This window comes from Gossypium arboreum, chromosome 1, assembly GCF_025698485.1.
Source record: "Gossypium arboreum isolate Shixiya-1 chromosome 1, ASM2569848v2, whole genome shotgun sequence".
Taxonomy (NCBI): domain Eukaryota; kingdom Viridiplantae; phylum Streptophyta; class Magnoliopsida; order Malvales; family Malvaceae; genus Gossypium; species Gossypium arboreum.
In genome coordinates this window covers 105,655,978-105,728,066 of record NC_069070.1, presented here as the reverse complement: position 1 = coordinate 105,728,066, position 72,089 = coordinate 105,655,978, and the positions used below count along the sequence as shown (strand labels likewise).

The following is a 72,089-nucleotide window of genomic DNA, read 5'->3' as shown; positions in this document are numbered from 1 at the left end:
ATGAGTTTATACTACGGAGGATTTATCCTGGACTGGTAATCCCGCCGTAAAGATTGAGGTTCGCAGGAGAGCGCTCGTTGAAAAGGTCACTAATATGAATTGACGATAAATTAGTTAGTACGCTTTAAGTGTACTATGGAATATCCATCGAGAATCCGAGGAATTCAACGGGATTAATATAAGAAATGGAATTGGAATGCTTGTAATGATGAGATCATCTAAGACCATTATTATCATGTATTGTTATGTGACTAACTTGTATGATTACATATACCATGAGAATTAATGACGTTTATATTAAGCTCTATTGTGTAATCGAGTATCGGATCCATGAAATGGTGAGTTCATGATTAGTTGAAAATGATCTTATGATAGTGATCATTATATTGCTCTAAAATAGTTTTGGATAGCAGCAGTCATTCGACTTTGAAAATCCACCAAAAATGGTGGAAATTGAAATTATAGTTGAATAAGATATAAAATTAAAGCTTATTAAGTCTATTTTCATATAAAGGAAACGATGTAAGCAAAAGGTTTTCATATTATGAGATATTGGAATTTTTGTGAGATAGAATCAGAATGAGTTTGGAATCCCCAGTTCTGACTTGGGAAAATCACTAGAAATTTTAAAAAAATAATTATGGGTTATAATTCATATGACTAAGTCCTTAGCTAGTCTATTTTCAATATAAATAGACAAGAACATTATCCGAATCCCATACTAAGAGATAAATAAATTTTAGTGAAGAAATGTTGAAGCTATCAAATAGTGAAACAGGGGAGATCTTAAAGAATAAACTGTACTTATTGGCTAGACCAAAAATTCTGAAAATTTTATGGTAAGAAGATATTTGAGTCTAGTTTTAGGTAAAATTAGCATATCTTAATTTAGATTTCTGTAGCTCCAGATATAAATAATTTAGGAACTATGACATGAGAAAATAGCATGACCAGAATATAAGTAAAAGTGTAATTATGGTTGTGTTACCTTGAGAAGCATGTTGGCATATTGCTTATTATTTTCATATGGACTTACTAAGCGTAAAGCTTACTCCATCCTTTTCATTTTTTTAGTGTTTTCAGGTTAGATCGGGGTTGGAGATAGTCGGAGGTAGCATCACACTATCAAGCCATCACCTTTGGAGTGTTAACATGTATAAGTTAAGTGTACACAAGTGAGTGGCATGTATAGGGACTTAGTATTTATGATAGATGTGTCATGATTAGCCAAATGTATTAGCTTATATTGATTCATTGTATATAGGATATGGTTTATAATGATTGTGGTTTGTAAGCCTAGTTATCCAAGATAAGTTCTAATGCTTATGATGTGGTCATGTGTTTATGCTTGTGAGACATGTATGATTGGTATTATGACATATATGCATGATAGATGCTTCTTGACCAATCAAAATGGTCATAGCCATGTGGTAAATGTATAATATGGAAATAAGTTGATAATGTTTGAACATGAATACTTGATGTTAAATGAGGCTACTTGTTAAATTGATGATCATGAAAGTTTGGTAAAAGTGGTCATCAAATGACAAGGTCAATGAATATGGAATTGTTGTGTCTAGGCTTGATATTATATGAGTATGTTAATAAGTGAATGATAGCATGTTAAAGTTAAGAATATGCCTTAGTGAAGTATGCTAAATCATTAAAATGATATCATGATGTATATCTATGATATGTGTAAAGATGTGAAGGATTAATAGTAACAAAAGGCTTGGGAAATAGCCTAAGTACTAGCCACATGAGCAGAGACACGACCATGTGTCTCAGCTACATGGATGACACAGCCTAGCACACAGGCGTGTGGCTTGGCCGTGTGGTTCAATTTGTTTTGCTGACATCATAAATAGAGAGTTACATAGCCTGAGGACACGGGGGTGTTGGAGACACACGAGCGTGTCCCTGTATCCACACGGGCGTGTGACCCTATTTCATGAAAATTTTTCTAAGACTTCCCAAAACTTTCCAAGGTTCTCTGTTTAGTCCCAAACCACTTTTAAAGCATGTTTAAAGCCTCAAAAGCTCGTGTATGAAACATTATGGATGTGATTGAGTGTTTTTAATTTAAATGAAATTTTATGGTCCGATTTTGTATGAATGTTTATGTTTACTTTCGGTAACGCCTCGAACCCTGTCTCGGCGTTGGATATAGGTGAGGACTATTACACAAAATATATTTCATGTCACTACCTTTTGAGCAATTCTACTTGATACGATTTTGTAGAAATGATAGGTTTCCATAGGTCAGTGGATTTATCAAACAATGTGGCAATGCATTAGTAGGAAAAAGCGAGAGATGTATTTCCCGCATCTAGTGACGACCCCCTGCAGAAAATAAAAGGTTTCTACATCACCTATCGTTCAGTTTGTATGTCAACGAAAAGCATACTCAGCAATAACATGTTTGCACAATTCATCAAAAAGAAAAGATGGATTTATCACCAACACCTAAGAGGAAGAACAAACCGAGCCTCAGCTTACCAGTTTGATAGATATGTCTGATATGGAATTAGCCATTAGGTGGATGAAGGAAATGTCCCCGGTGTGCATTGATTATGCGCAGTGGCACAGGATTCAAGTGCCTAATTCGCTACCAAACAAGTACACGCCTTTTTGATATCTCAATGAGACTAAGGGAGGAGTCGAGAAAGAGGATGAAAATGATGGTGATGATGAGGATGACGATGGTGATGATGATTATGATGAAGATGAGCCTACCAGAGCCTTTGATTATGAGATGGCATTTTAGCCAAAACACCCCTCTATTATAGGAATCAAATTTCGCAGCTCGAGCCTATAGAGCCCAACCCAATCTTCATATAGGAGGGCAACCAAGACTACTACAGGACGAGGCAAAGGGAAAACAGTGATGGACATGAAGTCGGTGCACAAATCTAATTGATTTGAATTATTTTAAATTTTTTTCTGTTTTTAGATTTTATTTATTTCTACATTTTTTCTGTAAGATAATTTCTTTCTAGGAAACCATACTTTAAAAAGCATAAGACTTTTTCGAGTTGAACTAGAATGGACATAACTACCCGAAATTGCATGTTATATTATCACTGTAATCGGGTAATTTCGTTCCTCTATTTTATTTTAGTGCACAGGAAAGAAAATGTGCATAATAAAATGTGGGGTGGCATAGAAATTTTTTGAATTTTTAATTTTTTTTGTTGTTAATTTTTAGGAAATTTTTAGAATAAATTTTTTATGTTGTTTGTTTTTTTTTTGTGTGTGATCAAGATTGTAGAAATACAAGTGATTGGTTTGGAGCATGTAAATAGGATTGTGTAAATAATCGATAAATTTAGTTTGATAATAATTAATTTTAGATTGTTTAACTTTAGACTAATTATTCAATTTCTTACACTGAATAGTTGAAAGTGTGTTAAGTATACCATGTGATAAATGAATACACAAAAAGCATGCATGTTAATTGAACTCTAAGCTATAGAAATTGATAAATTCAGTTAATTAAATCCATGTATTGAAATACCTAGGGATTCCCACATGTTGAGCCTAAATCCATTTTCTTGATGAACCATTAATGAAACCATGAGTTGAACATATAATTTCTTGATCCTTTTTCTTTTGGTCCCTACAAAAACTTAAGCGTCAGGCCATTGTTATTGAGGGTTAGGTAGATACATAACAGAGGTTTCAAAATAAAAAAAAAAGTTAGTGTGAACGAAAGGAACAATGTGATATAGTGAGTATAAGATTCTTGCAAACTCGTGTTGGAGTAGAAAAACCATTTCTGAGAAAAGTTTTTGAAGGCTAAAAGCCAAGCGAGAAAATCTCAAACGAAGAAAAGAAAAAGGAGATGAAGAAAAATAAAGAAAATATAAAAATAAGATATATATACTCATGTTTTCCCAAAAGACTCACTAAGATGATTGTACTCAAGAATACTACGTTCTACCTTAGGAAATAGAGAGAAAAAGAAGGTGAGAGAAGTAGATATAAGGTGGTGAGTTTAATTGGGATATCGTGGGAGTATTGGGAACAATATAATGTGCCATATTACTTTCTTGCTTAAACAATTTTGTTGTTCCTATTCTTGAATTTTAAACCAACCTAAGATACAAAATGTTACAAGCCAAAAAGTCCTATGTGACCTAGGTATGCACTGCATGGATGAAAATTAATATGAGTTTTGAAAATTTTTATTGCTTAGGTTACTTTTAGTATAATTGTATATTTTTGTATTTATTTTGATGGAATCCTATACTTAGCATTCTTTAATTTTTTTTTTGCCTTGTAATTTATTGAACTAATTTGCCTGACATTAAAAATTGGGAGTTAATTACATGATTATGCATAACATTTTATTTACATCGCTCCGATCCAGTCTCCTATACAAAGCATTCTCGAGTATGTTATCTTTACATTTTTCTTTTCGTTTTATCTTAGTTCTATTTTTCTTTTTCTTTTTCTTGAGGACAAGCAATAATTTAAGTGTTGGGGTATTTGACTTGCCACCAATCATAGTGGCAAATTAAGTATTTTTCAGCACTAAAGAAGTTTCTTTTCTAGGAATTTTAATATTTTTTTCTGAATTTTCGCATTTCTTAGTTTAAGATTAAAATATTAAAAAATAAACATTTTTACGTATTATTTGGAGTTAGTTAACCTAATTTGTAACAACTCGTTTTTAGTCAAATCAGAACAGTGGCTTCGGGACCACAAATCCAAAGTCAAAATAATTAATTTTTTTTTTTGAGATTTACAGAATGATAATATGATTGTGTGAAAATTTCGTTAAGAAATTTTGTCGTTTAAGTGTTTAATTTGATAAAAAGGACTAAATTGGGTAAAGTGTAAAACTTGTGTTCTATTAGTTAAAGGTGTCAAATAGCTATAGAACCTTAAATTAAAGGTTCTTATGTGGTAATTAGACCATTGGCTGCTTAAGTGGACATTTATGGACATCTTTTAAGTGATTTTTGTTGTTTAATTAAAAGGTTAATTTTGGTATTTAATAATTAAAGGTTAAAATAAATAAAACAAAAATCATATTTTATGTTTATCATCTTCTTTAGCCGATTTTAACAAGAGTAAAAGCCATTTTTCATATCCTTCATTTGGCCATGCTATCCTTGCTCAATTAGGTATGGTTTTTGTCTCGTTTTTAATGATTTCTATATTTTTAAGATCGTTGCAGCTTAATCTAGCTAGCCCAGGGACTAATTTGTAAAATTGTTAAAGGTTTAGGGTTTTTTAATTGATGAATGAGTATGTGTTTTGATGTTTAATGGTATAAAATGTATGCTTGTTGTTAGATAAACAACATTTGTTAAGTGATTTTTGACAAAATTGTCAATTAGGGATTTAATTGAGAAATGCTAAAATTTTATGGTTAAATTGTGAAATAAATGAAAAATATGGGCTACTAGGGACTTAATTGAAATTTTTCTAGCATGGGTATAGTTTGAATTGCATGAATTTGTATTTTTATGAGTTAAGGACTAAATTGTAAAAATGTTGGAATATTGGGGGCAAAAGTGTAAAGTTGCTATAATGTGTATTTTGGACTAAATTGAATTGATTGATGATTAAATAAGTTAGTTTTTAATAAATTTAGATTAAGAAAAGTGAAATTTGGATTTAGATCGGGGGAAAAATAATGTATCAAACTAATCGACTTATTTCACTATTTTTGCAATCGAGGTAAGTTCGTATGTTAATAAGCATTAATATATTTGTGTTTTAAATGCTTTAATATTGAAGTATTTGTGAATATGACCTTGCATCCGATAATGATTCGAAAAATCTGAAATCCCAGTTGAACCTTAGGAATAAAGTAGGATACAAATGACATGTCATTAGGGATTATGTGATTTGGGTGCTGGTCCGTACATCCTATTAGTGGCTGAGTTATCCGTCATGTGTTGCAGATACTCGTCAGCTTGTGTGAGCAGCACCATGTAGCTTTCTCATGACTGTCAGCTTGTGTGAGGAAACCCATTGATAGCTCGAGAGTGAGCATTATATGTCATATAAGATTGAGATAGCTTCGGCTATATATATTTGGCACTTAGCGTGTGAGATTCCCAGGTATTCGATAGTATTCCGAATGGTTCAATGAGAATATGAAAGATATAGATGAGCATGAGGTTGATACGAGATGGTACAGGTATGTGCATGAACTATATAAGCTTTAAATTGAATAAACTTGTGAAGTTCACATCTAACCTTGTGATTGAATATTTGATAGGTTTGTGTATATAAGTTGTATATTCATATGATCAAATGTTTGAATTGCACACTTTTGGTAAGTTGAGTTATTTTCATACGAGCTTACTAAGCTTTATAGCTTACTCTATTTACTTTCCGTGTTTTATAGTGAAATCAAAACTAGCTCAGATTTGGGAATCGTCAGAGACTTCATCACACTATCAAGCTATCCATTTGGTACTTTTAAATCTATGTTTATGGTCATATGGCATGTATAGGAACTTTGGTCATTTTGGTATGTAGTTTGGTAATGAATTTAGCCATTTGGTTTGGCTTGTAAATGTTTAATGTTCGGCTTTGTATATAGCCATGAGAGTTGGCTTATTTTGACATATTTGGTGATATATATATATATATATATATATATATATATATATATAAATGTACATATAGCTTAGTTATGTGTTTGATGATGGATATGTGATGCTTATTGATAATTGGTAATTAGGGATACTAAATGGTTGAGATTTGAATTTGGTATGTTTTTTAGTTTAGGCCAATTAGTGCATTATTGAAAATGATCATTTAGGAAATGTGAAAATGTAGAATTTGGCATGAATGGAATAGCCTATTTTGATACTTATGTGTATTGTGGGTGATGGTATATATTTGCATGATTTAGGCTTGATTGGGTTACGGAGCATTACCAAACATATTATACAATATCACATACATTTTACATACATTTTCAAATTTCAAATAATCAGCATTCAACAACATACATATCGTCCCTACTATAGCCATTGTCTTATTGACCGCTCAACACTTTCCATGCAAGCACTAATCCAAATACAAATAAAAATATTAGAAACAATCCATTATTTCCCAATAGACCTCTCAGAAAATTTGACAATCATCATTAATGCCCAATTCATCCCCCAAATTTTACAATTTGATACAAATAGGATGTCATAGGATCTAATTAAAACATATAAAAATAACTCAGGTTCGCCGATCCAACATTGCCAAGTTTTGTGTAACACCCCGAACCCGTGACCGTCGCCGGTGTCGGACACGAGGGGTTAATGGGCCAAATCTTCTCAAGGTACCAACCAATTTGGCATTTCCAGACAGGCTGGAAAACTGCGTCACTGTCGCCATAAAAATCATATCTCGAGTTTCGAAACTCGGAAACTGATTCCGTAAATTTTCCCTGAATTTAGACTAATATATCTATCCATGGATTTATTTCTAGAATTTTTGGTTGGGCCAATTGGTACAGTTTATTAGTTAAAGTCACCAATGTTACAGAAGTCGACTACACTGACCTTCGCAAGTTAAAACTTTAATATCTCTCTGTACAGGGCTTTAATACTGGTGCCGTTTGTTTCTAATGAAACTAGACTAAAAATGGAATCTGCACATATAAGGCATGACTTCTAATTCTTTCTGTACAATTTATAGTAAATTTTCAAAGTCACGACAGGGGACCCAGAAACCGTTCTGGCCCTGTCTCACGAGAACTTTAATATCTCTCAATATACTGTCATATGGTCATTTCGTTCCATCCATATTAAACTAGATTCATCAAGGTTCAATTGCATAATTTATTCACTCTTTAATTCTACTTCTACTATTTTTAGTGATTTTTCAATCTCACCTCACTGCTGCTGTCCGCAACAGTTACTGCAGTAGACTATGCCAATTTCATGAATCTTTCCTTGGCCTTAATCATCCATCAAACATGACACAAATTATGGCCACCTTATCAAAATTAAAGTTTCTAAGACTCGTGGCTATAGGTTCTAGCATCCCACTCGACGACCACATAGGCCATTTTCACATGGCTTAAAGTTTACAACCCACAGTTCAACAAAATATAATAGCCTATACATGCCAAATGTTCTTCAACAACGAAGACAATACCAAAATATTTCAGCCGGTGTGATGACTTCAACGACGGTTCCGAGCACGCATAACAATCGAGTCCAAGAGACCTAAAATGGGTGACAAGAAAACACCGAGTGAGTTTATAACTCAGTAAGTTATAAGCACTTTACAATTATCCATTAGCTAAATTCATCACAAAGTGAAACAATGAAACAAGGCTAGGTACTTCATCCATATTGGAACTATACCATAATTCCTCGGACCTTTCGGTTCAATCTCATACCAAGCCATACATCCACATTTCATATTTATACGATAAGATATTTGAGGCATTTTCACACACTAACTCATTTTCACCACAATCACACAATTGCAATCATCACATAGATTTAAAGCTTACCAAGCTCAACCCCGAGCATGAACATATTGCCTATTCGTCATGAGCTCAAGGTACTTACCCGATTCGCTGTCCGGATTAACTCGATAATGTCGCACACTCGGTGCCAATTGTAATACAAGAGCATATAGTGAATCCGCACACTTAGTGCTATATATTTTCAGCTCGCACACTTAGTGCTATAGAATCAAGCTCGCACACTTAGTGCTGTACAATTTTAAACCCGCACACTTAGTGCCAATCTTGTCACCGTGTCCATTCATACCCGCACACTTAGTGCCGTGACCAATACCTTATGCATTTTGCTGCCTTTATACATTCAACAATGGCATCATTCCATACACATACATTTTCATTTACACATCAATTCATTAAACACAATTGCATATATATTATGATCATTTAAATCAATACCAAATATATGCTTAATGACTTACCACGGATGTTGTCGCACGTTTTCAATGGCTATTCAATTACTTTGTCTTTCCCTTGTCCAGCTTTGATCCTTTGAGTTCTTGAGCTAGTTCACACAAATTTAACTTATTAAAACCTCATTATGCTAGCTTATGGCGAATATGACAAGGAGTTTAAATGGTCATATGGCCACCCTTTTGCTTGGATACACATTGGTCATGCACATTTTATATTACATCAAGCAATTCAATACAATTCATTCAAGCATCAAGGAAAAGCTAAGGCCCTCAATAGGCTACCTAAGGCGAATATACACATCAACATATGTATTCGTTCATGTGGCGAACATACACATTCATGTTAAGGCCGATTTCCACACTTGATACATTCAACAAGTAAGGTCGCTTGTATCGACTTAACACCAATTTGATTCAAGTTCACAACTAGGCTAGTATGCATATATACACTAGTAAATCAAACACTAACATTTGTACTTCACCTTACTAGCACTTCTCATTCAAATGACATGAACAACGAACATAGTTTCCTTTTATTTCCTACCATGGCCAAATGCCATACAACACCATACCATGCATCATTACAAGCTTTACCTTTAGCATGCAAATAACATCCACAAATCCACCTTAGTTGAACCTTAACTCATCTTCATGCCTCACCACCACAACATCAAACATCAAACATCAATGATACCAAGAAGACAACACCCATGGCGAATATCATCCCCATTTCATGGTAAAGGTTTAGACCATGGGTTAGGTGGAACTCAAACTATCAACTAAAACATGCATAAATCTCATGGATAACATCAACATACCTTAGTCTAGCAAACTCCCATGGCTGATTTTCTCAAGCTTCCCCTTTCTTCTTAGTACATTCGGCCAAGCAAGGAGAAAATGAGAGAATGAACATTTTTTTTCTTTCTTTCTTTGTTTTGTTTCTCTCATGTATGGCAAGGGGGGAAAGCATCCACACTCTTTTTTTTTTGTTATCATCATTTTCTTTTTCCATTTCTTTAATGCTAACTTTCTTAATTTATTGTTTCCTACATGCATCACTAGTCTAACATGTTGGAGACATGTTTCCACCCATAGTATGGCCGGCCATCATGCTTCATTTTGGCTAATTTGACATGCAAGGACAACACTTTCCCACATGTATTAATAGGCCACCTTACATTTGCCTAGCACATTTCTAAATTTTCTCACATAAGTCGTATTTGATAAAATTCACTTACAATTAACAAAATCCAAACATGAAATTTTCACACATGCATATATACATATAATGAGCATCAATTATGATGGTTAATTATTATTATGACTTCGGTTTAGTGGTCCCGAAACCGCTTCCGACTAGGGTCAATTTAGGGATGTCACAACTCTCCCCACTTAAGAAATTTTCGTCCCGAAAATCTTCTTGTAAATAGGCTCGGGTATCGCTCTTTCATAGAGTCCTCAAGTTCCCAAGTGGCTTCTTCCATTCCGTGTTTACGCCACAACACCTTCACTAACGGGATTTTCCTATTGCGCAACTCTTTTACTTCACGCCTCATAATACGAACCGGTTCCTCTTCATAGCTCAAATTAGGTGAATCTCAATCTCGGATGGAGCAATTACGTGCGATGGATCGACCTATATCGTCAAGCATCGAGACATGAAAACGTTGTGAATCCTTTCGAGCTCGGGGCAAAATTAATCGATATGCGATCGCCCAACTCGTTCGGATACTTCATATGGCCCGATAAACCTCGGACTCAATTTGCCCTTACGACCAAATCTAAGCACCTTCTTCCAAGGTGAAACTTTGAGAAAGACCTTGTCTCCAACCCGATATTCAATATCTTTTCTTTTTAAATCCGATACGACTTTTGGCGATCCGGCGACTTTCAAACTTTCACGAATTACTCGAACTCTTTGCTCGGCATCCTTAACCAAATCAACCGAAGAATTTACCTTCACTAAGTTCAGTCGAATAATGGGGTACGGCATTTACGATCAGTATAAAGCCTCGTAAGGCGCCATCTTAATACTTGATTGAAAGCTATTGTTGTAGCGAATTCAATCAAAGGCGATATCTGCTTCCCATGAACCACTAAACTCAAGGATACAACATCTCAACATATCCTCGAGTATTTGAATTATCCGTTCGGATTGACCATCGGTTTGGGGGTGAAAGCGATCTTTGAAATGCAACTTGGTACCCAAAGCTTCTTGCAACTTCTTCCAAAATCGCGAGGTAAATCTCGGATCTCTATCCGACACGATGGAAATAGGCACCCGTGTAATCTCACAATCGAGAAACGTACAATTCGGCTAGTTTGTCCATTGAAAAATCCGTGCGTCGGGGGATAAAGTGAGCCGACTTAGTCGGTCTATCGACAACGACCCAAATCGCATCCTTCTTACTCACGACAATGGCGGTCCGGATACAAAGTCCATTGTGACTCGATCCCATTTCCACTCGGGTATCGTGATCGGTGAAGTAATCTGAAGGCACTTGATGTTCCGCTTTCACTTGTTGACATATTAAACATATCGAAACAAAATCGAGATGTCTCGTTTCATACCATGCCACCAAAACCGACGTTTCAAATCGTTGTACATCTTCGTACTCCGGGTGGATTGCCATTCGGCTACAATGGGCTTCGTTCAAAATTATTGGAATAAGTTCAATTCTTTGGAACACACAGACGACTTCGAACCTCAAACAATCGTCATCATCGATTTGAAATTCGAGTCCTTGTTCGAACACACTCATCCCGTTTGCAACCAACTCATAGTCGACTTTCTAAGCTTCACGAATTTGACGTATCAATAATGGTTTGGCTTTCAATTCAGCTACTAACACATTGTCGGGTAGGATAGACAAGTGTACATTCATCGCTCGCAAAGCAAACGGTGATTTCGGCTTAAGGCATCCGCAACCACATTAGCCCTTCCCGGTGATAATCAATGACGAGCTCATAATCCTTTAACAACTCGAGCCATCGCCTTTGTCGCAGATTTAAGTCTCTTTGGGTCATCAAATATTTGAGACTTTTGTGATCCGAATACACATGGCACTTCTCACCAAATAAGTAATGTCGCCATATCTTTAAAAGCGAATACGATGGCGACCAATTCGAGATCATGGGTTGGATAATTTTTCTCATGTGGCTTTAATTATCTTGACGCATAGGCCACAACTCGCCCTTCTTGCATCAATCGCAACCCAACCCAAGTAGGGATGCGTCACTATAAATGACAAACTCTTTGCCCGATTCGGTTGCACTAGAATTGGGGCTTCATCAAATAAGCTTTCAATTGATCGAAACTTTTCGACATTTCTCCGTCCATTCGAACTTAACATCCTTTTGGAGTAAGCCGTCATTAGGCGTGGCTATCGTCGAGAAACCTTTACAAATCGTCGGTAATAACCGCAAGCCCCAAAAGCTCCTAACTTCGGTAACATTCCTTGGTGGTTTCCAATCGACTATGGCGAAATTTTGTTCGGGTCCACCGACACCGTCACGGACACCACGTGCCCCAAAAGCTAACCTCTTTCAACCAAAATTCACATTCTTGAACTTTGCGTATAATCGCTTATCTCGTAAGATTTGCAACACTAGCCTCGGTGTTCAAAGATGTTCGGTTTCATCTCTCGAATAGACCAAAATGTCATCGATAAATACAACTACTGAACCGATCCAAGTATGGCCGAAAATTCTATTCATTAAATCCATAAACACCGAGGGCATTAGTGAGCCCAAACGGCATCACCAAGAATTCAGTAGTGACCGTACCTCGTTCTAAAAGCGGTTTTGGGTATGTCCGATTCTCGGACCCTCAACCGATAGTACCCGACCTCAAATCTATCTTTGAAAACACCTGGGCTCCCTTTAATTGATCAAACAAATAGTCAATTCGTGGCAATGGATATTTATTCTTTATCGTCACTTTATTGAGTTGACGATAGTCGATGCACAACCTCATGGTTCCGTCCTTCTTCTTCACAAACAATACAAAGCGCCCATGGAGAAAAACTCGGTCGAGCGAAACCTCTATCCGTCAATTCTTGCAATTGAACCTTCAATTCCTTTAATTCCGTTAATGCCATACGATCACGGGGCTATTGAAATCAGCGTAGTACCGGTACAACCGATGCAATTCCACTTCTCGAACCGGTGGCAATCCGGTAACTCCTCGGAAAAACATCTGAATACTCATAAACCACTGGTACCGATTCGAGTTTCCTTTCCGTCTCTTTACTTCCAAACACATACGCAAGGTATGTTTCACACCCTTTTCACATACCTCGGCGGTCATAGAAGATATTATCGGCTGGCGCTCCTTTTAAATCGAGAGACTCGACTCGGACTACCTCATTATTTGCACTCCTCAAATAAATGGTTTTCCTTTGCGATCCACCAACGCATCATGTACTGATCAACCAATCCATACCAAGAATAACATCGAATTCATGAAATGGTAGAAGCATCAGATCGGCCGGAAAATAGGATTCTCGAATTATTAGGGGGCATCTCTTGCACACTTTATCAACGAGCACGTATTGACCCAAAGGGTTTGACACTCGAATTACGAACTCGATAGACTCAACGGTAGAGTCTTCTTTGGATGCTAAGGTTTCACATACATATGAGTGAGTAGAGCCGGGTCAATCAATGCAATCACAATAGTATCAAAGAGAGTAAAAGTACCAGTGATAACGTCAGGGGAGGATGCCTCCTCTCGTGCGCGGATGGCATATGCTCTAGCAGGAGCACGGGTCTCGGATCGGACAGCCGTATTAGAGGCTCCTCTCGATTACCACCCCTACCTCCAGAGATTCTCGGGGCCTACCTCCACCGTCGTTCCACTAGGTCTTGCACCTTGCGTCTTATTCCTCTCATCTAGCTCCGTGCAATCTCTAATGAAGTGGTCCTTGAACCGCATCCATAACAGCCCTATTAATGACTTACCCCAACATTCACCTAGGTGTCGTCTTCCACATTGGGGCATTCAGGTCTCTCTTGACGATTATTGCCCACACTAGCTACTGAAGTAGCTCGGAGTCCGTCAATGGTCGGGCTCTAATGGAAATTCCTGATCGTCCTCGACTTCTTGGTGTCCTCCACGAACCTCTTTACAGCCGTGAGCGGAGCTTTACTCGTCGATCTTTTACGGTAATCTCTTGCTTCAAATTCAGCCTTCTTCTTCTCCTTCCCAAGTTCTTCCGCCTTGCGAGCTCGTTCGACTAGTGTCACGAATTCCTTTATCTCTAAAATTCCCACTAGTAACTTTAACTCTTCATTCAATCCTTCCTCAAATCTTTTGCACATCGCAACCTCATCAGCCACACGCCCCGAGCATACCGACTAAGTCTTACGAACTCATGTTCAGATTCAGATCTGATCATCCGCCTTGCTTGAGTTCCAAGAATTCCTTACGCTTCGATCGATGAACCGTTGACTAATGTATTTCTTTCAAATTGGATTGAAAGAAATCCCAAGTAACTCGTTCATTTGGGACTATGGAAATTAAAGTCCTCCACCAATAGTAAGTCGAGTCTCGCAACAAGGATATAGCACACTTAAGACATTCATCGGTGTGCATGACAGTTCATCTAACACTCTAATGGTGTTATCGAGCGAACTTCGGCCTTTTCGGCATCATCAAGAACTATGGCCTTGAACTCCTCATTACGCTTCCTAATCAAGTCCACGGTGGTTTACTCAGCCTCACGGGATCGATGAATCGGAGGCATTGCGGGCTCTTGGGTGGAGTATTTAAATTCGGGAATGGTTGGACAGCCGGGTTGGTTCGGGCATATTGCGCGACCCACTCATTCATCATGGTGAAGAAGGCTTGTTTCGCCCCTTCATTTTGATTATTCGCGGATGACTAAGGCTCAACGGGCGGTGTCCCTTGCGCAGGAGCAGCCGCTACACTTTCAACGTCATCCGCCAAGAGTCTCTCTACCCCGGGTTCCATTGCTAATCAAAACAAAAAATTTCAACCGTCAGAAGTCATCACATTATTAAGCACTAACAATTTGGCATGTATAGCTAGACTCACACGCGCTATGGTAGTCCTAGAACCGACTAAACCATAGCTCTGATACCATTGAAATGTAACACCCCGAACCCGTGACCGTCGCCGGTGTCGGACACGAGGGGTTAATGGGCCAAATCTTCTCAAGGTACCAACCAATTTGGCATTTCCAGACAGGCTGGAAAACTGCGTCACTGTCGCCATAAAAATCATATCTCGAGTTTCGAAACTCGGAAACTGATTCCGTAAATTTTCCCTGAATTTAGACTAATATATCTATCCATGGATTTATTTATAGAATTTTTGGTTGGGCCAATTGGTACAGTTTATTAGTTAAAGTCACCAATGTTACAGAAGTCGACTACACTGACCTTCGCGTGTTAAAACTTTAATATCTCTCTGTACAGGGCTTTAATACTGGTGCCGTTTGTTTCTAATGAAACTAGACTCAAAATGGAATCTTTACATATAAGGCATGACTTCTAATTATTTCTGAACAATTTATAGTAAATTTTCAAAGTCACGACAGGGGACCCAGAAACCGTTCTGGCCCTGTCTCACGAGAACTTTAATATATCTCAATATACTGCTCATATGGTCGTTTCGTTCCATCCATATTAAACTAGATTCATCAAGGTTCAATTGCATAATTTATTCACTCTTTAATTCTACTTATACTATTTTTAGTGATTTTTCAATCTCACCTCACTGCTGCTGTCCGCAACAGTTACTGCATGAACTATGCCAATTCCATGAATCTTTCCTTGGCCTTAATCATCCATCAAACATGACACAAATTATGGCCACCTTATCAAAATTAAAGTTTCTAAGACTCGTGGCTATAGGTTCTAGCATCCCACTCGACGACCACATAGGCCATTTTCACATGGCTTAAAGTTTACAACCCACAGTTCAACAAAATATAATAGCCTATACATGCCAAATGTTCTTCAACAACGAAGACAATACCAAAATATTTCAGCGGTGTGATGACTTCAACGACGGTTCCGAGCACGCAACAATACGAGTCCAAGAGACCTAAAATGGGTGACAAGAAAACACCGAGTGAGTTTATAACTCAGTAAGTTATAAGCACTTTACAATTATCCATTAGCTAAATTCATCACAAAGTGAAACAATGAAACAAGGCTAGGTACTTCATCCATATCGAAACTATACCATAATTCCTCGGACCTTTCGGTTCAATCTCATACCAAGCCATACATCCACATTTCATATCTATACGATAAGATATTTGAGGCATTTTCACACACTAACTCATTTTCACCACAATCACACAATTGCAATCATCACATAGATTTAAAGCTTACCAAGCTCAACCCCGAGCATGAACATATTGCCTATTCGTCATGAGCTCAAGGTACTTACCCGATTCGCTGTCCGGGATTAACTCGATAATGTCGCACACTCGGTGCCAATTGTAATACAAGAGCATATAGTGAATCCGCACACTTAGTGCTATATATTTTCAGCTCGCACACTTAGTGCTATAGAATCAAGCTCGCACACTTAGTGCTGTACAATTTTAAACCCGCACACTTAGTGCCAATCTTGTCACCGTGTCCATTCATACCCGCACACTTAGTGCCGTGACCAATACCTTATGCATTTTGCTGCCTTTATACATTCAACAATGGCATCATTCCATACACATACATTTTCATTTACACATCAATTCATTAAACACAATTGCATATATATTATGATCATTTAAATCAATACCAAATATATGCTTAATGACTTACCACGGATGTTGTCGCACGTTTTCAATGGCTATTCAATTACTTTGTCTTTCCCCTTGTCCAGCTTTGATCCTTTGAGTTCTTGAGCTAGTTCACACAAATTTAACTTATTAAAACCTCATTATGCTAGCTTATGGCGAATATGACAAGGAGTTTAAATGGTCATATGGCCACCCTTTTGCTTGGATACACATTGGTCATGCACATTTTATATTACATCAAGCAATTCAATACAATTCATTCAAGCATCAAGGAAAAGCTAAGGCCCTCAATAGGCTACCTAAGGCCGAATATACACATCAACATATGTATTCGTTCATGTGGCCGAACATACACATTCATGTTAAGGCCGATTTCCACACTTGATACATTCAACAAGTAAGGTCGCTTGTATCGACTTAACACCAATTTGATTCAAGTTCACAACTAGGCTAGTATGCATATATACACTAGTAAATCAAACACTAACATTTGTACTTCACCTTACTAGCACTTCTCATTCAAATGACATGAACAACGAACATAGTTTCCTTTTATTTCCTACCATGGCCAAATGCCATACAACACCATACCATGCATCATTACAAGCTTTACCTTTAGCATGCAAATAACATCCACAAATCCACCTTAGTTGAACCTTAACTCATCTTCATGCCTCACCACCACAACATCAAACATCAAACATCAATGATACCAAGAAGACAACACCCATGGCGAATATCATCCCCATTTCATGGTAAAGGTTTAGACCGTGGGTTAGGTGGAACTCAAACTATCAACTAAAACATGCATAAATCTCATGGATAACATCAACATACCTTAGTCTAGCAAACTCCCATGGCTGATTTTCTCAAGCTTCCCCCTTTCTTCTTAGTACATTCGGCCAAGCAAGGAGAAAATGAGAGAATGAACATTTTTTTTCTTTCTTTCTTTGTTTTTGTTTCTCTCATGTACAGCAGGGGAAAGCATCCACACTCTTTTTTTTTGTTATCATCATTTTCTTTTTCCATTTCTTTAATGCTAACTTTCTTAATTTATTGTTTCCTACATGCATCACTAGTCTAACATGTTGGAGACATGTTTCCACCCATAGTATGGCGGCCATCATGCTTCATTTTGGCTAATTTGACATGCAAGGACAACACTTTCCCACATGTATTAATAGGCCACCTTACATTTGCCTAGCACATTTCTAAATTTTCTCACATAAGTCCTATTTGATAAAAATTCACTTACAATTAACAAAATCCAAACATGAAATTTTCACACATGCATATATACATATAATGAGCACCAATTATGATGGTTAATTATTATTATGACTCGGTTTAGTGGTCCCGAAACCACTTTCCGACTAGGGTCAATTTAGGGATGTCACATTTTGAGTGTGGTAATTGTTGTAGATACTAATTTATTCTTTAAAAGGATGGAAGGAAAAAAGAAAAATAGGTCATATTTGTCTGTGTTAGTAGTTTCTAAAAACATATTTACAATATTATAATTTTATACACCTTTACATGCCATTAGTTCATTTTATATATATAATAGATTACATTACACTTATTTTCTTAGTTAAAATTTAATTTTTTATAGAAAATAATTATATAATGGAATTGAAACTAACAAAACAAAATAAGAGATATAACTTTTTATTAAAAAATTTAAATTATTAATATAATTTGATAAATATATATAGCTTATTGTTGTTGGTGTAACAATCACTACTCATCATGGCAACTAACTTTGCAACAAGTCTCAAATCTTTGTTGCAACATATAATGCAACTAGTTTTATTTAAACTTGCTTTCTTTTTCTTCTTCTTCTTCTTCTTCTTCTTTTTGCAATTTTGACATGATTTTAAGTAGCAAATTAAGATACCATGTGCAACAAATTTGTAATCTCTCACAACTAATTTAAGGAACATATTGTTATTGTAAATACTTAGTTTTTGGCTTCTGTTTTAGGAAATTGTGCTACCTAGTGTGTAACAAGTAGCATCATCATTTCACTTAATATATCTTTCGGTAAAAAGAATAGTTGTTTAGAGTAACTATTGTCCGAGGATAGCTACATTTGGAACATCTATGTTCAAAACATGATTTTAGTATAGTGTGCTTGCCATTCAATGTAACTGCCATTTGAGAACAACTCCTACTGAGAATAGCTAAATTACATAAAAACTCTTCTTTTAAAATAATTATGTTTAAATAATAGCTATGTTTAGAACAATCGCTATTTGCAACAAATTTTACTTAGAACAATTGTGTTTTTAAAAAGAATCATTATTTAGATAAAAGCTTTCCCAAGAAAAGCTTAACCACAGAACAACTCTTCTCTAGAACAACTTTTATGTTGAGAAAAACTCATGACTGGAGCGAGTACAAATAATATTATTCAAGAACAACCATCGTCTTAAATTTCAATAGACGTTCTATAGAAGATGTTTCACATGGTACCGCATTACCAAGGTAGAGAAAATGGAAGTAACCTTGGAATATGGAAGGGTTCTTGGATTATCTTCACTTCTAGGATGTTCTAGAGAGTTTGTCTTGGTAGGTCAGATATGGAGGTAGTTAAGAGGTTTCCTTTTAACCTTTTCCGATAATATTAACTGTTTCTCCCTTTTAGAAACATAATGAGTTCTTTTTCACTATTCACCATCACCAACAAAACTTTTTACCATCATCTCTTAACCATTAATACCATTGTAACTAAAAATTAATCTCATTACTCTTAATAGTTTTCAGCTTTGTAACTCCCATTCTTGAGGCGCTATAAATAAGAACCTTTCAAAACTAGTGAGGGACTAACTCTGAAAAGTTATTTCTAAAAACTTTTTCTATTTATTCATTTTCTAAAACTTATCTCAACCATACACAACCTTTCTCCACTTCTCCAAATACCACCTATTTTTATGCTTAGTTTTGTAGGATCTACACCAATATTCCTCTCCACCTTTTTTCCGTACATCTCATTCACTTGTTTGCAACACTTCCTCTCTGCACCAAAGAAACCCTTTACAATTATCAATAAGGAAACTAGTATATAAGATTATGGTTATGATTTTATTTTTACATAGATATGTGATCAAAGAGACGGAGATAATCTTTGTATTTATCTCAAGTATTATCTAAGCCATGAACGTAACGAATATAGATGAAATTCTAGAATCTAAAATGATCATACTAGCTAGATCCACCTAAGCTAAAATCTTTAAATATTAAGGTTTTGATTTTCATTAAAGTGCATAGAATTGGGTGTTCATATATCCATTCATTGAGAGGAAACTTTGTAGCGAGATTTTTTTTATAATCAAACTGTTTTATCAGTTTGTGTTAAGCTTTCATGGAGGAAGTCATAGTTGGAAAGAGTTATTCATTGTAATTGTAAAGGAGTAAGGCCACAACATTTTTGTGTGAGGTTGAGCTTAAATTAACTCTTGGTCGTGAATATTAGTGAATTTCTCTCTAGGCAAGGTCTCATGAATGCATCATTGGATCTAAACTACATAAGCAATTGCCTACACTCATCTTTTTTTTTTCTTTTTATCTTTTAGTTTTTGTTAAGCCGCAACTTCAACACTTACAATTTATATAATTTTATTTTTGTTTTACTTTCCTAATTTTATTGGTATCATTAAGTTGAGTAACACTACACTTAATCAAACACCTTATAATAGTGTAGATTAAAGCATCTTGGTATTCATATTTTGTTTATTTATATATTTTGCATTGTGTTTCATTCTTTTCCAATGTTATTCATATTGTATCTCAATTCATTTTATATTATTATTTTTCATAGTTTATCAACTAAACTCAATTAGTGACAAATTTTTCTCTGTAATTTTTATTTCTTAAGATGACATATTTGCATATTTATTAGAGTAATTTAATTTAGATAATAAGTTTTATGGCATGATTTATTAGTGTTAGTGTTATTTTATGTTCAATGTATTATAAATTTATATAAATTTTGCATGTTAATAATTTATTTTGTATAAATTTTGATGTGTTTGTATATTTATATTTTGTTGATATTATTTTTCATTTCATATAATGTTTTATTCTCTCATGTATGATCTAATTTCACTCCATATTTTTCTTGATTTGCCTGATTTAATTTTAACTTTAAAATCATTTACTTAAAATCATATTATATAATGTATCATATAATAATATATTTAATATAAATACTATTTTAAAAATTCTATTTTAATTTCCCAAAACTGTGTGAAAATATTTTCTAGTTAGTTTAACAAAATTTCCAATCCAATTAGTCCTATAAAATTAGCTTTAATAGGCAAGAAATCCTCTTATATTTAAATACCAAAATGGAGTAATTAGATAATGGATGCAACACGAACTTTTTATTTAATGAGGAATGGTCCTCAATACTATAATAAAGGAGAAAAATAAAACCAAAACTAAAAAATTGTAAAATAAGATAAAAAGTTCCCCAACCAAAAAAAAAAGAAAAGAAAAAGAAAAACCGATCCAAAAGATGAGCTCAGTAACTCAACCAAAGCATCAAAAACAAAATAATTAGGAGCCCATCAGAAAAAATTTTCTTCCCTTAAAAAATCTAGATCTTAGGGACCATCATCAAGCAATGAACATTGGAGTCTAATCTAACGGATCAACCCACCACCAGTCTTTCTCAACTGCATCAATAGCGAATGAAGGCACCTTGTAACATATCAAAAATCAGAGGTTACTAAAATAGGGTTAGTGAATCGAGAGGGAGTGGTCATGCTCATAATTTTGTGATCTTCGGTGTTATTTTGTTTTTTTAAATAAGGTATTAGTTTGTTGGTTAAGTGTTAGTGAAACATTCCTTGAAACCCAAGTTCAAATTCCTTCCCTCATACCATTGTTATTATTTTGCAAATTTTGCCTCAAACCTGTAGCATCCCAAATTTTTTATTTAAAGATGGTAAATTGTTTTAAGGATGAGTAATTGGTCTAATGGTTAAAGGAAAAGTAAGTATAAAAACTAGATCAAAGTCCCAAGTTCACTTGTAAAATAGCTTTATTTTTGCTAAAAAATTTTCTTATTTTGTGTCGTCCAAGCCTTGAACCCAAGGTATAAATACATCTTTTTATTCTATTTTTTAGCCTTCAAGTCCAATTTTCCCTAACCTATCCGTTCATCCTCTTCCTCTCCTCTTTTCTCTTCAATTTTGTTTCTTTCTTCCATTGTGTGCCGCCACCTAAGCCACCAAGATTCACCATCAATTTCTCTTCCTTTTGTAACGGGTTCTTGCACCATTCTTTTCCCTCCTTCTTGCTTCCATTTTTTTTTCTATTTTTCCAGCCATAAATCTAAAATATTTGACCTTCAAGAACGATCTCCATTGCTACCAAGAAGCTCCATTGCCACCCATTTCATCTAGCTAATGTAAGTGCTTATGTTCTTTAATTTCCTGATGAATCTTTCAGGGGAATACCCAAATTTCAAGATTTTGAATTAGGGTAAATTTTAATGATTTTATGGGTACTATTCCAGCCTTTAAAATTTTTTTCAATTGGCTTTTTAAATCAGCCTTGATTTGCCACCGTTGGTGGTGGTGCACCGCACCTAGAGGCACCAAAAGGGGGCTGCCATTTTCTTTAATTTTTCCCATTTATTTCCAGAAATAATTTTATCCCAAGAACCCTTCCTAATCAACCTTAAATCATATGTGCCTTAGGGTTCAGTCTTGATCATTCGACGACTCAAATCTGACAATTCAAGAAGCGTAAGTGTGGTAGTTTATCGACTAGTGTATAGTTTTGACTTAATTGTTGGGAAAATTGATAATTTATTGGATTGAAGAATTTTATGATCATATAGCTACTAATTTTTTAGTATTTAATGGTGTTAGGCGTCGACCCAAACTCCCCAAATTGACAGGTAAGCCGTTAGACATTCTAGCGTACATTTCGCATCAAACCAATCTAAGAAACCTAGTTAACTTGGATCCAGAGAATAGTAATAAATATGTTGTTTGATTTGAACCCATAAAAGGGTGTTTTAGGGATGTTTTAAATGGTGTATTAATTTGATAAAATATTGATTTTTAATTTAGACTCGATTTAAGGTCTTAAAGAGAAATTGTGGGTTTCGTCAATGTGTTGTAATAGTGCGAAAAAAAGGTGTGGGTCCTAACTTGTTAATTTGAATGTTTTGATAATATTATATATGATCTAAATGGGGAATAAGCTTGCTGTTCGGTCTTAGTTAATTGACTAAGTAAATGTGTTAAAGTGGCTAAATTAGGTACATTACTGGCCTTGACTAAATGACATGTTTGCAAAATTGTTTGGTGAACTAAATAGTTAACTGTTTGATTTTGATATGAAAGGTATGTTGATATGATGTCTGATTGATTGTATGTATATCATGTGTTATTTTGGAAATTGATATTGAATGACTAAAATCTTGATCAAATGCCATGAAAAGTATTGAATGGAAAAAATTGTTTTACATGCACTAGAAATATTTTCCAAAAGTGTTAATGATTGATGATATGATTAAATGTCACCGTATTGATGGTGAAACTAAATGATTGATATGTGAACGTTATAATGATGGCATGTAAACTATGCTAAGAAAAGAATACGTATGAAATGTGCATTTGATTGAAATATTGTATAACATATTGCATGTGCATGGGGTGGGATATTGTGGTTGACAGAGGAATTCCGTGGAGTTCTGGCGGCATATTAAGTTTCCATTTATATGTAGTTAGTGCACTGCATCGGGAGTATTTTGGAGACTGGTGATTTTATTGCAGTTTTATGTTAAATGGAAATATATCTTTATTACGTTTTATGGTGGTTCGACCACATTGAGCTTTGCTCGCAATGTTTGGAGTTTGACAGATGGATTTTGGGGAACTTGTGGTTTGTAACGGATGGTTTGGGTAGGAATTCATCATGCATTATGATATGTCCATGACACTTATGAATGGTAATATTTATGTTATGGTTGTGATGCCACAGTAATTTTGGTGAATGATATTTGCTTGAATGATTGAATGTGCTTATGGTTTAAACACAGACTGAACTAATTAGCTCGTTTATGTTATGTATTGTATTGTGTTGTATCAAGTGGTATTGGATTAATGATTGTTTCTTGTATGAATGATTATGTGATTATATTGTTATAGACTCACATTGAGCTAGTTTAGTTCACCCCATAGTTCAAACTTCTCAGGTAATGCTCATGACTAGGATTAGACCCGGCATACGAAATATCATCTCGGACATCTAACTATCTTTAAATAAGTATTATTAATAAGTCTCTATTGGTTTTGGTTTGTAATTTTTAATTATTTTTTATGTATGGCTTGATTATTTTTTATTCAGGGATTTTGAACATGCATGGATCATTGAAGCTTAATAAATGGTAATTACATGATATCTGGCTTAAGTAAAACTATCACTGATCATCAATTTTCCGTTGCATTGCAAATTAACCATTTTTAAAAAAAAGTAAATTGATAAGGAAACTAAAGTTCCAAAATGACATGAATAATGATTTTCAGTGCATTTCAATGATTCATTTAAAAAAAACATAATGTCAAATCAATTAGTCTTCTAAAATATGACAACAATAATAAAATAGACTCTAAGTAAAGATGAACTAATTAAATGAATGCTTTAACGTTATTTAATTTCAAAAGTGATGATTTTTCCTAAAGTTAGGCAAGTTAGGGTTTTTCGTAAGATAACCCCAATAAATGAATCTTTTATCTAACTTGGATCACCAATAATAGTTTTCTTCAAAATTAGTCGTGTTAAGGATTTTCAAAGGTCAAATTGTCTGCTTAGCCTTCTCAATCTTGTCATAATGTTTAGGTCGGGTTTGGGAGGTTACACACCTCCTCTAATAGATAAGTTGTTTCTCCTTTGCGAATACATTCAATAGCTAGAAAATGTCCCACACCATTCCCTTGTCTCTGTGCATGTAGGAAAATACATATGCGATAGTTAGTGCCGATTGATTTCAATTCCATAATATATGCACCTATTAGAGACCCATCTTGTTTGTTTGCATTAAGCTTCACCACTGTAAGAGCATCGCCTTCAATCTTCGCCTCCAAAAAACCCAAACCAATACCCATTTTGACAACTTGGAAACATGCAAGAGCCTTCGCAGCAAAAACTGAAGGTATGTTGTTATATATAGTTGTACTAGATCCTAGCACAAAGCCATTAGAGTTTCTAACCACAATCCTTGTACACGATCTCTTCGTATGGCTTTGAAAGGAACCATCATAGTTGATCTTTACTAAAGGGGACTCCGGAGGCCCTCATCTTTCAAATTCCACCCTCCTAACAGGTAATCGCTTGTTAATAGCATCTAGTTCCCGAATATAAGAAATGATTATATTGGTTGTTTCTTGAGTTGTTTGTATGACCCCAACATGAATTACTTTGTTTCTTGCTATCCAAATTGCCCAAATTACACAAGCCACAATTCTGTAGTGATAATTTGAGACATTTGAAAAAATATTTGCCAACCAATCTTTGTATTCTGAATTTGAGACCTCATGGGACCATCATATAGTTAACTCTTTCCATACTTCCTTTGTAGTATAACAGTCTTGGAAAGTATGTTCTAAGTTTTCATTCCCACTAGAGCATTTGGGACCGACAAGTCTTCTATAGTGTAAATTGTTGAAATTAGGGATGAAGTTTGGACACTTACTTCAATCATCATCAAAGCGTCTTTGGAATTAACTTCTATATTTGAACAAATAAATTGGAGTTTGGGAGAGATTAATATTATTTTTAGTAAGAGTATTCTTGTTTTTTACATTATCTTAGTATACGGGTTAATAATAAATTAATTTTATTAAGTATTTTTAGCAACTAATATAATTTCTTTTCAATAATAATATTTTTTACTTAGTTTGAAGAAATATAATTTTCTACTAAAATTTCATCTATTTTTAATTTCAAAATTTAAATTGTAATACCTATTTAGTATATTATGACAAACTATTCTAATATTTATTTAACAATTAAACATTTTCTTGTAATACATTCAAAAATCAAATGTAACATTATAGATATCAAAAGTGGGGTTTACTATTGTGAAAAATAAAATAAAATAAAAATAAAATAACAAATTTTACATGGAAACCCTTTCGGAAAAAAACCACGAAGGCGAGGAGAAGAAAATTCACTATGTCAAAAAATTTTGAATCAATACAAGAGGAATAGACTATGTCTATTTATAGGCTTGTAAAGCCATATTCTAGTAGGATTGAAACACCTTATCCTAATCAATATAAAACAGATAGAGTTTAATAAAGTTTAAAAAACCTTATTCTAAAATAAAATAAAAGAAGTCTAGTTCTATATGGATTTTACTTTTATTTTATTTTCCATCGTATTTTATTTAAATAAGAATTCGGGTCACTTAATTCTAACAATCTCCACCTTGACACAAATTCTCAATGAACAAGTTCTTTATCGCGAACTTTTAATGAACAAGTTCTCCACTTCTTCCTTAAAACCCCTTTAAGGGTTTAACTTCAACAATGAACACCAACCAAGTCTAAGCAATGCTCAAACTTGGTTATAGGAAGTGACTTAGTCATCATATCTGTAGGATTTTCATGAGTACTAATTTTGTTCACAACAATATCACCACGAGCAATAATATCTCGAACAAAATGATACCGAACATCAATATGTTTTATTCTCTCATGAAACATTTGATCTTTTGTAAGGAAGATGGCACTCTGACTGTCACAAAATACTATACTGATTTGAAGGTCTTCATTGAGTTCACTAAATAGTCCCTTCAACCAAATAGCTTCTTTACAAGCCTCAATAATCGCCATGTACTCAACTTCAGTTGTAGACAAAGCGACTGTAGTTTGCAAAGTGACTTTCCAACTAATTGCACAACCTCCGATTGTAAAGACGTAACCTGTGAGAGATCTTCATCTATCAAGGTCTCTAGCAAAATCAGCATCAACATACCCTATGACTCCATCTTTAGTTCTTCCAAACTGTAAGCAAACATCAGTAGTGCCTCGTAAGTATCTTAAAATCCACTGAACTGCTTTCCAACATTCTTTACCTGGATTTTCCATGTATCTGCTAACTGTATTGACTGCATATGATAAATCTGGACGTGAACAAACCGTAGCATACATGAAAGATCCCACTGCACTAGAGTATAGAACATGTGACATGTACTTAATCTCATCATCTGATTGTGGAGATAAAGCCAATGAAAGTCTGAAATGGGCTGCTAAAGGAGTACTCACAGGCTTAGGACTCTGCATATTGAACCTGCAAAGAACTTTCTCAATGTACCCCTTTTGACTTAGGTACAATTTACTTGCTTTTCTATCTCTGAGAATCTCCATACCAAGTATCTTCTTTGCTGGTCCTAAATCTTTCATCTCAAATTCTTCACTTAGTTGGGCTTTGACCTTTCTTATCTCTGTAACATCCTGATTTTCGGGTTTATTTGCGATTTTCAATATTTTGTAAAGATTTTTAAAATTCTGTATTTGGATGTGGAATTAGTATTTTGAGTAGGTAAATGGGCTTATAGAAGGCCCATGAGTTGGCCAAAACCAGTTGAATTTTGGAATTTTAGACTTAGGAGTTAGGGGTTCGGCTAAGTGGCCTTAAGTGGAGTGATGGGTAAATTGCATCACAAAAGAGCCTTGGTTAAGTGGCAAGGGTGGCGCCACTAGGCTCCTAGAAAAGTGGCGTGTGGAGCTTTAGGAAGGCAAGGGATCGATTCCTGTGTTGGCAAATAGATGCATTTATTTTTTAGTGCGGGGAGGGTAAGTGTTGGAGTTCGGTGGATTACGCTAAAGGAGAGTTGGATCGGTTTAAATGCTTGGATTAAGGAGGGATAAGGGAGAGATTTAAGGATTTGGATGAGGCTAGGAGTTGGTAGAATTATGGGAATTGAAGAGGAAAAAATCGGCGGGGGCTATGTTGTTAGTATTTCAAGACTTAGGGTATTGAGTGGTGCTTAGTTTTCTTCTGCTTTAACACCTTAAGGTTGTTTTCCTCTCTTTTTCCTCTCTAGCAAACTACCACCTCCCCTATTCCTCTTCTTCTATTTTTCTTTCTTCTTCTTCAAAACTATTCATCATACCTGCTATTCATCAATACTTTTGCGAATCCATAAAAGCCAAATCCTGTGATCATTGCTTGTGCCGATTTCTTCAAAGCCGAGTTCTCCTATGTTCTTTTGTTTTATTAATTTGCAATTATCTTTTCTTAATCCTAGATCTCGATCGCAATTCTACTTCAAGGTTGTAGCCCACATTATCATCTTCTTCATCACACAAAAGTCGAAAAACCATAGATTTGGGGCTTATAGCGAAACTTCAAGACTTTGGGGAATCGAGTTCTCTGTCGTTTGATAGATAAATCTACACTAAATTGCGTGGAAATCAAGTGGGAGTAAGGGGTAAGTACGTATCATCTCGGATCTGTTCTTATTTTGCAAAGTTAAGAAAAGTCAAGTCCCTAAAATTAGGGAGGTCATCGATTTGGGCATATGGCTCTAAGAGTCTTTAATCGATGTTTTCTTTCGGTGACTAGAGTCTTCTTAGCGTTGAATCTAAGGCGTGGTTCATTGGAGCAATCGGATTCGAGCTAACTATCGATTTTAGCAAAAGGTAAGGTTTCAAAGGTTTTTAAGGATATGGTTCGATCATGGATAAGTAAGTTTTGGGGTTTAGTGATTATGGTTTGTAAATAAGAACTGTGCTAATAAATTGTAGGACATCGAAAGGGATCTCGAAGCGATCGTCATGAATCGGTGTGTCTGAACACCCTTTCTTAGTTCAATTAAGAAAATTTGAAATGTCAAATTCCGGCATTTCATGGTCATGTAAGTATGTGAATGCTCTCAAGTCATAGAGGAATTGTTAGATCGGCACCACAAGGTGGTAAGCACGTTCAGCGTGACGTTTTAGCGTATTTGAAAAAAGGGCTCGATGGGCCAAAAGCGGGCCCAATGGGCTTACGGACCAATATGGGTAAGAGATGGGCGAATTAGCTCATTAGGTAGATGGTGGAATCAAATTGCATAAAGTCGATAAAATTCTTGAATTAGCTTGCGATGGCGTGAATCACGAAATTACCCTAAAGAGCAAAATTATCGAAATTACCCTAAAGAGCAAAATTACCGATATACCTCTAGGGTTTTAAATTGGTGAAGCGCTTGATTGATTACTCTTGTATTTTGCATGATATACATTTATTAATATCATTGCATGGGATTGGGGTATTAATGGAGGAAATCTTGAAAGTGGTTCATCCACGTCTTGGAGGCTTTGCCTCAATGACTAAATTTGACGTTCTTTATAAGCTGTGGTGTGTAGAAATTTGGGTGGGTTGAGATATTCCCCACATGGTGTGTAGAAATTTGATGCAGGCGGTGTAGCGGTTGGTGGGTTGAGTAGTCTCCCAGGATGGGCTTGCATTCATTGTTTCATTGATACTCATGTTCTGAACCGGGCTATGGGCCACACTTGTTATGTAAAAGGGGCTAAGGCCTTGCTCTCAGATTACGAAAGGGCTTGACCTCTTGTGTCTTGATATCTGAATAGGGCTTAGGCCCAATGGGCTCGAGTGAATTGGGCTTTGGATGGGTTTACAGTATACACCGAGTTTTCCAAACTCACCCCTTCCTCTTCCCTCCTTGCGGTGAGCCCTAGTTGGTGGACTTGGAGTGGGCGGGATTCAGAGTGGCCATGAAGATGGATTGCCAATTTTAAATAAGTTTAGCATTTAATTTGGATTATTTTATTTTATTATGTTTAAAGTTGTAATAAGGCCGCTCTTTTTAATTATTTTTATTTTGGGGATTATTAAACTGGTTAGCACTAGGGTTCGTTTTATAAAAACTACTTGATTTTTAAAAGATCACGATGACGCATAAAGTTTCATAAAGTAAATGTTTTTCAAGAAATAAATATTTTAAACAAACGTTTTCAACTTAAACATTTTCTTAAGACGGACATAATCAAGCGATTTTCTCAAAATTATACGAGATGTTAGAGTGTGGCAATGGTGGTATGCATGTCTAGGATTGGATCCGGGAAGAGCTTGGTACTTAAGCGGTCAAGCGGACTCACCTCCTCTTTTCTGGTTTCCTACGGTGCACGACTTCTATTCACTTTAACCTACCTTTAAAAGTGTCTTTTACAACACCAACTCGACTTTTCCAAACTAAGTGTCTGAATGTTTTGAGCGCATCAATGTGGCGCATCGGATCCGGTCATAACGTCCGGTAGGGTTTGGGGTGTTACATTTAGTGGTATCGAGCTTTGTTGCAACAACTCGGTACGTGGATCGGTCCAAAATCTTTTCAAAAACTTGGGCCTAAGAAGGGTATTTTTAGAAATGGTAAGTTTTTGAAGATGTTCAAGTTTTTTCTATTTGTTAAGCGGGGTTAAATCAATCATTTTAAAATAAAAGTGTTTTCAAATAAAATCTTTTTATTTTACGTAAACAAAAACATGGTATTTGAAATTTTAAATAGATTGATAAATGAGTGGCACACTTGAATCCCCTGCACCAAGTCTGTAAGTATCTTTCGCTTTCTATATATATCTTGTCTTTGTCTTGTAAATAATCACGTAGATAATCTTGAGCCTTAGAGATAGAGCTATTGATGATGTAGTATTAGGACTACAAGATGGAACCATAGCTAAATTATGATTCTTGCGAAATAACTTTAAAACTTTATCTGCTCATAAGACATTCGGTATTAAGCAGTGAAACCGAGAAACTAATGTCATAAAATTCGTGTCGATAAATCGTTATGAGTACAAGGGCTACTCGAGGAAGAGGCCGTGGTCGGTAGAGGTAGCACTCAAGCTGAATCGGCGTCATCGAACACGTGCCGGCTAGCGGTACGCCCACCACCGATTAATGAAAATGGGCCGTATGGCCGGAATTGCGGGGATGACGCTTTGTCTCGAGCCATGTTGAGGGTTTTGGAAAGGGTGGCGGAGCTAACGTCGAGCCCATGAATAGGGGTCCATTTCGAACGACTTGAACCAACGAATTTGAGATTTTTAAGGCGTGTCTGGGTGGCCCCAAATGTGGTAATCTTGGTTGGAAGCCACAGAGCGGATCATGGACGACTGGACCGCTCGGGAGAGCGAAGTTGAAAGGCGATGTCGTTCTTTGCGGGATGAAGCGTGTCGATGGTGGATTCTTGTGAGAGAAGGTACCCCGGTGAGAGGGTAACATGGGAGCTGCTCAAGCAGACCTTTAAGGCGAAATATGTTGGAGCTAGCTATGTAGATGCACGTGAAAGGAGTTCTGAATCGACTCGGGGAAATAAGACCATTGTTGAATATGAGGCGGAGTTTCTACGATTGAGTCGGTATGCTAATGGCATCGTTTCCACCGAATATGAGCGCATCGTGCGTTTTGAGGATGGCCTTAGAGATGAGTTAAGGGTGCTCATAGCTCATGAGAGGGAGCGAGATTTATTTGCCTTGGTAGAGAAGGCTAAGATAGCCGAGGAAGTGAAACAAACCGAATGGAGGAATCGTGATAAGGACCTAATCGGTTCGGGATGGATCTTTGGACCCGGTGGTCTTTAATCGAAATGTTAAGAGAGCTGGGATGGGGAACCGGTTCGGCGATTCCGGTGAACAGGTGTAGACCGCAAGCTTGTGGAGATTGCGGCGAATGCATCAAGGAGAGTCTTTGGAAGCGTTAAGGGGCTTGTTTTCGTTGTGGGTCTAAGGAGCATAGGATTAAGGATTGTCTAGGAGGCCACTCCACTCAAGTGGTAGAACAAAGGGCCGAGCGGCCGGCTCAACTCGTGAGGATGGACCACCATTGCCAAGAGGTCGTGGACAAGGTCGCAGAGGTAATGGCCGTGGACGTGGGGCACCGGCGGGTATTGTAACGCGGATGCTCGTCGGCCCGACTTTGGTGTATCTTTGCTTCGTCATGAGGAGGTGGCCTTTTGATGTCATAATCGATGCGTTTTTATCTATAGTGTACCTTATCGCTCGATTGATGTGGGATCAACCCATTCGTATGTGGCATATAACATTTACGGGGCTTTGGGCGTGCACTTGAGGAGGCTGTATGTGGGGTGTCGTGATAAGTCCTTTAGGTCATTCGGTTAAGGTAGAAAACTCTTCAAGGAGGTGCCTCACGGAGATTCAAGGCAAGGTTTTCGTGGGGATTTGATGGAGTTACTGGTTGAATAATTGATCGATCCTAGGGATGGATTGGTTGACCAAGCATAAGGCAACTTTGGATTGTGCGACTAAGAGGATGGTGTTAGAAGCATCAATGATGAAGAGGTTATGATCATTGGAGAACGAAGGATTACTTATCCAATGTAGTATCGGCGTTGAGGTGAAAGCGATCGCGCAAGGATGCGAGGCATATCGGCTTTGGTAAGTCAAGTTGGCCGAGGATCATTGTGGAGACCATCGAGCTGTTAGGGAATTCGGGATGTTTTCTCGGAAGAGCTTCCTAGATTACCTCCCAATCGGAAGTTGATTTTGGAATCGATTTGTTACCGTGGACGACTCAGGTCTCTATTGCACCCTATAGGATGGCAGAAGGAGTTGGTGGTGGGCGAAGGCTCAAATTCAAGAGCTATTAGATAGAGGCTTCATTAGGCCTAGTGTGTCTCCTTGAGAACCAGGTCTGTTGTAAAGAAGAAGGGCGAACGATGCGCATGTACATCGATTATCGCCGATTGAACAAGCGGCGATTAAGAATAAGTATCCACTACCAAGGATTGATGACTGTTCGATCAATTTAGGGAGCTTCAGATTCTCAAAATCGATCTTAGATTACGGATACCATCGGTAAGGGTAAAAGAAGGGATATTCATAAGACGACATTTGAACTCGATATGGACATTATGAGTTTGTGGTCATGCCATTTGGGCTAACGAACGCACTGCAGCTTTTTATGGATCGATGAATCGAGTATTCCAACCTTACTTGGATCGGTTTGTAGTCGTCTTTATCGGCGATATCTTGGTATACTGCAAAGCGGAGGCGAAGCATGATGAGCATCTCCGTATTGTCTTTGCAAGTGTTAAGGAGAAGGAGCTCTATGCGAAATTTAGCAAGTGTGAATTACGGTTGAAAGAGGTAACCTTCCTAGGGCATGTGGTCTCTGCCGGGGATTAAGGTGGATCCTCGTAAAATTGAAGCTATTACGGAATGGAAGCCACCTAGGTCGGTATCAAAATTCGGAGTTTCCTAGGGTTGGCGGTTACTACTGAAGGTTTGTGGAGGGTTTCTCGGTGATGGCGGCGCCTTGACAAAACTCATAAGGAAAGGAGTACCATTTATGCGGGCCAGAAAGCAAGAAAAAGCTTTTGATCGGTTGAAAAAGGTATTGACCAAGCGCCGGTGTTGATTCAACCGGTGTGCAGGAAGGACTTCACCAGTATATAGTGATGCGTCGCATGTGGGGTTAGGTTGTGTCTTGATGCAAGAGGGCAAGGTGGTCGCTTATGCATCACGGACGACTTAAGGCTCATGAGGTGAATTACCCTACGCATGATTTGGAGCTAGCGGCGGTGATTTTTGCGTTAAAATTTGGAGACATTACTTATATGGGGAGAAGTGCATCATATACACGGATCATAAGAGCTTAAAGTATTTGTTGACTCGAAGGAGTTGAACCTTAGGCAACGAAGGTGGGTGGAGTTGCTTAAAGACTACGATTGTTCGATAGAGTACCACCGGAAAGGCTAATGTGGTGGCGGATGCATTGAGTCGAAGGGTTGTTACGGTTTGAGAGCCTTGTTCGCACGATTAAGTCTATTCGGTGATGGAAGCTTGTTGGCGAATCGCAAGTAAGGCCTACTTGGTGAATGATTAAGGAAAAAGCAGTTGAAGGGCGATTCATTAGCTCTTGGTTCCGACAAGTTAAGAGTGGTGAGAACGAGGATTTTGGGTTGAACAGTGAAGGAGTTACGTGTTTTCGTGGAAGGGTTTGTATTCCAAAGGATCTGAATTGAGGCGATTAATTCTAAAAGAGGCTCATGGTGGACTCTGTGCCATGCATCCTAGAGGAATAAGTTATCTGAGACTTGCGAGAGGTGTCTTGGTGGCGGGATTAAAGCGAGAGGTGGTGAATTTGTTGGGAAATGTCGGCGTGCCGGCGAGTTAAGTGAGCACCAAGCTGCCGTCGGGATTACTACAACCAGTGAAAATTCCACTATGGAAGTGGGAAAGAGTAACAATGGACTTTGTGAGTGGGTTACCTTTGACACCCACCAAGAAAGATTCGGTGTGGGTAGTTGTGGATAGGTTAACAAAATCGCTCATTTCATACTGTTCGCATCTGACTACTCACTACAAAAGTTGGCTAAGCTATATGTGGCGGAGGTAGTGCATTGCATGGGGTGCCGATGTCAATAATCTCGATCGAGACCCTAGGTTTACGTCTCGGTTTTGGCGAAGTTGCAAGAAGCGTTGGGAACACGATTGGATTTTAGCACCGCTTTTCACCCAGACAAATGGACGGTCGAGAAAGGGTTATTCGAGTTCGGAAGATATGTTGAGAGGTTGTATCATCGATTTTGTGGAAGTTGGGAGGACTACTTACCATTGGCGGAGTTTGCGTACAATAACAACTATCAAGCAAGTATTGAGATGGCACCATATGAAGCGCTTTATGGGCGAAGATGTCGTGCTGCCGCGTGTTGGACGAGTTGGGTGAACAGCGAGTGCTTGGACCTAATTGGTGGCGGAACCGAAAGCAAGGTTAAGGCGATAAGGGCTCGGTTAAAGGAGGCGTCCGATGAAGCGAAGTCGTATCTGGATTTGAAGCGCAAAGAGATTGAGTTATTTGTGGGGATATGGTTTTCTTGAAGGTATCCCCTTGGAAGAAAATTTTGAGATTTGGTAAGAAGGGTAAGTCGAGCCCACGGTTTATTGGGCCTTACCGAGTTGTTAAGCGGGTTGGACGGTGGCTTATCGACTAGAGTTGCCACGAGCGCATTGTATCCACGACGTTTTCATGAATCCATGTTGGTAGGTATCGATCGACCCAACTCATATCATACCGATTCTTTGAAATTGAAGTACGACCAGATTTAACCTTGAAGAGGAACCTGTGCAAATACTTGATCGTGACATCAAGATGTTGAGAAGGAAACCAATTCTACTAGTGAAAGTACTTTGGAGAAACCATGGCAAGGAGGAAGCTACCTGGGAGACTAAGGAGGCTATGCAGCAACAATACCCTCAACTGTTCTGATAAGGTAAAATTTCGAGGTCAAAATTTCTTTAAGGAGGGTAGAGTTGTAACATCCTGATTTTCGGGTTTATTCGCGATTTTCAATATTTTGTAAAGATTTTTAAAATTACGTATTTGGATGTGGAATTAGTATTTTGAGTAGGTAAATGGGCTTATAGAAGGCCCATGAGTTGGCCAAAACCAGTTGAATTTTGGAATTTTAGACTTAGGAGTTAGGGGTTACGGCTAAGTGGCCTTAAGTGGAGTGATGGGTAAATTGCATCACAAAAGAGCCTTGGTTAAGTGGCAGGGTGACGCCACTAGGCTCCTAGAAAAGTGGCGTGTGGAGCTTTGGGAAGGCAAGGATCGATTCCTGTGTTGGCAAATAGATGCATTTATTTTTTAGTGCGAGGGGGGTAAGTGTTGGAGTTCGGTGGATTACGCTAAAGGAGAGTTGGATCGATTAAATGCTTGGATTAAGGAGGGATAAGGGAAAGATTTAAGGGATTTGGATGAGGCTAGGAGTTGGTAGAATTATGGGAATTGAAGAGGGAAAAATCGGCAGGGGCTATGTTGTTAGTATTTGGCACTTAGGGTATTGAGTGGTGCCGTTTTTCTTCCTTTAACACCTTAGGGTTGTTTTTCCTCTCTTTTTCCTCTCTAAAGTAAACTACCACCTCCCTATTCCTCTTCTTCTATTTTTCTTTCTTCTTCTTCAAAACTATTCATCATACCTGCTATTCATCAATACTTTTGTCGAATCCATAAAAGCGAAATCCTGTGATCATTGCTTGTGCCGATTTCTTCAAAGCCGTGTTCTCCTATGTTCTTTTGTTTTTATTAATTTGCAATTATCTTTTCTTAATCCTAGATCTCGACCGCAATTCTACTTCAAGGTTGTAGCCCCACATTATCATCTTCTTCATCACACAAAAGCCAAAAACCATAGATTTGGGGGCTTATAGCGAAACTTCAAGACTTTGGGGAATCGAGTTCTCTGAGTCGTTTGATAGATAAATCTACACTAAATTGCGTGGAAATCAAGTGGGAGTAAGGGGTAAGTACGTATCATCTCGGATCTGTTCTTATTTTGTAAAGTTAAGAAAAGCAAGTCCCTAAAATTAGGGAGGTCATCGATTTGGGCATATGGCTCTAAGAGTCTTTAACGATGTTTTCTTTCGGTGACTAGAGTCTTCTTAAGCGTTGAATCTAAGGCGTGGTTCATTGGAGCAATCGGATTCGAGCTAACTATCGATTTTAGCAAAAGGTAAGGTTTCAAAGGTTTTTAGGGATATGGTTCGATCATGGATAAGTAAGTTTTGGGGTTTAGTGATTATGGTTTGTAAATAAGAACGTGCTAATAAATTGTAGGACATCGAAGGGATCTCGAAGCGATTAAATGTCATGAATCGGTGTGTACCGAACACCCTTTCTTAGTTCAATTGAAAAAGTTTAAATGCCAAATTCCGGCATTTCATGGTCATGTAAGTATGTGAATGCTCTCAAGTCATAGAGGAATTGTTAGATCCGCACCGCAAGGTGGTAAGCACGTTCAGCGTGACGTTTTAGCGTATTTCAAAAAAGGGGCTCGATGGGCCAAAATCGGGCCCAATGGGCTTACTGGACCAATATGGGTAAGAGATGGGCGAATTAGCTTTGTTAGGTAGATGGTGGAATCAAATTGCATAAAGTGATAAAAATTATCAATTAGCTTGTGCGAGAGCGTGAGATCACGAAATTACCCCTAAAGAGCAAAATTACCAAATTACCCTAAAGAGCAAAATTACCGATATACCCTAGGGTTTTAAATTGGTGAACCGCTTGATTGATTACTCCGTATTTTGCATGATATACATTTATTAATATCATTGCATGGGATTGGGGTATTAATGGAGGAAATCGAAAGTGGTTCATCCACGTCTTGAAACTTTGCCTCAATGACTAAATTTGAGTGCTTCTTGCTTTGCTGTGAGTAATGTGAAATTTGGGTGGGTTGAGATATTCCCCACATGGTGTGTAGAAATGTGATGCAGGCGGTGTAGCAGGTTGGTGGGTTGAGTAGTCTCCCGGATGGGCTTGCATTCATTGTTTCATTGATACTCATGTTACTGAAGCGGGCCTATGGGCCACATTGTTATGTAAAAGGGCTAAGGCCTTGCTATCAGATTCGAAAAGGGCTTGACCTACTATGTCTTGATATCTGAATAGGGCTTAGGCCCAATGGGCTCGAGTGAATTGGGCTTTGGATGGGTTTCAGATACACCGAGTTTTCCAAACTCACCCCTTCCTCTTCCCTCCTGCGGGTGAGCCCTAGTTGGTGGACTTGGAGGGCGGGATTCAGAGTGGCCATGAAGATGGATTGCCAATTTTAAATAAGTTTAGCATTTAATTTGGATTATTTTATTTTTATTATGTTTAAAGTTGTAATAAGGCCGCTCTTTTTAATTATTTTTATTTTGGGGATTATTAAACTGTTAGCACTAGGGTTCGTTTTATAAAAACTACTTGATTTTTAAAAGATCACGATGACGCATAAAGTTTCCATAAAGTAAATGTTTTTCCAAGGAAATAAATATTTTAAACAAATGTTTTCAACTTAAACATTTTCTTAAGACGGACATAATCAAACGATTTTCTCAAAATTATACGAGATGTTAGAGTGTGACAATGGTGGTATGCATGTCTAGGATTGGATCCGGAAGAGCTTGGTACTTAAGCGGTCAAGCGGACTCACCTCCTCTTTTTCTGGTTTCCTACACGGTGCATGACTTCTATTCACTTTAACCTACCTTTAAAAGTGTCTTTTACAACACCAACTCACTTTTCCAAACTAAGTAATACTGGAATGTTTTGAACGCATCAATGTGGCGCATCAGATCCGGTCATAACGTCCAGGCCGGGTTTGGGGTGTTACAATCTCTCATTTATCTTTTGCTGCTATCAACATGTCATCAACATAAAGAAGTAGATACACAAAAGAACCATCACTGTTTTTTTAAAAGTAAACACAACTATCTAAACTACTTCTTTTGAAATCATGAGAAGTTATAAAGGAATCAAACCTCTTGTACCACTGTTTTGGTGACTGTTTCAAACCGTAAAAGGACTTTCTCAGCAAGCAAACATAGTCCTCTTTTTCTGAGACTATAAAACCCTCTAGTTGTTGCATGTAAATATCCTCCTCAAGTTCTCCATGCAGAAATGCAGTTTTTACATCTAATTACTCAAGCTCCAAATCATGCATGGCCACAATACCAAGCAAAGCTCGAATGGAACTATGCTTAACAACTAGAGAGAACACATCTGTGAAGTCCACTTTTGGAATTTGACTGTAACCCTTTGCAACAAGCCTTGCTTTATATCTGGGTTCATCAACTCCTAGACTCCCTTCTTTCTTTTTAAACACCCATTTACAACGAACAACCTTTTTACCTTTAGGAAGTTTCACAAGGTCCCATATTCTATTTTTGTGGAGTGATTCCATCTCTTCTTGTATAGCAAACATCAATTTTTCTGAGTCTTCACAGCTAACCGCCTCAGAATAATTAGATGGCTCTTGATTCGCATCTATATCTTCAGCCACATTTAAAGCATAAGTAACTAGATCAGCCTCGACATACTTCTTTGGATGTTTAATTTCTCTTCTAGTTCTGTTTTTGGCGATAGAGTATTGTGGTGAAGAAGCAATTCTATTCTCAATTTTTGTTACGGCTTGAGGAGTTGACTCAGTATTAACTCGATGCTCCACATGCTTTTGATTTTCTTTATTGGAAGATTCTTTAAGAGATAAGTTAGGTAGCATAGCAGTTTCATCAAAAACAACATCTCTGGTAATCACAACTTTTCTATTTTTAGGACACCATAACTTATACCCTTTTACACCAGCTTTATAACCAAGAAAAACGCATTTAATGAATCTCAGTTCCAATTTTCCATTATCAACATGAGCATACGCAGGACACCCAAAAATTTTTAAATCAGAATAATTAGCAGGATTACCAAATCATACCTCTTGTGGAGTCTTTTTCTCAATGGCAACGGATGGAGATCGGTTGATCAAAAAACATGTAGTAGAGGCTGTTTCTGGCCAAAATGACTTCGGTAAGTTGGCTTTTGACAACATACATTGAACCTTCTCCATGATCGTTCTGTTCATTTGTTCTGCAACACCGTTTTGTTGTGGAGTATGACGAACTATCAAGTGTCTCATGATCCCTTCTGACTTGCACAATCTATTAAACTCATCAGAACAGAATTCTAAGCCATTGTCTGTGCGGAGGTATTTTATCTGTTTTCTCGTCTGTTTTTCAATCATAATTTTCCAAGAAATAAATGCGGAAAACATATCGCTTTTCTGCTTTAGGAAGAACGCCCAAACTTTTCTAAAAAAATCATCAATAAAGGTTAGCATATAATTAGCTCCACCTCTCGAAGGCACTCTGGATGGCCCCTACAGATCAGAATGAATATACTCCAACGTTCCCTTCGTGTTATGGATTCCTTTAGTGAATCGAACTCTCTTTTGCTTCCCAAAAAGACAGTGCTCATAGAAATTCAGTTTGCAAATTCCTTGCCCATCAAGAAGTCCTCTTTTGCTCAACTCTGTCATGCCATTCTCACTCATATGCCCTAGGCGCATATGCCAAAGTTTAGTAATATCATCATCTAACAAGGAAGAGGAAGCGACAACTGCATCACTAGTAACAGTAGAACCCTGCAAAACATATAACTTGACAATCTTTCTCTGCCTTTTCATCACAACAAGGGACCCTTTGGAAATCCTTAAAACCCCACTTCAGCTGTGTATCTGTACCCTTTTGAATCAAGAGTACTCAACGAAATTAAATTTCTTTTCAATTCTAGAACATGCCGTACGTCACTAAGTGTTCTGAGAACTCCATAAAACATCTTAACTTTAATTGTTCCAACACCTGCGATTTTACACGAAGCATTATTTCCTATCAAAACAACACCTTTAGACACTGTTTCGTAAGTTGTAAACCAATCCCAATTGGGACTCATGTGGAAGGTGCAACCTGAATCAAGTATCTACTCCTCGCTTACTTTAAAACCATTGATAGAAGCGACTAGAAGTTCACCATCACTGTAGTCTTCTACAACATCAACTTCACCGGAATTTTCTAGTTGTTTTCCCTTTTGATTCGCAGCCTCCCTTTTAATCTTATTTTGTAGCTTGTAGCACTCAGATTTAATATGCCCTTTCTTCTTGCAAAAGTTACAAGTTTTACCTCTGTTTGAAGACTTCGATCTACCCTTAGATTTACCACAAGGATTCCGTTCCTGTGTCCTACTACGATCATCATCAGCATTCAGATCTTGTCTCCCACGAACAATGAGACCCTCTCCCTGAGAGTCAGGTTTAACCACAAGATGCTTCATCTTATCATACGAGATTAAAGAATCATAAACCTCATCAACTGTGAGAGACTCGCGGCTATGTAAATCGTGTCTCTAAAGGTTGAATAAGATGGGGACAACGAACAAAGTAGAATCAACCCTAGATCTTCCTTATCATACTGTTAAGTGTTCGTGTACAGACGCACCTTCCTCCAAACAATGAGCATAAATACGCTACTTCATATGCAACTTGCTTGTTAGAGTTTTCGACATACATATTTGTTCTAGCCTCTTCCATAATGCAGCGGCAGTCTTCTCTTTCATCACATCCTGCAAAATTTCGTTGGACAAATGCAGATGTAATTGTGTTAACACCTTTCAATCCTTACACTTCTTCTCTTCATCTGTTAATGTCGAAGGCATCTTATCTATCCCTAGCAGGGCATCCTCTAGATCCATCTGCGCAAGAACTGCTTGCATCTTAATCTGCCACAATGCAAATCTGGTGTTGCGATCCAACAGCGAAATTTCATACTTCAAAGACGCCATTACTGTGATTGTGATGAACAACCCGGAAGCTCGGATACCAATTTGTGAAAAATAAAATAAAATAAAGAACACACAAATTTTAAGTGGAAACCCTTTCGGGAAAAAAACCACAGGCAGAGGATAAGAAAATTCACTATGTTGAAAAATTTTGAATCAATACAATAGGAATATACTATGTCTATTTATAGGCTTGTAAAGCGATATTCTAGTAGGATTGAAACACCTTATCCTAATCAATATAAAATAGATGGAGTTTAATAAGGTTTAAAAAACCTTATTCTAAAATAAAATAAAAGAAGTCTAGTTCTATATGGATTTTACTTTTATTTTATTTTTCATCGTATTTTATTTAAATAAAAATTGGTCACTTAATTCTAACAACTATAATAGTTGTTTTTTATATATATAATATTAAGAATGAAATAAAATAAAAGGGTTTGAATTTGTGTCAAATATCTATCTTTAATGGCCAGGTAACATAATTCTTTAGATATATAAATCACCAATTTCAAAGGAAATAAATAATAAGCCAAAAAATGGTAAAAATGAAACTAGCTTTGCTGGATGCAGGTGCAATAAATAATAATTATTTGTATAAAAAATAAAAAATAATTATTATGGTTATTTTGGAATTATAGATATTTAGTAACCTACCTGGCTCTCCTATTTTCCTTTTTTTTGCTTTCTCGAAATGGTATCTCCAATTCAGGTCATGATCCTTGTGGTCTTTCTTGCATTCATACATATATAATGTACATTCAATTAGTTTTATAAAATTGCAAAACTATATGTACTATTGGTAATTTAACACTAATATAAATTTACTTATCATCGAAGTTTCGCATTTATTTGATATTTTATCATATCAATTTAAAATATATATATATAATGTCTAAGTCTTTTTATATCAAATAAGAAATTAAATATTTTCATTTATATGTACTTAACGGGTATAATATATTTAAATTAATATAAAATTAAATTAATTGTATAATCCTTCTCTCTGTCTCCATATATATATTAAGAGAGTATTAGTTGTGGTTGAATAATCTGATATGTGAGTGGAGAAAAACAGAAGAAAGTGCTGGTTTTCTTTGAAAGATCATAATTGAGAAGAGTTTAGTTGGAAGAAAGCAGATATGGGGAAAGGAAGAGCTCCGTGTTGCGATAAAGACAAAGTGAAGAGAGGTCCATGGAGTCCCCAAGAGGACTTGAGGCTTATCACTTTTATTCAGAAACATGGCCATGAAAACTGGAGAGCTCTCCCTAAACAAGCTGGTTTGTCTCTTCTCTCTCTCTCTCTCTCTGTGAAAAAATCAACATTTTTTTCTGGTTCTCTTCTGCTTGTTGAATTAACCAATGGAATTCATATTTGTTTCAATACTGCCAACAAAGTTTTAAACTCCTAACTCAGTTTTCTTCAATGGTCATCACCTATTGCTCTGTTCTGCTTTCTCTTCATTGATCCCATTCTCACTTTTGTTGGTCTTTTAACCAAGTTTACAAACCACCCTTTTGTTCAATTCTCTCAATTTTCCATATGAACAAAGAAGGTTGCAGATTAATCTGCAAAGCTTTTGCTGTTTTGTCTGAAAAAGTTGTGGGTACTCTTGCTGGTTACTGTTTTTCCAGGAAATGATTAGTTGGCAAATCTGCAATGAAGTAATTGTTCAAATCCAAATTTCTTATCAATTGTCAACCTTAGAATTTAAAAAGATTCTGATACAGTGAAATGTTTCTTTGTAAAAAAAAGCTCAGAATCACCCCATTTAACAATATGAGCATACATGTAATGTATGCATGCATGCCATTATGTGAACCGCTTAAATTAATTCATCAATATTAGTTGAAAGAAATGTTTGGATTTGTTTTGGTAAGAACTATGAAGTTTGATTTTGACATAATTTTTATATATTTTTCTAAATTTCCTTTTGTTGTTGGTGTTTGGCCAATTTTGTTGAAATGACACTGTCAATGCGAGAATATACTTTTCCTTTGTTTTTTAATGTTCCACCTAAAATATTGTGGCAGCTTAACAAATAACAATTAAGTGTCAAAATCAGATTTTTACAAGGCCTCTACTTGCTAATTCTTTCTTCCATTTTGTTTTACATTCAAAAGTTGAAGAATTACTGAACCAAGAACTTAGCCGAATTGGTTCATGAAGTCCCCCTTAAAAGGCCATTCAAAATTCGATCCCCAATTGCAGATCAGATAAAACAATGAACTGATTTCGTATTATTTTAATGCAAAACTTGTGACATCTTAACACACTATGAATTTCTTGTTTTGCTTTCCCTTTCTGATATGTGCATCCCAACACACACAAAGTTATGTATCTTACTTATTTAATCTTTCAATAGGTGAAAATCTGGGGGCAAAAACATTGAACTGTCATCATTGTTTCTGTCACTATCTCGACAGATAAGCAGGACATTTGAACAAGTTTAACATATAATTTTCAAGAGTTCACAGTCTTTGTTTGGTTTATGCTGTAGGGCTACTGAGATGTGGAAAGAGTTGCCGTTTAAGATGGATTAATTACCTGAGACCAGATGTCAAAAGAGGGAACTTCAGCAAAGAGGAAGAAGAAACTATAATAAGATTACATGAGACTTTGGGAAATAAGTGAGTTTCAAATTAGAAAATAGGCTTTTATCTGACATAAGTTTTGGGTATCTTAATTGCTTATGTTACAGTTATATTAATTTCCCAGGTGGTCCAAAATTGCATCACATTTAGCGGGAAGAACCGACAATGAGATAAAGAATGTGTGGAACACTCATTTGAAAAAGAGATTGGCTCCAAAGAATGGGAAGATTCCTCAAAATGATCAATCCAAAGAAACTTGTATGGTCTCATCATCATGCTCTTCCATTACATTTGTGTCATCACCATGTGGCAAAAGAAACTTAGAGGTTGAACTTGAGCAACAATGGCATGAAGGGTCTCCAAGCAAAAAGCCCAGAGAGGGATTTCCTGTATCAGACAAAGCAGAAGCCTTCAAAACTGAGGTACCAAGCCATAACAGCGGCCCATTTGAGGAACCAAAAGAGTTTCCAAGTTCATCAATCTCTTCCAGCAACTCCAACATCACCAATTCCAGTCAGGTTAATGTTCCAAACCCGGAAAATCATGGAGATTCACTGTTAAACTTCATTGGAGTTTATGATTGGGAGAACAACACATCAGAGGAAGTGAACAAACCAGAGATCCTAAATAATGCATTTGATATCCCATTGGAGTCTGATTCAGACTTTTGGGACATGTTGGATAGCTTAGGATCATTCCAGCCTGATGAGATCCAATCAAATGAAGTTGAAGGCAACCAGAGCCCAGATTTTGGAGAAGAATACAGCAAAGAAAATGAAAATAACAAGTGGTTGCAGTACTTGGAAATTGAACTTGGTCTGGAAGTAACCAAAAATGAAAATCATAACAATTTGTCAAACACCGCTGCTGAGCCACTGGTTCCTGAGATGTATGACATGCTACTGAAGCCATAAGCTGATATGGGCATAAGTGATTATCACATTCTGAATCAAATTCAAAACTGCAGTTTGACTATACTTTTGTCATAAATTTAGTAGGCTTTCCTAACTTGATCCATTAAATTAGGTCTTTTAGATGTATGATAGATTAAACTTTAAAAATATATATTCATCTCATCTTTTATCATTCCATTGTTGATTAAGTCATACCCTACCAAAATTTTCTCAATTTCCAAGCAAATGGCCATTGATGGGTAGGTGATGTTATCCACTGCCTCTGCCATTCATGCAAGTTGTTATCAATTTTGCGTCTCTCACTTTTATACAATTTTAATGTAATTCAAATATTTGATTATATACTTTACTTTTCCCATCCTTAATTTTGCTAGGTAGAGGGAAAATAAAATTGAAAGGATGAAATATTGAAGGGTTGAAAATTAGAAATAATTTTTTCTTATCCACTGTTTAGTAAGCTTGAAAAATGAAAGAGAAAAAAACTAAAACATTTAAAAAAATATTTAATTTTTAATTAACACACGCATGCCTTTCATTTTCTCTCTTTTCATCAATGCAATTTGAAAGGATTGAGTTTTATGTATTTAAGATTTTTTTTTCCTTTTATTTTTCTTCTCAACCAAACATACACAAGATTAATTTTTTTTCCACTTTTTCACTTTCTCTTCTCGTACTTCCACTTTTTCACCCGATCAAGCACACTCTAAAAATATCTCATACTCTTCTCAACTATAATTACATTTTCCCTTTGCTCGTAACAAATTTTAAATTCAATCAAGTGTTTTTAAATAAACATTTGATAAAAGTTATTTGAGCTTTAGAAGAAAATGCTAGATTTGAAATAAAATGATTGAAATAAGATAGATTTAATATATTAAATGTCTACCCAATATAAAAGAAAATTTAAAATATGATATCATATTTGAAGTTTTTAGAATTGTGAGGTTTCAGTAATATTTTATGTAGTTTTTTAATTTATTCGATAAATTAATTTAATTTGAGTTAATTATAGAAAATAATTACTTAATTTAAACTCAGAACGATTGTTGGTATTGAAATTATTATAATTATAAAAAACATATATGACATTACATAAAATAAATAAATAAATAAAACACAATTTAGATATGGAATATCTTAAAATATATCTAATAAGAATTGTTAATGTTAAATTATGGCACACTAAAAATATATTTACAAAAATTGTTATTAATAATAAATGAAGTTTTGATTAAATAATAAAATATAAATTTGAAACATTTAAAAGCATGAGTTCAAATATTCTTATTTTATATATTATTTATATATATAATATAATATGAAAACAATATCCTCAAAATAACTCAATTTATTTTGTAAAATAGAATCTTTTCATCCCGACTAAATTAAAATTTAGTTAATTTATGATATCAATGTAGTCTGGAGTTTTATAATAAATATAATTTCAAATTTTAAATAAAATATAAAATACTTTTTGGGGGTAAATAAATATAAAATAATTTAAATACAATTATAATAGAATAAAATAAATGAATAAATAAACGAAGTACTACGTTCAAAATAAGGAATACAGCTTAATAGAGAAAATTGGTAAATGAAGATATATGGCAGGATTTAGCTTAACTATAAAACAAAGTAACAAGTATGTATTGAGAAATATGTTAAATATATGTACATGAGGGAAAAAAAAAAAGTCAAACTATCCGGAAGCATAACGTCGTCTAAAGAAAATTCCAGTTTGCCTTTGCCTTGAAGGAGAAATTTGGTGTTTAGGTGCAAATTGCCTCTTTACCTATAAAACTTTGAAAAATAAATCAAAATATCAAGTTTATTAAGGTTATGCTGAATTTTACACCACAAAGATTAATTTCTGGCTTTCACATTTGTAAATTGGCCAACACTTTGAAATATCATTGTATTTGGTATGAACCATGAAATGGCTAATATTTAATTCTACTACCTTAACTTTCAAAAATAAATCCGCTACCTAAAATTGCACGGATCGATACTTAATAAAATATAATTTTATGGTTGAAAGTCGAATAACAACGTTGATTTTGGTTTGGTATTTATAAGTTGCAATTGGTTCAAGTGAAGGTAAAATAGAGATTGGGAAGAAAAATTTTTATGTATACTACTCAAAAAAACTTTATATTTATAGAGTTTTATTTAAAAAGTTAGTTCATGTAACACTTTAAACCTGGTCTAAAAGCTATGACCGAATTTGAAGAAGTTACATTGATTCATTTGGAAGCCGAGTTCAGTAGGTATTTGGGAAATACGAATATAGAAAATAGTCATTACACACTATTTGTTTGCTTTCAGTAAACACTTAAAAAATTACTTAATTTGCAACGGAAAACCTTTTTTTAGGAGTTTTAGTTTTGAAAACCGAAATCCATTTTTTCGACTTAAGTGATCTTGTCGATTCACTTTTAAAAATATCTATTTCCAAAAACTTTAATAAAACCCAAAAGAAGTTCAGAAACAAATTACAAACCCAAGTCCAAAACAAATAATTACGAAAAATCACCATATTTACACTAAATGCGAAAACAATCCGAGCTCCCACACGTCGTCCAACCTAAGTCAAAGGGTTACTTGAACAATCAAAAACAAAACAAAGGGATGGCTATAAAGCTCAATGTATAACTAATTTCATATAGAAATCATACAAAACACATTATATTAATTAAAGTAATGTAGAGAATTTCATTACGATTATATAAAAAAAATGCTGAATGCATGACTATACCAATGCGGCATTTTTTAGAAAATTATAATGTAGATTTTTCAGAAAACATCCTACCCGACTCTGCTACACACTAAAATAGAGTTCCCCAGAGCTCATCCAACCAAATCACACCAATAGATAATTGTGGACAGTGCCACTAGAATTTGTAGTTAAACTGCCAGATCAGATATATATGGTCAAGCCACTATGTTGTAGCCAAGCTGCCAGAACAAAATTGTGGATAAACCACCAGATAATGTAAATCATTAAACTGTCAGAACTTCCTCCTTTCACATTATCCCAAACCTCATGCAATGTATCATGGCATTCATATACAGAATCAAAGTGATGAGCATGTAGGACATGTTGTCGTACAATAACAGAAACAGAAGGCATGGTAAACCATGCTTTGCAAAATAGATTTCTCAAATCTCAATGACTCATATCAGATTTTCCATGAAATCGCGTGCATGGTTATATATCAGAATCAACATAAAACAAATCAACATATTCAGATATCACATGTTCTCATTCAACAAAGTACATAGATCAAAATTAACAGAACACGGATCATACTTGGATAAATCACATACCTTAAATACATCTCGAATAAAAGCACATCATACTCTAACAAATCATACTTACTTAATCAATCATATGTATAGATAACGGATTATACACTAACAGATCACCAAATATCAAATTTTATACCCTAATTCAGACCATATGGACCCTAAAAAAATTCAGATGTTTGGCCCACATGCCCGCGTAGATTCACACAGCTTACATGGCTGGCCCGTGTAGCCTACATGGCCTAACACACACCTGTGTGGCTTATCTCAGTGTCTCACACAGCTTGTCACACTGCCGATGTAACACCCCTAACCCGTGTCCATCGCTAGAACAGGGTTACGGAGCATTACTGGAACATTCAATCACATTTTACAGATAAATCATGTGAGTTACTATTCAAATTTCAAAATCATTCGAAACGTCACTTAAATGGACCCTCGAGGCCCAATACGAGCATTAGAATCGAGTCAGGACTTAATCAAAACCTTTAAGAATTTTTCGTAAAATTATAAAAATTTTCCAAGGTGCAGGGCTCACACGCCCGTGTGGTCCAAGGGACACGCCTGTGTGACCCTAAAACACGCCTGTGCTGGAGGCCATGTTCGACCCCGTGTAACTCTCTCACTTGTGCACACGGTCATGCCACACGCCCGTATGCTAGGCCGTGTGGTTAATTAATTCAATTCAAAATTAAGTGCAGGTTTCACACGGCCAAGACACATGCCCGTGTTTTAGGTCGTGTAGCACACACGACTGAGAGATACGCCCTTGTTTCTTCCCGTGTGCTCAATTTTGAGCATTCTGTTTCTCAAAACTAAGGTGCAGGGGACATACGGCCTAACTACACCCCCATGTACTCAGCCGTGTGTCACACATGGTCTAGACACACGCTCGTGTGTCTACCCGTGTGGACAAAATAAAGTTATTTCCTGCTTCATTTGTCACTCAAATTCACCATTTTCCTGCACCAAATCATACCAAATGCAATCCAACCATTCCAAGCATTCAAATCAAGAAATTTCCATCATTCAACATGGCATACCATTCCATGCATACATTTGTCTAATCTTACCTTAATTAAGTCCTCAAGTTAGACATAATTTGATCAATTACTTAACATATATGTGGCTACCATAGTTTGACATTACAAGTAAATCAAAACAAAGCATTACTAGTCATTCCAATGGCTAGATTACAAGCATCATTTACATTTACATGCCAATACGGCCAACATATCCTATACATGCCATTACAACCATAATTGATTTACTATATTGTACCGACATGGGCTAATGGATAGTGTGAGTGATCTCCGCCAAGCTTTCAATCCAACGAGCTTCTGATTTACTATAAAAATGGAAATAAAACTAAGTAAGCATAAAATGCTTAGTAGGTGTAACACCCCTAACCCATATCCGAAAACAGAATAGGGTTACGAGGTATTACCAAATAACACATCCTATTCACATAAATTTATACATTCATTATCAAAAACCATTCACAAACATTCACATTGTCCCTTATAAGGTTCTACGAGACCTTAAAACATGCTTAAAAGTGGTTTGGGACTAAACTGATCACATATAAACATTTCCGAACACTTAGAAAAAATTTTACATTCAAAGGTCACACTCTCGTGTAAGTAGGCCGTGTGCCTCACACGATTATCAGACATGCCCGTGTGTCTAATCCGTGCTTGAGGCTGACTTAAATTCATAGGGTTACCCCAGAGGACACACAGCCGTGAAACATAGCTGTGTGTTGCACACAGCCGAGGCACACACCCATGTCTCTTCCTGTGTGGACAAAAATAGGCCATTTGAAGAGCCAATCTTGCCACCCTACGATCATGCATATCAATCAACCTATTTGGTACCATTTCAAGTCATTTATAAGCAACCAAAACTCACCAAAACATACACATAACATACTATATATCATCAACCATTTTAACTAATCAATTTCACATTCAAAATATACCAAATCATTATGCCAAAATCATCACAACTTGCATATATTCCCTATTCACTAATTCATCACAATATCATCTATTTCATATCACAAAACTCATCATATCATCATCTCAAACCAAACCAATACATAAAGCATTATATACATCACATATAACACTTACCAAACACAAAATTCAAGCCAATTTAGATGGTTATCATACCACATTTACAAGCCAAATTTCATGGCTAATATCAAGACTCAAAACATACCAAAATAACACTAGCCTATACTTGCGATATACCAAATATATAAAGCTTCAAAAGTAACAACGAGTTGATTCGATAGTGTGATAATAGTTCCCGATGATCCCCGATGTCCGAGCTAGCTTCGACACTCTATAAAACAAAGACAAATATCACACAGTAAGTTTCATAGCTTAGTAAGTTCATACCAAATATACTCAACAATTCATATAATACAAAACATCAGTTAATAAACACTTAGTAGTTCTTATATCTGCATTCAATTCTAATCCACCACCATTTAATATGTATATATAAATTCATCAAGCTTTATATACATAGTATCAACTACCACATAGGTATCGTACATACCTAAACTTTCCCGTATTTATTTATTTCATTCTCACCTATTTGTTCAATACATTAATTCGTTCGAAAGTCTTTCAATGCTCTAAGAATTCGCACACTTAGTACATCAATGATTAGCTGAAGCTATAACGATTTCGTACACTTAGTGCCATTACATTAAATCGAAGCTATCTCGATATCGCACACTTAGTGCCTCATATAGCCGAAACTATTCTAATTCGCACACTAAGTGCTATTTATAGCCGAAGCTATTTTGAAACGCACACTAAGTGCCAAACATAGTCGATTTATTATCGTACGCAATCGTAGTCACATATATACAATTTATGTATTATTAAAGCATTAAAACACAATTGTAACAATATTTATCATGTACGAACTTACCTCATACTCGAAATGGACGAATCGGATCAATTACTCTATAACCTTCGATTTTTCTCAATCTAAATCCGAGTTCTTTCTTTCTTGATCTATATGTATTCAAAATTAACCCATTTAATCACCAATTCATTCAAGTTCATCCAAAAATATACATTTGGGCATTTTTTCACTTCAATTCCTAAACTTTCACATCTATTCAATTTAGTCTCTAATTCAAAAATACACAAATTTCATCAAATTCAATTTAACCCATGCTTGAACAAATTACCATAGTGCCCCTAACAGCCCATATTTTTCATTTTTTCACACATTTGCCCACATGTCTACATTTTCACAAATTAACCCCTAATTGACATTTTTGTCAAAGTAAAAAAAACATGTATATCAAACACCAAGCTTCAATAATTCATCATCAAACATCATAAAACTTATGAATTCATTAATGAAATTTCACAAAATCATCAACAATTTCATAAATTAGGGTACAGGCTAGCTAGCACTCAAAGCAACGATCACAAAAACGTAAAAATATCAAAAATCGAGCTCAATACATACCTTAATCAAGCCAATTAAATGGAGAATGCTTCAAATATTTAAACCCTATTCTTTTTCCTCTTATTTGGGTTGATGGATGAAGAAAAATGATAAATTTAATTTGTTTGTTTTATTTAATATACATTAACACATCAATTACTATTTTACCCTCGGCTTAATAACTTATAATTCACCCATTTTAAGGTCATTTATAACCAATCCCACTATCCATGGTCCAATTACATAATAAGGACCTCACATTTCACAAAGCATGGCATTTAAACACTTTTAACTACTAGCACACAACTTTTGCATTTTACGTGAATAGGTCCTTTTTCCAAATCGAGCACACAAACGGAAAAATTACTACACGAAACTTTCACACATATCAATTCACATACTATAAGCAAGGAAAATAATATTAAAATAATTTTACGACCTCAGATTTGTGGTTCCGAAACCACTATTCTGATTTAGCTAAAACCGAGCTGTTACAGTAAGTTCGTATAACATGGTACTTAACTTACCATTCATTTTATTTTGAGGTAACTATGTAAGGCATATTCAATCAATTTGACCTCAAGACCTACATGCATCCTCATTGCCCTTGTTAGTCATATATTCTATAATAACATCAAAACATATATGGGCTCAACAACAATCAAGTTTCCAAGCACATATGTTTCCACAACATGTATTCATTCAACATGCATAATTCATCTCATTATTACAAGTATAATTTCATACTAGTTCAGTCTGAGTTCAGATCATTTCATATCAAAACTTTGCTCATATTACTAGGAATATCAAGGTCACGATTAGTACACTCAAGGTGTACAAGTCTATAATCAAGAATGAACATACATTCATCAAATACAGTCCAGGTACAATTATCATCATCTCAGGTTTTCAGATATCATTTATCATGCATCATCATTTTCTTGTATTTTAGTCTGATACGTGTAATAACTCATTTCTTATTCATATCTTCTCATGTCAAGATTTTTACCCATTGAATTTATCTGAAATATTGATAGTTACACAGGTAGTACACCCGAGGTGTACAAATCAGGATCCATCAATTCATATTCAATGTTACCCATAAGGTATTATTTTAGAGAGTACACTCTGGAGCCTCACATGTATACAACAGGATTACCAATCCAGGCTAAATCCTAAGGAGCTTGATCTGAATTACCTGTCCAAGCTAAATCCAATCTATACATATTCTCGAAAGAACTTATATTAGGATTACCCGTCCAGGCTAAATCCTTTCATAAGTGAGGTCAATAAGATTACTCGTCCGAGCTAAATCCCATCAGCAACAAATGCAAGAACTCATTCATTTCGAGAAATTACATTTATCCATCGATTCTTACTTTATTCAAACGGGATTTAACATTTTTCAAGCATTAACAAGCATGTGATTATTACATATAATTCAAATAGACATATTCCACATTTATTTCAAGCATATAAGTAACATTTTTATCATTTACCATTTATCAGGCATTATTATTGATTGGACACTTTCATTTATCGGGCTATAACGATTATGTGATCAGTTCACATATTTATGGCATTTATACAATTCAAAGACACAACCTTAAATTCAAGCATAAAAACATATACAATTTAGTTACACGAACTTACCTCGACAATGTTCGTGTACGTAAAATCTACTAATTTGACATTTTCCTCTTTCCTTGTTCTAGCTCCAAATTTGGTTTATCCAGATCTATACGAGTAAATTTAACATCAATTTACCAAATTTTATATTCAAGTGGACTTAATTTTCATCCTAGGCAAAATTACCATTTTATCCCTAACTTTTCCATAAATTCCCATTTTGTCCCTAGGTTCGAAAAATAAAATTTGTGCAATTTACTCCCTATTCCAAGCCTAACGGAAATTCCATTACAAAATTTACAGCACATGCATTCATAAAAATTCAGAATTTTTCATCAAATTTCACAACTTTACATTTTAGTCCTTAAATCATGTTTTCATAAAAAATCACTTTGTAAAAGTTGTTTATCTATCAACAATCTTTCATTTTCTACCATAAAATTCTAATTTTTAGCATATTCATCCATGACCCAATTTTCATACTTTGATAAGTTCTCAAATTGATCCTCCAAATAGATAGATTAAGCTATCCCGGTTTCAAAAATATCAAAATTACTAAAAACGGGCCAAGGAAACTTACCCAATTTGGCCATGAAATTTTTTTTCTCTCTCCTAGGGTTTCAATGTATTTTTGGGGAAGAAGATGATAAAATAAAATGATATTTCATTTTTATCATCTTTTACTTAATTAAATATTTTTACTTTCCAATTTAGTCCTTGCCCTTTTTCTAAATTTACATGGATAAGTCACTAAAATATCTACATACTTTTCATTAATGGTCTAATTACCATATAAGGACCTTAATTTTTAAATTCTATAGCTATTTGATCCTTCTAACTACTAGAATCCAACTTTTGCATTTTATGCGATTTGGTCCTTCCTATAATTAAACACTTAATCGATAAAATTTTCTTATCGAAATTTTCACATGACATGTCTATCATAATACGGACCATATGATAAAATAAAAATAATTTTTATTTTTATTTTTTGGCTCGGATTTGTGGTCCCAAGACCACTGTTCTGATTTCACAGAAATTGGGCTTTTACATTGTCCCTCACCCATGTGACTCAATTTCAAAATAGTGTGTTACATGACCTAGACACATGTCTATAAGCCTATAATTCTAAAATAGTGAGTTACACGACCTACCACACGGTCGTATGGTGTCGATAACCATGTTTTTCGGCCACTTTCGTTCGAAAGATTTCGGGTTTTCATTACAAACTTGATATGGTCTTGACGTAGAAGCAACAAAGATGAATCTAGAACCTAAAAATAGTAGATGACCAAATCAGATGATTAAACCGAATCAAATCGCTTGAATTAGCATCCAAACCAAAGTTACGTCAAAGAATTTTGATGCAAAACCCCAAATCAAAACTTACTAGCAAACAAATCAGCAACTATGAAATTTTTAAATCGATGGAAGAATGCCAAATGTCGTTCGATCCTTTCCTAAAAGCACATAATAATAATTAGGAAAACACAAAGCAATTTAACACCATGACCTCAAAACCTCAAAATCCCTAAAGACACACGAGTAGCTTCGACAAAATAACAGAGTAGAAGGTGATGCCAACTTACCAATAAGGATTGAGGCTAACCACTTGAAGCCAAAGAATCAAAATCCTAAGAACAAAAAAGAAAAATCAAAGAGGAAAATCTGGAAAGAAGAAAGAGAATAACAAAGAAAATAAAATAAAAAAATGTAAACAAAATGAGGAAAATGTGGAAAGGGATTTAATTAATTTTAAAACAAAAATAAAACTAATTTACGGAACAACATAAAAATATCCCCTTATTACTTAATTAGAGAGTTGTACACAAGACCAAAGGATATATAGCAGCTTAACCACTGAACCACTAGCCTCATCGTGAGTTGGTTGAAAATATTAGTTATGCTAGATGATCAGGAATAGAGGTTAAGGAAAAAATAACAAAAATACCAAAGAAGGGATTTGAACACATGACCTTAGACACGTAAATAGAATACTTAACCACTAAAACAAATCAATTCATCTTTGCAAAACTTTCAACATCTTAACTCAAATTCCAGGGGTAACCACTCTTAGTTTCACTAACTCAGTTTCTTCTAACCCAGTTTTTTAGGATGTTATAGTTCATTATATTTTAGTGAGTACAAGCTATTATTTAATTTTCACTCCTTTATAAGGGTGTTCAAATGGTCAAATCGATTAATACTTGAACCGAACTATTATTAATTGAATTAATTAAAATTTAAAATCCTAAATCGTTAACTAAATCTTTTTTTTAAATCTATTAATCGATTGAAGTAATTTTAAGCCCATTATAATTATTTGTATAAACTCATTAAGTTTTAAGACCATTCTTTAATTTTTTATATTTTGGGCTTACATGCCTATAATATTTTATTATTGATAATTTCGATTAATCGATTACTTACTCGATGAGTATTTCCTCATTATTTTTTGGAAGAAAAAAATAATGCCTACAATCTACAATAAAGTAAAAGGTAAAAAAAAAGGCTAATAAGTTATTTCTTTCATCACCCCAAACAAGTCAATATTAGCGCTAATGGTGCATAAATGTAACTCGTTTAAAGAACTATTCAGAGTTCCTAGAACTCTTTGTAAAGCTTGTTGGAAAACCCCATTGCTGGACTTGATTAATCGCTCTTTGTTATTCAAAATAAATGGTTTCATTTTTGTAATTTTCTAATTGTTCCAAAATCTTATAAGTTGAATTAATCGAATTCGCTGTTAATTGAAATTTCAAAAAATCTTTATTGACCCCGACCGAATTAAATTTAGTGGTCGATTGATAACCAAACTAATTCGTTTAAAATTGAAATATGCACACGCCTCCTCACTCACTCACTCACTCACTCACTCACTCACCAAGTAGTAACCTTATTCCTATATACTCTAAAGAGGGTTATGAATCACTCTCATTGTAAGACTTTCTCCTCCTTTCAAAAAGCAGATGAAAACTAAGTGACTTACTTTAGTTTACTTACAAAATTTCACTAAAAAGTAATAGTTCTTGTAGTGATTCGATTTTTGTTGATGTCAAGATGTTTTGTTTTGGGTTAAATTTCTTAAATCTAGTCATTTTAGGAAGTCAAATCGGGAGGTTTTCGAGAATGGGTACTGTAAAGGATTAAAGAGTTATTAATTGGTAATTAGATATTAATTAGAACTATTGGTTAGAAACATTATTTGGTAATTTGATGAAAGCATTGACTAGATTGTAGTTTTTGTTACTAACAATATTCATCTTTCATGGCTTGAGAAAGGTAATCTTCATGCAATTTCTTTTTCAACTGATTACGTAGCATTATTTTTTATTGCCACTAGAAACTAGCTCCTAAACAACCAGAGGGACTTTGTTAGTAAAAGAATGGTTATCTTGTTAAGAAAAGTGGCTGAAATGGTCAAGTTTGAGCTTGGGCAATTGGTGTTTGATGAATTTTTTAAGAATGCTGAGAATGTGTAACAGCCTGATTTTTAGTGGTGTCGAAAACAGTGGTCCAAGACCACCAAATCCATCGAGCAAGCTCGTAAATTTTATTATTTAGTATTTACGAGAAAAATGTGGTTTTAGAAAGAGTTTTAAATTAGTAATTTGTGTTTTATAAAGATTTATTAGGTCAAGTGATTTAGAAAATGAGGAATCGAGACCTCGATTCTATAAACTGATCCATAAATAATTTTATAAATACTTATGGAGTGTCATTAAGGTAGTATTAAAGTTTTTTTAGAAAATTTTAACGTTTTGATAGTTAATTAATTAAAAAAGAACTAAATTGAAAAAGGTGCAAAACTTGCTACAGTGATTAAATAGCCTAAATGGTAAATAAGGGAGGACTAATAGGACAAATATGCCAAGTAGAATGGCTGAGGCTGCATAAGTGTGAATAATAATAATAAAATCATGTGATTTAAGGGGAAAATTGGAAATAAAATAAAATTAAATAGCCGAAATTTGATTTTAAGGATTTCTAGACATTTCTTCTCCAAAATTTCAACCAAAACAGCCACAGGAGAGATCCTTAAGCTGGTTTTTCATATTTTTACTTCAAGTGAGTTTAATTCTTGCCCTTTTCTTGTAATTTTTATGTTTTAAACACTTTTACAATTAGGTGCAACAAGCTATTTTATTAGTTTTTGATTTTATTGAAAATTTTGGAAGTTATCATTGATGAGTAATGGATATTTTTTTATGAAATAAAATGAATTTAGAGCTTTAATTTTTTTGTATGATGATTTTATAAAGTGATTTTGCTAGATATTGATTTTAGGACAAAATTGTGAAGAAATAAAGAATTAGGGTTTGGTATTAAATTTCTATGTATCAAGGGCTGTAAGATAGCCTAGAATACTTAGATAAATTATCAATTGAGAAAAATTAGTTCATTTGATAGACTAATTAGTTAACGGATTAAATTGTAAAAGTTGCAAAAATTGGGGTAATTTTTTAAATTTAAAAAATCAAGGGGTATTAATTGTGAGGTGAATTGGAACTGAAAGATATGCTAATGAATGAGTAATTTTATATTTTAGATCAAGAGCCCGTAGATACTCGTGAAAAAGGAATATTAGTAGAATAGTCCCTGAATTTCTACAAATCTTACAATTTAACCTAGGTAAGTTCATATAGTTAAACTTTAATGTTTATATATTAAATTGGTGAATGGTATTATGTATTTATTCATATCAATTGTTGAAAGTAAAATATAGTTAAAATGATGAAATTTGAATTGAATGTTTGAAACGAATGGAACATGGAATTTGAGTACAATTGTCGTGTGACGAAAGACAACAAAAGATGAATTGACGACAAATTACCCAAGTAAATTGAGGTTTAACATTTGTTACAAACTTTCGTGTTTACTTTCTGTTTAGCTATCACGAGCTTCTGTTCTACTTATATGAGTTTCTGTTCAGCACTTTTGAGCTTCTGTTTAACCCTTATGGGTTTCTGTTTAGCACTTATGTGCTTCTGTTCAGCCTTCGGGCTTCTGAAAATGATGTACTCTTATCCGTAAGCCGTTCTTCGATTTGGGAAGATTTAGTAAATGACTATGTAATTGAAATTGAAAGACATATTGTTTGTTAATGGTATGGATTTGAAATAAGTGTATTCATCGATTGAAGTTGTGATTGGCAGGGAATTTACATTGAATGAATTTATTTAATTGATGTGTTATAGTAGGTACGATAAGATTTATGTTTAACCCATCGAACTTACTAAGCTTCATTAAGCTTACTTATGTTGTTTAATGTCCTTGTAGATTAATGTCAGGTTGGGAGATTGAATCAACACGTCAAGTCACACTATCCATGTAACACCCCAAACCCGGCCCAGACGTTATGGCTGAATCTGACGTGCCACATTGGAGTTTGAAAATCTGAGTTTCGTTTTAGTGTTTTAAAAACCATATGTTTTGTTGAGTTAACAAAGTGTATGGAAGTCGGGCACCGGTAGGTATCCGAGACAGAGGAGGTGAGCCATGAAGGTCGCTTAAGTACCAAGCTCTTTGATTGGATCCAATCCTAGACATGCCCACAACCATAGCCACGCTTTGTTATATCGAGTTTAAATTTGTTTAAGTGGACGTCTTTGATAAAATCGATCAATCGTGGTGTTGAGATATTTTGAAAACAAGTATCATTTTGAAAACACGTCCTAAGTCTAGCCCATTTGAATAATTGTTAACCAATTTTTAAAGTTATTAAAATTAAAATAATCCCGAAAAGAAATAAAAGGAAAGTTAAAATTGGCCTTATTACAACCCAAAAGTAAATAATAATTAAAGTAATTTAAATGAAAACCAATACTTGTTTAAAAGCCCAAAGATGATCACCGTGGCCACTCTGAATCCTCTCCGGCCCAAGTCCCCACATCAAGGCTCACCTGCAAGGTTAAGGAAGGGGGGTGAGTTTGGAAACTCAGTGTGCAACAAGCCCCTTTCAATGCCCAAAACAATAACGGCCTATTGGGTCTAAGCCCAAATCCAATCTCAATCATGCACTAGGCCGTAGCCCTTTTCATATTTCATATTTCATAATACTGGGCCGAAGCCTTTTCATATTTCATATTCTTGGGCAAGCCTTTATCAGAAAGCGGTATGGCCCTTAGGCCCATTTCAATGTCACATATGATTTCAATGAAGAATGCAACCCATTTGGGAGACTACTCAACCCACCATCCGCTACTCTCCACCCATACCAACCAACACACCATGTGGGATTAACTCGACCCACCCCGCTAAACTCTCCACCGGCAAAGATAGTCTTTATCATATAACCGGAGGCCTAGCCTCTTTTAATAATCGGGCCAAAGCCCTTTCAATAAGCAGGGCATAAGCCCTTTTATAATCGGGCATAAGCCCTTTCGATAATCAGGGCATAAGCCCTTTTCACTTCCTCCATCCATATAAAAACCCAACCCAATGCATTTATGATTACCTCATGTGCATATCATACATATCATGTGCATATCATACATTTCATGTGCATATCATACATACCATCTTTATCAAAATCCCATGTATTAAAATCATACATAAACCCTAGGGGTATAATAGTCATTTTACCTAGGGCAAAGCGGTCATTTTCATGGTATAAGGGTAATCTCATAATTTTACCAAAATTAGGGTTTCCATGTTCATTAACGATTACTAACAATTCATGGGTGCAAGCAGTGATTCGGCCCATTTTAGCGAAATCGAGTTATTGGGCCTAAAACCCTAATGGGCCCTACTTAGCCAATTTCGTCATCTAGGCCCATTTAGCCTATATTCCATAACGGTTTTAACAGTCTCATCATGCCATTTAACATTTCCGTTTTCTACCAATTTTACCCAAATGGGCCCGAAAGCCCAATGGGCCCCACTTGACCCTTCGAGGCCCAACTTACCAAGAACCCCAAAATCACATTCTTACTGCTTTCCATCATTCTCGATCATCGTCTCATCGATTCTAACCAACTAGTGGGTGTTCGCTTGCTCACAAGTCCTCGAAATGCCAGAATTCCGGCATTTCGGCTTTTCGGCATTTTATCGCTTTAAGCTATGAAAGGGTTCGTTTACACACCTGATTTGCGATTTTCCTTGACGAGATCTCCTATACGATTTCTCCTATAATCAATTGTTAACTAGATCAGCTCGCAATAATTGAACCAAAATAAGAACTTTCCAATATTAACACTTATACATTCGGCCACCATCCATAATGGCCTTAGGCACCTTACCTTTGTCGCGATTGATGACTAGGCCTAGCTACTCCGTGATCCAAGCTACTCCAAAACGACACTACACCTTGCTGCTCCTTCAATAAATAAACCAAAAATATTAAAAGAAGACCCCATAGAGTCTATGCCCATATTCGCCATCTCCTAAACTTGGAGTTTGACTTTTGACCAAAGCTACACTAGGAATCGTTTAGAGTTTGAACACTTACCACGTCTTTCTCCTCTTGAATCCGGATGTCCAAAAGGTAAGGGAATCGAACGCCAACTATTGAGAAGGAAGAAAAGGTTGCTGGTCACAAAGAATCGGCACCCCTATCTTCATCGATTCGACTTCTTGCGGCACTTCGGCAAGAATAGAGATAAAGGAAAACAATGGTGAATGAAAGGAAATAGTGGGCTGATTTGAAAGAAGGAAAAAGGAAGATAATTGAGTAGAAGGGAGGTAGATTCGGCTGGAAAAGAAAGAGAGAAAAACTACACACCAAAGAGCAAAATCGGCACAACTACTACCCTAATGCCAAATTACTAACCTAATACCCTCTCTGAAAATCCCTCTCCAAACTCCTTATTCGCCAACTCTATCTCCATATCACATCCCTAAAATCTCTCCCCTTATCCCTCCTTAATTTATGCCTTTGACTCGATCCAACTCTCCTCTTACAGAATCCACTTAAGTTCCAACACTTACCCTTCCTGCACATAAAAATAAATCCTCTTATTTGCCAACACAGGGAATCGAACCCAGGACTTCCCTTATACTCCACATGCCACCTTTTTAGGAGCTTAGTGGCGTCACCCTTGCCACTTTACCAAAGCTCTTTGTGTGATACATTTTACCCACAACTTAATATAAGGGCACCTAGCCAGAACCCCTAACTCCTAAGTCCAAAATTTAAAAATTCTTCCGGGTTTTGGCCAACTCATGGGCCTTCCATAAGCCCATTAACATACCCAAATTATGAATTCTATAATCACATACCAAATTTTAGAAATTTACTTAAAATATCAAGAATCGCGAAAAACCCGAAAATCAGGATGTTACAATCCAACTTATTCTGGTAGATTTTGCAACGTTTATTATGGTTTATATGGCATGTATAGGGTTAGATTGGTTTGTGAAAATATTAAGATTTACAGTTTGTTTATATTTCCAATCAACTTATATATGTATGGTTTAATCATGCTTAGTATATGTGTTTGGAATGGTTAAATAATGGATAGCTTATAGGCATATAGGTGAATATGTTAATATGGTATAATTGGTAAAACAAATCAAATATGTGATTTCATGGGCTTGTGTCCCCTGCATCTAAGGAAAAATTTTGCATTTTTGGGAAAAATTCTCTGAGTTTCTAGTTTAGTTCTGATTTATTTCTAATGCGTATTTTGGGCCTCGAGGGCTCGTACAAGGGAAAAAATGAGTGATTTATGAATGGTTTCTGATATGTACATTAAATGTTATGAAATGTTCGTATATGATCTGAAAAGTTTGGTAATGCTCCGTAAACTTGTTTCGACGAAGGATAAGGGTTAGGAGTGTTAGATTTAGTGGTATCAGAGCACGATTTAGTCAATTCTCGGGCTGAACGTAGTGTGTGAAATGTCTAGAAATACATGCCATATAAATCTTTGATAGTGTGATGTGTATGATATGATCTAACCTTTGTTTTCTTATAGATTGTAAAGATTTCAAAAAGATCTGAATGTGCTGAAAATGATGAAGTTAATAGTAGAGCACAGACATCTGAATATGGGACAAGTAGTAATGTCCTAATTCCTCCTGCATAAGAACAAGAACTTAAGAACATGTTCTTTAGGTATATGAATTAATAGTTTAGTGAATTCATGCAAAAAAGAAATATGGGTCAACAACTTCCTCCCCTTACTGAACCACCTGTAAAGCCTCTGATTGCACCTCCAGCTGCTCCAGTGACTGAATCTAGTAAATGTATTCTGATTGAGAAATTTAGAAAGTGCGGGGCCGAAGAAGTTCAGGATAGGGCAAAAGATGATCTAGTTAAAGCTGAATATTGGCTTCAAAATACAATAAGAGTTTTTGAAGAAATAACTTGTTCTTCCGATGATTATTTGAGATGTGTTGTTTCCTTACTGAAAGAGAAAGCATGTAATTGGTGGTCGACCATAGTGGTTGTAATGCAAAAGGAGAAAATTTCTTGAAAATTCTTTCAAATTGAATTTAAGAAGAAATATGTCGGTAAAATGTATTTAGACAAGAAAAAGAGGAAATTCCTTGAGTTGCGTCAAGGAAACAGATCAATAGCCAAGTATGAGAGGGAATTTGTATACCTTAGTAAATATGTCCGGAAAATTGTACCAATTGAAGAAGAAATGTGCATTCGATTTGAAGAAGAGTTGAATGATGAAATTCGAATGATGATTAGGGGCACTGAAATATGAGAATTTATTTTTCTGTCAAATCGTGCATAGAAGATGGAAGAGGTGTACAACAGAAAAATGCAGCGAGATAGACGGAATAAAGAGTCTTACAAAAGAAGTTCCTCCAAATCATTTTCAGCATTACCTGTGAAAAAGTCTAGAGATGATTTCAGTCAAGCCACCTCAATGTCTGAACACTCAAATAAAAATAAGATGATTCAACAAGATCTTGGAGTATTAACTAGACCCGCTGTTAGAGTGGGAAGTGTACAGAATACTCTTAAGCCTAAATACAAATATTGTGGGAAATATCATCCCAGTGAGTGTAGAAGTAAAGTGGGGGCTTGTTACAAATGTCGAGCAACTAATCATTTTATCCGAAACTATCCGAAACTATCCTCAACAAAAAAAGAAGAAGAGAAGAAACAGTAGAAAGAAAAGTAATTGGCTACTTCCTAGAGAAGTAGAGGTTTGGGCCAAAATAGTGCCACTCGAACTACTCGTTCAGGTATGAAGGATACTGCTGCTCGATCAGAAGCTAGAGCACTTACACATACCTATGCCATCCAAGCAAGAGAGGAGACTACGACTCCAGATGTGATTGCTGGTACATTCTATCTCTTTAATTTATTGTGTATGTATTGATTGACCCTAGGTCCACTCATTCTTATCTTTGCACTGCATTAGTAGTGAAAAAGAAATTACTTGTTGAATCCACTGATTATGATATTCAAGTTACTAATCCATTAGGTCAAAGTGTGGTAGTTAATTTAGTGTGTCGAAGTTGTCCACTGAAAGTGAAAGGCTTTGAATTCCCTACTGATTTGATGTTACTACCCTTTTAGGAATTTGATGTTATCTTGGGAATGGATTAGTTATCGGTATTGTAAATAGAAATGGATTGATCTGAAATGTCAGACAAGAGAGGTGATTTTAGTTGAGTCTAAGAATCTGAAAGATATTGTTAGAATCATTTCAGCTTTTTCTGCTCAGAGATTGATGCCAAAAGGTAATGAGGCATTTCTAGCTTATATCATTGATACTCGAGGTTCAGAATCAAAGTTAGATCAATTACTGGTTGTTAGTGAGTTTGCTAATGTATTTCCTGAGGAATTGTCAAGTTTACCACCTGAACGTGAAGTTAAGTTTGTAATTGATGTGATTCCGAGAATTACTCTGATATCAGTAACACTATACCGTATGGCTCCAGCTGAACTAAAGGAGTTAAAGGCACAGTTGTAAGAGGTATTAGACTGAGGGTTTATCAGACCGAGTATGTCTCCCTTGGGTGCACCTGTCTTATTTGTGAAAAAGAAATACGGTTCTTTGAGACTGTGCATATACTATAGACAATTGAACAAGGTCACAATTAAAAACAAATACCCTTTGCCACTTATCGATGATTTGTTTGATCAATTGAAATGTGCTACAGCATTCTCGAAGATAGACCTCAGATTCGAGTATTATCAATTGATGGTTAAAGAGTGTGATGTGCCAAAGACTGCTTTCAGAACTAGGTATGGTCATTATGAATTTTTGGTAATGCCATTCTGCTTGACCAATGCCCGTGTTGCTTTCATGGATCTAATGAATCAGATTTTTCAACCTTATTTGGATAGATTTATATTTTTGTTTATCGATGATATACTAATATATTCCAAGACAGAATCTGAACATGCACAACATTTGAGGATTGTGCTACAGACTTTGAGAAAAAACCAGTTGTATGCAAAGTTTAGCAAATATGAATTCTGCCTTTATGAGGTTGGATTTTTCGGTCATATTGTATCAGTTAATGGTATTAGAGTTGATCCGAGCAAAGTTTCTATAGTGGTAAATTGGAAAACTCTGAAGAATGTTTTAAAAATGTGAAGTTTTCTGGGTTTAGCGAAGTACTACCGACGTTTTGTCAAAAACCTTTCGATGATTGCTTCACTGTTGAATTGGTTACTACAGAAAAATGTTGAATTTGTCTGGTCGATAACTGTCAGCAGAGTTTTGATCAGTTGAAGAAGATGTTGATGGAATCTCCAGTCTTGACTCAGCTAGAATTTGCTGTACCATATGTTGTTTATAGTGATGTGTCTCTAAATGGTTTAGGTTGTGTACTGATGCAGTCAGGAAAGGTAGTGGCCTATGCTTCTCGACAATTAAAGCCGCACAAGAAGAATTATCTTACACATGATCTTGAGTTGGTTGCAATCATTTTTGCTTTGAATATTTGGAGACATTACTTATATGGTAAGAAATGTTACGTGTTTACAAATCACAAAAGTTTGAAGTATTTGATGATTTAGAAGAATTGAATTTGAGATAGAGAAGGTGGTTAGAACTACTGAAAGATTACGATCTGGTTATTGACTACCACCCTGGAAAGGCTAATGTAGTTGCAGATGCACTAAGTCAAAAGTCTTCATTATTTGCACTTTGAGCGTTGAACGCTCATTTGTCTTTTAACGAAGATGGTTCTGTATTAGTAGAGTTGAAAACGAAACCTATGTTTCTTCAACGAATTTGGTAATTGCAAGATGATGATCTAAAATTAGTGTTGAAAGGACAGATGGTTCAGGACAATCTAAGTTCATAGTATAGCATTCATGATAGTGGTATGTTATGTTATCAAAATAAAATGTGTCTTCCGAATAATTTGGATTTGAAAAATGATATTCTTTCTGAAGCTCACAGCAGCATGTACTCTATTCAGCTGGATAGTATGAAGATGTATTGTGATTTGAAACGGTTGTATTGGTGGTCAAGTATGAAATGGGAAATTTGTGAGTTTGTAGCCAAGTGTTTGATTTGTTAGCAAGTTAAAGCAGAACATCAGGTACCAATGGGTTTGTTACAACCTGTCATGATTCCTAAGTGGAAGTGGGAGCATCTCACCATGGATTTTGTATCCATTTTACCTGTGACTCCGAGAAAGAAAGACTCGATCTGGGTGATTGTTGATAGATTAACCCAATCGGCACATTTTATTTCAATCAGATTAGACTTTTCACTTGAGAAATTAGCAGAATTATATATATCTGAGGTTGTGAGATTACTTGGGGTTCCAACATCTATTATTTCAATCGAGATCTGAGATTTACATCAAGATTATGTGAGGTTGGGAGATCGGATCAACACATCAAGTCACACTATCCAACTTATTCTGGTAGATTTTGCAACGTTTATTATGGTTTATATGGAATGTATAAGGTTGGATTGGTTTGTGAAAATATTAAGATTTACAGTTTGTTTATATTTCCAATCAACTTATATATGTATGGTTTAATCATGCTTAGTATATTTGTTTGGAATGGTTGAATAATGGATAGCTTATAGGCATATAGGTGAATATGTTAATATAGTATAATTGTTAAAATAAATCAAGTATGTGGTTTGATTAATATAGTGAATTAAAAATGCTAGAATGTAGGTGGTAAGAACCTATGTTTAAAGTTTGATTTAGCTGTATTGAAAGTTTTGATATGGCTCATAGTATGCAATTTGAAATGCTTAGTTTGATACCAAAAAGGGGTGATAAAAATGGCCTTAAAATGGCCAATTTTGGTCTATATGGGCAAAGACACGAGCTTGTGTCTCAGCCGTGTGTGACACACGGCCAAGCACATGGGCATGTGGTCTGGACGTCTGTCCCCTGTATCTTTAAAATTTAAAAGTAGAATGGCCAAATATTTGCACATAGCCCTAGCACACGGGAGTGTGGCTTGGCCCTACACCTTAATTTTACAAGTTAGTATGTTCGCACGACCTAGCACACAGGCGTGTGGCTTGGCCGTGTGACCCAAGTCAGAGAGTTACATAGGCAAGAACACGGGCTGGGACATGGCCATGTGCTTAACATCGAATGCCCACACGGCCTCAGACACTAGTGTGTCTCTTGGGCGTGTGAGCCACATGGCCTAGCCACACAGGCGTGTGTCCCTTGCACCTAAGGAAAAAATTTGAAATTTTGGGAAAAATTCTCTGAGTTTTCACTTTAGTCCCGATTTATTTCTAATACGTATTTTGGGCCTCGAGGGCTCATACAAAGGACAAAATGAGTGATTTATGAATGGTTTATGATATGTATATTAAATGTTATGAAATGTTCGTATATGATCTGAAAAGTCTGGTTCTTCGTAACCCTGTTCTGATGATGGATAAAGGTTAGAGGTGTTAAGAATGTCTATCTAAAATACCCGTTCTTGTCTCTTCTCTCATTTTCCAAATCTTTGCATAATCAGACTCATTGAATTGTTAGAGCTACAAAACATTTTAAAAAACAAGTGTCATAATTGAAGTTTCCCCATAAATGGTTTGAAGGGAAACATACTATCGATGGCCAAGAGAAAGAAACCACTGGTGCTGATACTGATGATGCATAGAAGGAAAAAAGCACCTTAGACTTAGAAAATGCCCACTACTTCAAGCCTCAAGGTTATTCCATCAAGCATTTGACAATGAATGATTAATGAACTCTCTTTCTACATTGAGTCAAATGAGAGGGGTGTTGCCAGGTTACGAGTAGAGGCTAAGGTTGTAAAGTTATAGATTAGCAGAAGGACTGCGTGTTGATCTATTGACTCTCCTTGATGAAGATTAGCTTGACAATTGCGTTGATCAAAAAGATGGAGTAATGATGATGGGTGTTGTTGCTAAGGGGGAGAGATTAGGATAAGGATGTCGTTGAAGGGGAGTATTCTAATGATTTTTTTTATGATGATATGTTGATTGTTTTTAGGGGGATTTAGTTTAAATGGTTGTAATTCTTAAACTGCTAGTTATAATTATGGTTTGCTTGATTATTAATGTAAATTTAAGCTTGACATTGATGGTTAATTTACTTAATTATTTTCCAAGTTACATTTTTTAAATTAGAAGGAATATGCTAAAGGGGAGCTAAGGTTAATTGATGATATTGCTTCCTGTGTTGTATGAGTTTTGTTCAACAAATAAAAAAAGAGGGAGATTGTTGAAAAATATGGAATGACAGAAATGTGCCTGAGAAAGTGTGCACTTCCTTACCCATTGTGACAGACAGGCAACTTTCCATATCTGGGTGATTGGCAATTTATTGAACCATATCTTTAGGTTGATCATGGATTATATCGAGCCCATCAATAAAGATCATATCACTTGGAGAAATATATTTGGAGGGTCAGATTGAGTCTATCTAATCTCTTGGATCAAGGAAGTTGGATCAGATTAGAACGTTGAAGTCTTAGCTACCAATAGTCATATTTTACCCTGTTTGTTATTATTATATTGTTTTCAACTAGTTTAGTTGTTGTTTAATAGAGATTGTGATATATCTTCATTATATTAGCAAGTCTTGAAATCTCTATATAATTGAGAGACTTGTATAGATTGATGTATTAGAATTGAGAGCACTTAATATGTTCAAGAGAGGAACATTATTTGTGTGAGTGCATTTGATAGTAAAACCTTTAAGTTGTGGTTTTACAAGCTAAGTTCTCAAGGGAGACTTTAGTTGTGAGAGTTCTAGTCTTCAAAAGTGCAAGAAATTGTCACTTGGGTGTGATAGATTTAGGTTCACTTGTGTTTCAAGATAGTGGAAACTTTTCACCAAGCTAGGCTCCACAAACATAGAAAAACTGAAATATGTAAACAATATTTGTGTACCTTGTTTTTGTTTTGCGTTTCAGTGCTTGGAGAAGTGTCAACTTTCTCTATCACTTCTGCTAGCACTTAGCTTGTTATTTAGAAACTGCTTTAGGTCAACAAATTGCATCGAGTGAAATGAAATCCGAGTCGAGTCGAATAAATTTTTTAGGGTTAAATTTAAAAAATTAAACAAATCAAATTAAAATTTTGTTCACAATATGAGTAAATTCCAAGCTAGATCACATAAATTTGATTGAAAACTCTTTCAAAGTATGATACAGTCGTAAAAAAAACTAAAAATTCGACAAAGGCAAGAGCACCTATCAATTAATAGTATAGCTACGGTGAGCACAAATATCAATCCCACGAAGATTAAAAGTACTAATAATTACCGTCTTTCTATTATTTAATCGACAAATTGAAGTGATTGATTAAAACAAAAATTAACTAAATTAATTAACTAAGAACTCGGCAAAGAACAAATTAGGAAAATAATCAAATAATAACCAAGAAACGAAACAATACCCAGGAAAGAATTCACCTAGACTGCATCTGTCATTATCAATCTCAATTAAACAATTTATTCACTTAATAGCTTGATCCATAGAAATCCCTAAATTATGATAATATCTCTCTTCATGACTAAACGCATCTGACTCTGGGTTGATTAATTGAAATTTATTTCTAATTAAAACCCTTATTATTGCATTAACTCGATCTATGGATCTCCATATTAGATTTGACTCTAATCCAGTAGATTTATGTCTTCCTGGTTATAAGATTGCATGCAACTCCACTTAATTATGCTAGATCTACTCTTAAATAAGGTCTATTCCTCCTCTGATTCAAGCCCATCAAACAAGGATTAGTTTAGAAATATTAAACCAAGAATTAAGCAAACATAATTTAGTACAAGATCCAAGTATTTATTACGTAAAAACAGAAATCAAATAACAAAATCCGTCCTAGGGTTCATCTCCCTAGGTATTTAGAAAATTAGTTCATAATATCAAACAAAAACATCTCAAAGACAGTATAACAACAAGAAACAAGAAAACTCATAATAAACTTCAAAAAAATCAAAAGTAGATCTTCAATCTTGATGGAAATCTGCTTCAGAGTCGGCTTCAAGAGTATTTTTTGATCGAGTTATTTTCTTCAATATTCTCTGATAGTTTTCTCCTAACTTCTTATTTTTGTCATATATGGGTCTCAAAATGCTTGAAAAACCCTAAAATTCGCGTTTTTTTCATTGTTCGAAGTGTAATCTGGGAAATCAACACAACTTACCACATGCTCATGTGGCTCACATGACCATGTGTCCAGGCAGTGTGGAATGGTCCAGCCTATGTTGCCCCTATACCTTGCTCTAATTCTTTGATTTTTGCTCTTTTTTCGCTCATTTTGCTCTCTAATGCTCTACTAAGTATAAAAGCATGAACTTAAATGATTAGGAGCATAAAATTCACCATTTTACATCAAATAATTATCCAAAAACGCATTAAGAACAGGATTAAAACTTGTTAATTTTAGCACTTATCAAAGCAAAATAAGAGAAAAAAATAATTTAGTATGATAAACTTAATTTGGTAATTTACTTGTTTAATGGCCCAAAATTACCATTTTGGGAAATTTTAATTTTTTTATAATTTAACATTTATATATATTTTAGGATTCTACATAATGTTTATTTTTTATAAAATATTTAAAAATAGTTGAAAATTTTAAGTTTTATTTTAAATTTTTTTGTAGATTTTAATCCAACTAATTTGCTACTAGGTGAATTTTTTTCAAAATTTCACACTAACAAAATTAATAGATAACTTTAACGGTATAATTAAACCTGAATTTTTAAATATCCAAAAAGTATCTAAGCACTTCCATTGAAGGACTCAATTTTTTACTCAGTTTTTTTAAGCAATTAGCAACTGTTTGATTTAAGAAAATTTTACACAAATAACTAAAATTACTTTTGGATAACATTCTTAACATAAAGTATGAACAAATCTAACGGACTAATCCCAAACTAACAAAGAGTTGAAAGTCCACAATATAAAGCTAGATGAAATATACATCTACAAGCTTATGATTCAATTTGGGTGCAAATGATTCCAAAACTTCCGCCACTCGACACCGAAAGAATTCCATTGCTAGGTTTTTCTCTTATAATTTTTTTTTTCCATCTTTGCTATCAACTTCCAATATTTCTTATTTTTTGCAGCAGCCTAAACATCCTTATCTTCATCATCTTCTTAGTTAAAAAGCAATGGTACTGATTTAAATGCACGGAACTTGCCAACATTGTTCAAATGTTGATTCTCCAACCTGCTCATTTTCAATAGGAAATGGCTATCACAATATTCAAAGGCTTCAAAATCTTACACAGAATCTTTATATTGGTCTGAAAACATAAATGGTTCTAATTGAACAAACACAAGGCTGATCAAAAGGTTAACCTGAAGAAATTCCAGATGCCGCGACGAATGATCTCTAGACTGGCAACAATAGCAGTTAATGTTTCTCTGTGTAAAGACACCTTAAAATTCAACACTGTTTGCATCCATGGGAATGTACAAGCTCCAGTATAGGTTGTTGAATGGGAAGATTAATATAACAAGTACAAGCTGCAGCGACAAGAAAAGGAACATGCTGGGTTTCGAAAAAGGTTTAAAATAAGCAGATAGATCAAGGAATGTACATCAGTTTAGTTCAGTAAGTCTTAATATAAAATAAATGAATAAATATACGAAGTGCTAAGTAAAAAATAAGGAATAATAAAGAAAATTGGTAAAAGAAGATATATTGTAGGATTCAGCTTAACTATAAAACAGAATTACAAGGTAACAAGTATGTATTGAGAAATATGTTAAATATATGTATATATATTTCTTGAGGGAAAAAAAAAAGTCAAAACTATACGGAAGCATAACGTCGTCTAAAGAAAATTCCAGTTTGCTTTTGCCTTGAAGGAGAAATTTGGTGTTTAGGTGTAAATTGCCTCTTTACCTATAAAACTGCGAAAAATAAATCAAAATATCAAGTTTATTAAGGTTATGCTGAATTTTAGACCACAAAGATTGATTTCTGGCTTTCACATGTGTAAATTGACCAACACTTTGAAATATCATTGTATTTGGTATGAATCGTGAAATGGCTAATATTTAATTCTACTACCTTATCTTTCAAAAAATAATCTGCTACCTAAAATTGCACGGATGGATACTTAATAAAATATAATTTTATGGTTGAAAGTTGAAAACAACGTTGATTTTGGTTTGGTATTTATAACTTAATTTATATTGTAAGTAGCAACTAGATAAAAGTGAAGGTAAAATAGATACCCGCATCAAAATTGTGTTACTGTTCAGAAATTTTTTATGTTTGCTGGCAGTTGATTATAACTTAGTGAATCCAAGCTATTGTTTAAGTTTCATTCTCTCGACAGACATGGATTCAAGTGCATTGAAGCAAATTATTGTTAGTGTCTCAAGGCTGCAACTATTTTTTAAAAAATAAGACTAAGTCCTAGGGGGATTTGTTAGTTTGTTAGTAGAGGTAGGAGTTGTTAGCTTGTTAGTAGGAGTAGCAATTTGATTTTTTTTGTTGAGGTTGTTACTTGAGATTGTATATAATGGCTGCTTTGTTAATGAATTAAATTATCCCTTTCATTTATAATTGTTTTATGCTTCAATTAGTTCTTTGCTAAACGAACAGTGATATTAAAGTTATTTTTCTTCTAGGACTTGTGAGAAAAGTTTTGTGAGAGTTCTGAGAGAAAATTGAGAGATGCACTTGTGAGGTTTTGAGGAAAATTGATTCGGGATCAAGTAACATGTCTATTTTAGCCCCACCTATGTTTGATGGAGAGAATTATCAAGCATGGGATGTGAGAATGCAAGCATACATGGAGGGTTGTGATTATTAGGAAGCTGTCGAGGAAGACTATGAGGTGACTCCACTTCCCAACAATCCAACTATGAACCAGATCAAAATGCACAAGGAGAGAAGCACTAGAAAGGCTATGGCAAAGGTTTGTCTTTATGCTTCGATTTCACCAGCCATATTCAATAGAATTA

General features: G+C 35.3%; 1 protein-coding gene and 1 long non-coding RNA gene across 2 annotated transcripts; both read left to right on the top strand.

The window, feature by feature from the left end:
- Positions 1-21,665: 21,665 nt before the first annotated feature.
- On the top strand, positions 21,666-25,461 carry LOC128285155 (uncharacterized). The gene is made up of 3 exons (XR_008275584.1): positions 21,666-22,110; positions 22,403-24,867; positions 24,966-25,461. It is a non-coding gene; the product is annotated as an uncharacterized LOC128285155 (long non-coding RNA).
- Positions 25,462-41,842: 16,381 nt separating this feature from the next.
- Positions 41,843-44,519, top strand: LOC108482283 (transcription factor MYB63-like). The gene is made up of 3 exons (XM_017785408.2): positions 41,843-42,119; positions 43,340-43,469; positions 43,558-44,519. Exons 1-3 carry the CDS (start codon positions 41,981-41,983, stop codon positions 44,345-44,347), a joined length of 1,059 nt encoding a protein of 352 aa, XP_017640897.1. The 5' UTR covers positions 41,843-41,980; the 3' UTR covers positions 44,348-44,519.
- Positions 44,520-72,089: the final 27,570 nt, after the last annotated feature.

Excerpts from the sequence above, each read along its gene's own strand:
- LOC108482283 (XM_017785408.2), top strand. The coding sequence starts at position 41,981 with ATGGGGAAAGGAAGAGCTCCGTGTTGCGATAAAGACAAAGTGAAGAGA. Across the intron at positions 42,120-43,339 it reads AGCTCTCCCTAAACAAGCTG|GGCTACTGAGATGTGGAAAG; the intron begins GTTTGTCTCTTC and ends TTTATGCTGTAG. Across the intron at positions 43,470-43,557 it reads CATGAGACTTTGGGAAATAA|GTGGTCCAAAATTGCATCAC; the intron begins GTGAGTTTCAAA and ends TTAATTTCCCAG.